This window comes from Emys orbicularis, chromosome 13, assembly GCF_028017835.1.
Source record: "Emys orbicularis isolate rEmyOrb1 chromosome 13, rEmyOrb1.hap1, whole genome shotgun sequence".
Lineage (NCBI taxonomy): Eukaryota > Metazoa > Chordata > Testudines > Emydidae > Emys > Emys orbicularis.
The window spans coordinates 17,662,659-17,733,047 of NC_088695.1; the positions used below are offsets into that span (position 1 = coordinate 17,662,659).

Consider the following 70,389-nt stretch of genomic DNA (forward strand, 5'->3'; position numbering starts at 1 on the left):
GTGGGCAGCCTCCTCCCTGGCTGTTTCTGCCTCCATAGCCCTTTTGTGTGCAATTGCCTCTGCTTCTTTGAGTTTCAATTGAAACTGCCCGTCCTTTGCCTTCTCTTCTGCTTCTAGTCTGGCCAGCTCTAGTTTAGTAGCTGCCTCACTGGTAGTCATATTTGCTAACCTTCCTGCACTTATTGCAGCCTAGCCTGAGAGCTGGGGGGGGGGGAAAACACAGCTTGTGAATTCCCTTGCTGTAACTTAACTACTCTGCCCTCAGGCAAAGAATAAAACCTCCAGGTGCTCTCAGCTAAAAAGTGTCCTTTAAAAAAAAAAAAAAAAACCCTTCATGGTTTTCAAGCAGCCAAAAGAAAAAAACGTGTCATTTTAAAATCCTGAGGTCTGTGCTTCTGGTTCAAAATGATCCCACCATGCTGCCACCATGTCAGGGTTCCCTCCCCACTCTGAACTCTGGGGTACAGATGTGGGGATCTGCATGAAAGAGTCCCTACACTTATTTCTTCCAGCTTAGGTTAAAACTTCCCGAAGGCGCAAATCCTTTCCTTGTCCTTGGACGGTATTGCTGCCACCACCAAGTGATTTAGACAAAAATTCAGGAAAAGGGCCACTTGGAGTCCCTATTTCCCCAAAATATTCCCCCAAGTCCCTTCACCCCCTTTCCTGGGGAGGCTTGAGAATAATATACTAACCAATTGGTTACACTGTGAGCACAGACCAAGCCCCTTGGTTTTTAGGACACTGAAAATCAATCAGGTTCTTAAAAGAAGAATTTTATTTAAAAGAAAAAAAAAGAATAGAAACACACCTGCAAAATCAGGATGGAAGGTAACTTTACAGGGTAAATTAAAAGATTTAAAACAGAGAGGATTCCCCTCTGACTCTGCTTCCCAGTTACAAAACAGGAATGAAATTACCTCTTAGCACAGGGAAAATTCACAAGCTAAAACAAAAGATAATCTAATGCATTTCCTTGCCCTTACTTATAATTTTTGCTCATTTCAGGTATGCTTTCAGGAGATGTTTTTCCTGCCTGGTCTCTCCATCCAGAGAGGGAACAAACAAAGAGAGCACAAACAAAACTTCGCTCCCCCCCCTCCAGATTTGAAAGTATCTTCTTTCCCCATTGGTCCTTCTGGTCAGGTGCCAACTAGGTTAATTGAACTGATTAACCCCTTACAGGTAAGGCAATTCAGTACAGCTGCCTTGTGTATATTTATGACAGACACGCTGAGATTCAAAAAGTTAATGCTTTATCAGTGGTTAAAATACAAATTGTCTACATCATGTTAGGCAAAAAGATTCTTTTTCCCAAGAATCAGGCAGGCACAGACAATACTGAAGTAGGTTTATTCACAGTACCGAGAAGACTGATAAACAGCTTCAAAAGTGTAGTACTACAGTGACCAATTATATACCTTTCTCTTATCACCTCATTTGCATTTATCTTGTTCTTACAGAGACAAACATTGTTTCAGAGACAGAGACAGGGCCGGCTCCAGGCACCAGCCCACCAAGCTTGTGCTTGGGGCGGCACCTGGAGGGGGGCGGCGCGGCGCTCCGGCTCCAGCCGCCGGGGAGAGCGGGGCCACGGCCGGGCTCGCCGCCCTCCCCCCGGCGCTCTGGCCGCCGGGGAGAGCGGAGCCCCGGCCGGGCACTCTGCCCTCCTCCCAGGGCTCCGGCCGCCCTCCCCTGCCGCGCTGGGGGGGGGGGGGGCGGCCACAGGCTTTTTTGCCTGGGGTGGCAAAAAAGCCAGAGCCGGCCCTGGACAGAGAATGCATTTAACATGACAGTGACAGGAACAGAACATATGCATCAAACTGTTTTGATTACATCAATTATTCATGAATACCTTAAGGCAAAGTGGTGGGGTAGGGGTGAGTATTTACAAATATCTGGAGGGCTGTGAAGGGAGGATTTGTTCTGTTCTAAGAGCCAAGTTACTGGGCAGACATTTGACCATATAAGTTTATCAAGTGTTTACAGTTGTCAGTGTCCTTGGGCTTCTTGAAGCATTCTTGCTTGATCTGTGGTTTCTGTCTTAGCTGTTAGCTAAATTTTAACTCTTGCCTGACAATCACATGTCAAGATATACCAAGTAAATATCCTTAAATAAAAAAATCACACCTAGTTTTACTATTAATTTGCTAGTGCATTTGTAACAAACCTAATTCAAAAGTCTAACTCACTGGAATTTGACTCTCATAAGTTCTTAAGCTGCATTTTTCTTACTTTACCTATCTGTAAATTTTGATTATTATAGATAGAAATGTTGGTTCATGGATTTGTGTGTGTACAGCGAAATAGATGTTTGCCAACATTTACAGCTAGAAATGGAATCATTCCAAGCCTCCTTTTAACTTTTACAGTGCTGTGATAAATAAATAAACATCAATATTATCAAAGGGGACTAGATCAAAGCACATTAACAAACCGCTAATCCATATCAGCAGGGTGCACAGGGTCAGTTGGCCGCAGCAAGCTTGATCTGGTCGACAAGCCTTAAGTTTTCTTTACTTTGGAAAAGGAAGCTATGGAATTTTATTGATTGATTTATTTCTACAATACTTTCTTTTTCAAACACTGCTTAACTTTATAGTAACAAATTAACTTCCCTCTTTTCACAGTCAAGTTGAAATCAGTGGTAAAATGCATGGGTTCCGTGACAGGGATGATCACCGTGACAAAAATTGCATCCATAATAACAGTGAGATTAAGTTACTTGCCTAGCTAGGAATTGAACTCAGATCTCCCAAGTCCATCTATCATAGTTATCTGGCCCTCATTACCATAGTATCTGAGTTCCTAGCTTCCACTGAACAGGGCCTAACTGACATGCCTAGAGTGACACAGGTAGTACATGGTGGGAGAGGAAAGTGAACCCAGATCTCCAATGTTCAAGGCTACTGCTCTAACCCCTGGATCAGCCTTTATTTCTATCTTTTTCTTCCTCACTCCTCTCCAGGTTCTTATCCCTACACTTTCCACAAGCAACTTCCAGTTTTCGGGTGCCCGCCTTAAGAAACACAAGGGCCTAATCCTCCAAGGGGCTGAGTGTAACAATGCCCTTGTCAGACCCTCCGTGAGGTTCGACCCCTCGAACTGAAATCATGAGTAGCTCCTGCCTGTGCTAATGGACCGGGCGCTAGTGTCGTAAGGGTACTTGGGCGTTATAATACCGAACTCCTAGGTGCCCTACTACCTAGTGGGATTCTCAGCCCCAAGTTAGGTCCCAGGCTCCCCATGCATTGTGTGGGGAGAGTTAGGCCCCTAGGAAAGGGCTGTTCAGAAGCCAGCTTGCTGAGCAGGGAGTTGCCTAAACTAGCCCGAAATGAGATGCAGAGGAATGGGATATGGCTGAGGGCTCAGATCCTCAGAGGTATATAGGCACCTAACCCTATTGATCTGGGCCTTAGGCACCTGACTGACGGGCCAGAGACACGCCCTTCCACCCACTCAAGATTCTCAGCCGTGAATCCTACCCTGGAGTTAGATGCCCAATCTTGTGAAAAACCAGGAAGACAGCCCCCATTATAGCCACTAGCTTGGGGATTAAAGCATTCACCTACGATGTGGGGCATCCCAATGCAAATCACTGCCCTGCCTGATTTGGAGTGGGGATTTGAGCCCAGATTTGCCCCATCCCTGCTGTGTGCCCTATTGTCAAGGCTGTATCCCCACTTTGAACTTTAGGGTACAAGTGTGGGGGCCTGCATGAGGACTTCTAAGCTTAACTACCAGCTTAGTTCTGGTCCGCTGCCACCATTCCCTTCCCTGGGAAGCTTTGAGAAATCTTTCACCAATTCCCTGGTGAATACAGATCCAAATCCCTTGGATCTTAAAACAAGGAGAAATTGACCCTTCCCCCCTCCTTCCTTTCACCAACTCCTGGTGAATACAGATCCAAACCCCTTGGATCTTAAAACAAGGAGAAATTGACCCTTCCCCCCTCCTTCCTTTCACCAACTCCTGGTGAATACCGATCCAACTCCCTTGGATCTAAAAACAAGGAAAAATCAATCAGGTTCTTAAAAAGAAGGCTTTTAATTAAAGAAAAAGGTAAAAATCATCTCTGTAAAATCAGTATGGAAAATAACTTTACAGGGTAATCAAACTAAAAGAGCTCAGAGGACCCCCCTCTAGCCCAGGTTCAAAGTATAGCAAACAAAGATAAACACTCTAGTAAAAGGTACATTTACAAGTTGAGAAAACAAAGTAAAACTAAGACGCCTTGCCTGGCTTTTTACTTACAAGTTTGAAATATGAGAGACTTGTTTAGAAAGATGGGGAGAACCTGGATTGATGTCTGGTCCCTCTCAGTCCCAAGAGCGAACAACCCCTTAAACAAAGAGCACACACAAAAGCCTTTCCCCCCCCCCCCAAGATTTGAAAGTATCTTGTCCCCTTATTGGTCCTTTGGGTCAGGTGTCAGCCAGGTTACCCGAGCTTCTTAACCCTTTACAGGTAAAAGGATTTTGGAGTCTCTGGCCAGGAGGGATTTTATAGTACTGTACACAGGAGAGCTGTTACCCTTCCCTTTATAGTTATGACACCTACCGACTAGCTACTCCAGGGTGGTTTTCCAAATCTCTTCTGCTGGAGCAGTTCTATTTCATATTAAATATGCATTGGGCCAGAGAAAGCAAGTGAGAGAGACTGACTCTATAGCCAGTGCTTAGGGCACTTTCCTAGGATGTAGGAGACTCAGGTTAAAGTCCTGCTCCAGTAAATATTCTGGGTGTCCTAGCCGTTAGATGGGGTAAGAACCACATAGAGTTACATGAGCACTAATCTCTGTCACTGGGAGCTGCAGGTGTCTCAAGCTGGAACTCCCAAAATCTGTAGTTACTTCTGAAAATCAGGTTGTTAGACCTCGTCTACCCTACAGGTTCTAACAGTCTGGGATCAGCTGGCAGCCGAGTCAGCCCTGAAGGTGCTTTGTGCCTGCACATAACGGGGTTAATACTCAGCTATTAATCATGGCAACTAATCACATCACCCCAGCCAGATACCTGGGGCTAAGGGGTTGTTTTCCCTGTGACTAGTTCAGCAACAATTGTTTTGCTGTGTAAATGGGTCCTCTACACAGGACTCCTGGGTTCAAGTTTAAGAGGTTGTCTACATGAGGAGTTATTCTGGAATAACTGTTCCTAATTTAACTTCCTGTGTGGATGTTCTGATTCTGGAATAAGAGTGCTTTATTCCAAATTAGTTTAATTCACTTAATTAGCTTAATCCACAAGTATACAGGGGAAGTATTAATGAAGGTGGCTTTCTGGCCCCACAAGTGGGTTACAGTAATTTGGAATAAAACACTTTTATTCTGGAATATGAACATTCACACGGAGAATTGATCAGGTCTAGCTATTGGACTTTAAATTCATACCCTGCTTTAATCCAAATTAATTTCCCTTTGTAGACAAGCTGTATTATGAATTGACTGAAGATGTGACAGGTAATAAATGCACATAAAGTAATACATTAAGCCCCTGTGTGGGCTACTCTCCTCCAGGAGTAAAGTGGCTGTAGTTCACTGTAGCTTAATCTTTCAATACTGTTTTCGTTTATTTTTCCATAGGGGTCTCATGCAGTGTCCATCACCATAGTGTCTGGGTGCCTACTGGGGCAAATGGTGGCATTCATACTGGAGTTGATCTGGAGTAAATCCAGGCCTTCAGTCCAGGTTTGCTGGTGAATGTTTTCTGAGCACAGACCACTAGGGAAAGGTCTCAGACATACTGGCTTGGGCTCTGATTCTGGTTCCTTTGCTTTGGAAGTTTTTTTTCTCTTTTCAGGGAAGAGAAAAGGAGTCTCTGGCCGGATCTCCCTCCCCCCCAGCCAGGTTTCTGTCCGCACTGCTGGGGTGAGCAGGGGGAGGCTTCCTTCGCTTTTCCCCACCAGGGGGCTCTGGGTATTGCTCAGGGAGGGGAAGCACCTAGGGCTCTGCTCTCTCTGCTCAGCAGACCGGGGGTTGAGCTTCCTGGGTCAGATGCAGCCGCTGCTAGCTCCATTGTGAGCTGAGCGACCCGCATTAACCGCACTCTGCCGACCCCAGCCCCTGAGCCGGAGCCTGCAGGTGAGGGGAGAGACCCGGGGGAAAGGGCTGGGGCCGGGCAGGAAAGTGACTCTGCACCAACGGCCCCTCCTGGCCCCAGTTCTGCTCCCGGGGGGGCGGGGTTCTGCGAGTCCCAGAGCTGCTGCCCTCCCTGACCCCCCCAGGCTCTGCTCCCCTGAGCGCCTGCAGGAGCCGAGCCAGCTCCGGGAGAGCGAACGCCCCGGGCCGGGCCAGGGACCGAGTCTCCCAGCCCGAGGGCAGAGGGGGCGGGAGGGACACAGGGGCAGAGACTGGCAGGGGCATCAGGAGCAATCAGTGGGGAGGGAGGTCCCGGCTCCCAGCCCTGCCCAGCCCCATTCAATGCAGCGCCCCGGGGCAGATTGACTTTCCTGGGGAGAAGGGGAGGAGCAGGGAGAGGAAAAGCCAGTTCCTGCCTCTGCCTGGTCCCTGCACTGCTGGGGGGATGCGCTGCCCTGGGGACAGTGTCACGGGGATCCCGCAGAGCGGCTCCTTTGGTTCTGCTCCTTTCTCGGGTTTGGTTCAGACTGTGGGTGGAAATGCGCTCACTCCTGGAGGGAGAGGCTGGGTCTGTGGTGTAATAAAGTGGGGCACAGAGTCAGGGGGAGTCAGTTATTTTTTGTCCAGGTCCAAATTTCTTCGTCAAGGACCAGACTCGAGAGAGAATCATATAAAAAATAGCAACAATCACAATAACAATCAATACATAAAAAAGATTTTGGGGTCCCCTTCAAAAGCATCTGCAGGCCAGGTCTGGCCAGCCATCCGCGTATTGACTGGGCATCTGTCTGCAGGGAAGGAGCCAGGAGGGAATCGGGGCATGAAATGGTGCCAAGGCCCTTTTGAAACCTCCCTTCTCGCCCTGACAGGCTGCAGAATAACATCCGGATTGGGAAATGGCTTCTGTGGAAGTAGCTCAGGTAGGGGATTTTTCTGGAACGTATGGGGTCTCCTCCTGGAGGGAGAGGGGCAGAAAACGCAGGGTGTGTGTGAAGAAGATGGGGGTGAGCGGGCAGCAGGGGGTGACAGACCTGTGCTGGGACTTGCATGATCTGGAGCCTGGTTTATAGGAACAGGCCCACTGGGAAGAAAACTATAGCATGGGTGCCGTGGTTATTCTCATCCATCCCCCCCCCCCCCCCCCTCCCGCTTGTGAGCAAGAATAGGTGCTGACTTTTATTTTTCCCTGGGAGCGCTCCACCCTGGCTCCGCCCGCTCCCCTGAAGCCCTATCCCCACTCCGCCCACTGTGGGTCTGCACCTATGCTTCTGAGTCTTGCTGTGGAGACTACCATGACCCTTCCCCCCCCCTCCCCCCCCCGCCTGGGTGGGTTGTGAGGGTTGAACCTCGGGATATAAAAGTTTGATGAGTCTCCAGCACCCGCGCTAAGGCGACAGCCCCATCAGCTCGGCTGCAGCGACAGACTTGGTGTGGAGCTGGCCCATTTTTTTCAACCCCAGCGTTTTCCCAGCAGGACCAGGCGCAATGGGAGATCGCCATGGCTGGGATGTGGGGCGAACCCCGTGCCTTGGGGGAAGGGCGTTGTGGGATCCCCGTCCAGCATCCCAAGAGGGAGGAGAGCGAGGCTGAGGAGCAGAGCCCTGTCTGGCCCTTGTCCCCACGGACGCCGTCCCAGTCCTGGCTGGGATGCTTGGAGGGGGAAGATTCTCCATTGAGGACAGCGCAGACACCTCCCCGGTCTCGAGAAGGGGCAGACACTGCTGGCCTTGAGCAGGCGGTGCCGTCCTGTGACTGGCCTCATGGGGACAAGGTTCCTTCGTTCACCCAGGAGGCACCTGAGACCTGCGGCTCCATGGGGACAGGCCCCACTAGGGGCTGTGCTGAGGGCAAGGTGGCCGTTTCAGAGCAGGCCAGCGAGGAAGCCCATCGTTTGCAGTTCCGCTCAGGCACTGCCCGGGCCGGAGAAGCTCCCCGGGAGATGCTAGCCCGGCTCAGCCGGGCTGCTCGGCTCTGGCTGCGGCCCGGGGAGCGCACCAAGGAGCAGATCGTGGACGTCGTCGTGCGGGAGCGGTTCCTGGGGGCGCTGCGGGCGGACGTGCGGGCCTGGGTGACGGCGAGGGAGCCCCGCAGCAGCGAGGAGGCAGCTGCACTTGCTGAAGCCTGCCTGGGGCAAGGGGAGCCGACCCAGCCTGCTCAGGTAGCTGATATGACGCGAGGTGGGGAAATGCTGAGGGAGCAGAGCCAGGCATGGGGCTGAGAAGGGATGATGGGAGAGACGGATCTGATGGGAAATCAAAGGATAAAATATCGCTCCCCACACCCTCCCGATATGTTGCTGTGGGGCTGGGGTGCTAGAATAGGGGGAGCTGGGGGCCATGGCCCATCCACTTTTTGCCATGGGCCCCACCCCTGCCCTTCCTCTTCCCCCCGAGGCCCTGCTCCCTCGCCAGGCCAGCAGCTGGAGCCCAGTGCAGGTGGAGGGTCTGCGGCTCCTCACAACTGCCCACACGGCTCTTACCATGGCCAGGCTGCGGCTCCGAGGCCCCGGCCGGAACCGGGTTGGGGTAAGAGCTACGTGTGCAGCTGTGGGGAACTGTAGGCCCTCCACCTGCCCTGGGCGGGGACACAGGCCAGGGGCTGCTCTTGAGCTCCCCCACCCCGGGCAGGTGGAGGGTCCGCAGCTCCCCAGAGGGCCCCCCCTCTCCCGCCCCCCTCTCCCAACCATCCCTGCTGTGAGGGCCTCAGCCTGAACAAGGTCCCACAGATGAGAGGAAGGGTCATCGTATGGAAACATCCCATCTGAGACCTTGGCCGAGCCAGCAAAATCCTAGCCCAGTAAGTCTCACTGTGCGCCCTGCGTGAGGGGTCGTGGGCAAGTGCATACACGTCAGCAGCAGTGGTATAGTTACTATTTACTTTGTGAATTGCTGAAGTCCTAGGGACCCCCGCCCTATTGCGCTGGATAGGGTGAAAACCGAGAACCAAGAGACAGCACCTACCCCAAAATGCTCACAATCTTAAGATGAGGCAACAGCTGCATAGAACAGCGTAATGGGGAGGTGATGGCGGCTAGCATAATAAGCAGCGTTGTGGCTTGGTGGAGTTTCACAGGCAGCGCCTCCCCTGAGTCAGGCAGTATGGAGCACAGAGTGCAGGGGCTTGCTGGGAAAAAGTTGGCATGACCAGCATGCCAAAGATAGGCTCCTGTATTTTAAGGCCAGAAGGAACCATTAGGATCATCCTCTAGTCTTATCCCCTGCGTAACCCAGACTAGAGAATCCCACCCCAGGAGGCCTTCATAGAACCCAGCAACTTGTGGTTCAACTAGAGCCCATCTTTTACAAAGAGACATCTGCTCTGGAATATAGGAGTGGCCACTCTGGGTCAGACCAAAGGTCCATCTAGCCCAGTGTCCTGTCTTCCGACAGTGGCCCATGGGAAGTTTAAAGGTTTCAAGTGATGGTTTATTGCCCTCACACTTCAATTTGCCCAGAACTTGGGGGAGGAGGGGTTAGGGGCAGCAAGCTTCTCAAAAATAAACCAGCAACATATGCATAAAACAGCACGACAGGGTGGCATGGTCCCCCGAGGGAATGGAAGGAACCAAAGAGAGAAATTAACCTTGTGGACTGAGCCATCTCGCACCTGTTGGAGCTTGTATTGGAGGAATTCCAGCTAAGGAGCTTCCATAGATTTGCTGGGTCAGTCCCTGTGAATCCAGTGAGAACCACCTCAGTTTCACATACTAACAAGTGACCCTCATCCTGGGAGACTGAAGGTGCATTAGGTAGCAGAGGCATAGACGCCAACTCCGTGGGTGCTCCGGCGCTTAAGCACCCACGGAAAAAAAATAGGGGGTGCTCAGCACCCAGCAACCACAGCTGTTGGGTGGGCCGGGGTTGGTTGCCAATCAGCTGTTTAGCGGGGCCCCCGGGCTGGCCGGCCTCAGGGGAGGGTGGAGAGGAGCCAGCAGCGGGCGGGCAGGGGGCCTTGGGGAAGGGGACTGAGAGGAGCGAGCAAAGGGCAGGTGGGGGAGTTGTGGGGGGGAGTGGGAAGAGGCAGAGTGAGGGCAGAGCCTTGTGGGGATGGGGCCTCGGGCGGAGCACTCACCGGCAAAAATAAAAGTCAGCGCGTATGAGCAGAGGGAATGGCCAGAGGCCTGAATGATGATGCATGGGGAGATGTTAGACCTAGGAGTGAGTGAGCCATTTAGCAGCACATGGGTGCAGTAGGGACGAGATTCTAACTTGGGGACTATGGGTATTATAAGCCTTACTGAAAGTACACAGGAAACTAGAACAGTCTGGGGCAGGTGGGATTGTGGCTGGGGAACGTGTCCTGAGTGGGGACTGTGGTTGTTTCAGGGGGCGGTGACCTTCGAGGAGGTGGCTGTGTATTTCACGGAGGAGGAGTGGGCTGTGCTGGACCCCAGTCAGAGAGCCCTCTACAGGGACGTCATGCAGGAGAATTACGAGAGCGTGACCTCGCTGGGTAAGGGATTCCTTGTTCCCTTGGGTATTAGAAGATTTCTCTCCACAAATATCACGTTCAGTGCTTAACCCTTCAAAGTAATACTTCACTATTAATTTCTCTCGCTCTTCGACTTTCCTCCCGCTCTTTTCGGGTGGAAAAGGACAGGCAGGAGAAAGTAGAACTCTGGCAGAAGGTGGCAATTCCACACAATTTCTAAACTAAAGATTTTTTAAAAAAAAATTCTGTTCTTCCTCCCAAAAAAGAATTACCATTTCAAAATATTTTCTAAAAATGGAATTGAAAGCTAAACTGTTTTGTAAATGAAATAATTTTCAACCAAATCTCATTTTCCGAAGAGAAGTCTTTTGTGTTTAAAATTTCATTCCCTGCTACAGCCCGGTATCTGGCCTAAATGGTTTGATATGAGTGTTGTGCCTGGGTCACCTGGCGTGTGCAGATCTCAACGTCTTCTCCAGGAGGCGAAGCATGTCCTACTCTTCCGAAGGGTCTCCCATGTCCATCTGCCAGTGCCACGCCCCACAGCCTAGGGGAGGGGCTGGGTTATGTCATGGAACTTTCTTTGTAACAAACATTCCACGAACCATTCATTCATCCCCATCCCACCATGGTCTTTCACCCTTAGCAGGATTTTTCATTCCCAAACCCGACATGATCTCCTAGCTGGAATGAGGGGAAGAGCCATGGGTCTCGGATCCCCAGGGCTCCGAGGAAAGGGGGAGTCCATTTAGCCCTTTATCCCTCTGTGACCAGTATCAGGTGCTTCATAAGAGGGGAAGAAACCCCCTATTGGACAATTATGGAACAACTTGTTTATAGTTTCTTCCTAGTCCCCTTTCTCTGGCCTGTTAGTGGTTGGTTTATACCCTGAATGAAGATTTAGTTCCCTTCCTCGGGGCCTTATCACTCTGCATTCCTCTCTCCTCCCAAACCTTCCCTGCACCGTCTCTCCCACCATTGCAGTTGCTCCCTCCTTCCCCGTCCCTTCTCTGCAGATCTCAGCTTCATGGTTCCATCTCACCCTTCAACTGACTGCACCTAGTTTCTCTCCCTACAGCTCCCCTCCCTACAGAGGCAGAGGCTGGCATGGAAGGGATAGAGCCGGAGAGGTGAGTGACGGTGGCTCTTCTCCTCATCTGTCCCTGGTGCTTACCTATCCCCTGCACGTGTGCTCCTGGGACTAGAGAGGAGCTGTCCCATATCCCCAGGACTGCGATGACCCAGAGTCACTCCCATCTGACAACGTCCGGTGTGAAAATAACAGCTGAGTTCTCAAGCCAGTTCCCAGTGGGGCAGTCTTGCCCCATCCCTATTATTACGCATCAGCCCTGTTGTGAACAGCTTCAGCAGAGAGGCCAGTGACTGACAGGGACAGGTAGGCAGGATAGCCATCAGGCTGTGAGGAGAGATGGTGGGATCAGGAGCCACAGAGCCCTCAGAGACTTCCCCTCAGAGCCATGACTCCAACCCGCTCTCTTGACATTTGATTCTTGTAGTGCACCAGGATTGGAGGATAAACCAGAGGAGGTGCCTGAGCCCAAAGAGGATGAGGATGAAGACTTCACCAAGGAAGATGACCTCACTTACACTGGCGACCTGCGAGATGAGAATTACCACCCCTCACTGGACAAGTAAGGGAAGCTAGAGCTGGGCTGGGAGGGAGCTGACTGCGCTGCTCTCTGAAGGGCTGCCAGGCTGGACCGAAGTCTGGCACTTTACGAAGAATCTGTGTATGTTCTTTCTGACGTAATGCCACAGCCCTGCTCGTCTGTCCCTTTGCCTTCCGTGGCCCTGCCGTTAATTAACAATTAACCCAGGAACCCACAGGGCATGTACAGAACAAGGTGTCTCTCACCATAGCTTTTCCTGGATCCCTGCCCTTTCTCACCACTCCCTACTTTGTGGTTGCCAACACTTTGCTGGCATAATTAAAGCCTCACTCTGATTTCACACGCAGCTGTGGTACCCTGGGATGCTCATAAACACCACTGCTGAGAGCATATGCTCCTAATTCTCAATTGTGTGAGTGAGATCAGAATCTGGCCCTGGAATTGTAAATTCCCCAGGGTATGGACTTTATTTTCATTACTGGTAAGAGGAGGGGAAGGGATTTGCCCACTGCACTGTCAGAGGGTAAATGGCCCTTTGAAGGCTCAGGGGCCCAGGCCACCTCTTACAGGCTCCACAATGGGGAATGAGGCAGCTCAGGTTCACCCAAGGATACTGAGAGGCAGTTAATTAGGCAGGGAAGCACCAGGGCATGATAAAAAAATTAAGGACCTCAGTTAGAAGGGGAATTCCTGAGAAGAAAGGCAGCTGCTAGAGAGCCGCCCTCTAGCAGGCTGGTGAATGGCTAACACTCCAACGAGAGAGAAGCGGAGCAAGCATACAGAGGGGGCGAGGCAGGAGATAGCAGCAAGGGGCTGACAAAGACTGGTTCTGGCTGATCCAAACAGGCCCTGAACTGAACCCGGTGAGTTGGGCTGGCCTGGGCTCCCCTGCATACTCCAGCCAGGGGCTTCTGGAGAAGAAGGTTCTAAACGCAGGAGACCGAGGGCTGACTAACGCCTACTAGAGCCATGGAACTTCTGACTCCCCATCACCCTGAAGGAGCTAGAGACTGCTGAGGATCTGGACAGGAAAAGTCAGGTTGTAACAAGGACTTGACAAACACAGAGTTGGGTGTGATAGCATCAGGGGCTGGAGTCAAGTTGGTGTAGCTCCCCATCTTGCCACAAGGGGGATCTGATAGACAAAGGCCCCTTATTTCACCCACACAGAGTGTCAGGGTATGTCTACACTATGAAATTAGGTCGAATTTATAGAAGCCGGTTTTATAGAAATCACTTTTATACAGTCGATTGTGTGTCCCCACATAAAATGCTCTAAGTGCAGTAAGTCGGCAGACCGCGTCCACAGTACCGAGGCTAGCGTCGACTTCCGGAGTGTTGCACTGTGGGTAGCTATCCCACAGTTCCCGCAGTCTCCGCCGCCCATTGGAATTCTGGGTTGAGATCCCAATGCCTGATGATGCAAAAACAGTGTCGCGGGGGGTTCTGGGTACATGTCGTCAGGCCCCTCCCCCTCCGTCAGAGCAATGGCAGACAATCGATTCGCGCCTTTTTACCTGGGTTACCTGTGCAGACAATATACCACGGCAAACATGGAGCCTGCTCACCTCAGCTCAGCTCACCGTCACCATATGTCATCTGGGTGCCGGCAGACGTGGTACTGCATTGCTACACAGCAGCAGCTAATTGCCTTTTGGCAGTAGACAGTGCAGTATGACTGGTAGCCGTCATTGGCTATCTGGGTGCTGGCAGACGTGGGGCTGCATTGCTATACAGCAGCAGCTCCTTGCCTTTTGGCAGTGGATGGTGTATTACGACTCGTATCCGTCGTTGTCGTACTCCTCAGTGAGTTCAGTCAGAGGCACCTGGGCAGACATGTTTTGTCTCCTGGAGACTCAGTCCTGCCGCCAGTCCTATTGAACCATCTTGACAATCATGGCTAGCAGTCGTAATGCAGCATCTTCTGCCAAGCACCCAGAAGATGCCTATGGCTATCAGTCATGCTGCACCGTCTGCTGCCAGCCTAAGATGTAAAAAATAGATGGACCAGATTTGTTCTGTATTCATTTGCTTCCCCTCCCTCCGTGAAATCAACGGCCTGCTAAACCCAGGGTTTTGAGTTCAATCTTTGGGGGGGCCATTCTGTGTGACAGTTGTTTGTGTTTCTCCCTGATGCACAGCCACCTTTGTTGATTTTAATTCCCTGTAAGCCATGTCGTCACTCTCCCCTCCCTCCCTCCGTCAGACAATAGTTTCGCGCCTTTTTACAGCCCAGACGCCATAGCACTGGGATCATGGAGCCCGCTCAGATCACCGTGGCAATTATGAGCACTATGAACACCACGCGCATTGTCCTGGAGTATATGCAGAGCCAGAACATGCCAAGGCAAAACCAGGCGAGGAGGCAATTGCAGCGCGGCGACGAGAGTGATGAGGAAATAGACATGGACATAGACCTCTCACAAAGTACAGACCCCAGCAATGTGGAAATCATGGTGTTACTGGGGCAGGTTCATGCCGTGGAACGCCGATTCTGGGCCCGGGAAACAAGCATAGACTGGTGGGACCGCATCGTGTTGCAGGTGTGGGACGATTCCCAGTGGCTGCGAAACTTTCGCATGCGTAAGGGCACTTTCATGGAACTTTGTGACTTGCTTTCCCCTGCCCTGAAGCGCCAGAATACCAGGATGAGAGCAGCCCTCACAGTTGAGAAGCGAGTGGCAATAGCCCTGTGGAAGCTTGCAACGCCAGACAGCTACCGGTCAGTCGGGAATCAATTTGGAGTGGGCAAATCTACTGTGGGGGCTGCTGTGATCCAAGTAGCCAACGCAATCAAAGACCTGCTGATATCAAGGGTAGTGACTCTGGGAAATGTGCAGGTCATAGTGGATGGCTTTGCTGCAATGGGATTCCCAAACTGTGGTGGGACGATAGACGTAACCCATATCCCTATCTTGGCACCGGAGCACCAAGCCACCGAGTACATAAACCGCAAGGGGTACTTTTCAATGCTGCTGCAAGCCCTGGTGGATCACAAGGGACGTTTCACTAACATCAACGTGGGATGGCCGGGAAAGGTACATGATGCTCGCGTCTTCAGGAACTCTGGTCTGTTTCGAAAGCTGGAGGAAGGGACTTTCTTCCCGGACCAGAAAATAACCGTTGGGGATGTTGAAATGCTTATCGTTATCCTTGGGGACCCAGCCTACCCCTTAATGCCATGGCTCATGAAGCCGTACACAGGCAGCCTGGACAGTAGTCAGGACCTGTTCAACTATAGGCTGAGCAAGTGCCGAATGGTGGTAGAATGTGCATTTGGACGTTTAAAAGCGCGCTGGCGCAGTTTACTGACTCGGATAGACCTCAGCGAAGCCAATATTCCAATTGTAATTGCTGCTTGCTGTGCGCTCCACAATATCTGTGAGAGTAAGGGGGAGACATTTATGGCGGGGTGGGAGGTTGAGGCAAATCGCCTGGCCGCTGATTACGCGCAGCCAGACACCAGGGCGGTTAGAAGAGTACAGCAGGGCGCGGTGTGCATCAGAGAAGCTTTGAAAACCAGTTTTAGAATCATAGAATCATAGAATATCAGGGTTGGAAGGGACCTCAAGAGGTCATCTAGTCCAACCCCCTGCTCAAAGCAGGACCAATTCCCAACTAAATCATCCCAGCCAGGGCTTTGTCAAGCCGGGCCTTAAAAACCTCCAAGGAAGGAGACTCCACCACCTCCCTAGGTAACGCATTCCAGTGCTTCACCACCCTCCTAGTGAAATAGTGTTTCCTAATATCCAACCTGGACCTCCCCCACTGCAACTTGAGACCATTGCTCCTTGTTCTGTCATCTGCCACCACTGAGAACAGCCGAGCTCCATCCTCTTTGGAACCCCCCTTCAGGTAGTTGAAGGCTGCTATCAAATCCCCCCTCATTCTTCTCTTCTGGAGACTAAACAATCCCAGTTCCCTCAGCCTCTCCTCATAAGTCATGAGCTCCAGACCCCTAATCATTTTTGTTGCCCTCCGCTGGACTCTTTCCAATTTTTCCACATCCTTCTTGTAGTGTGGGGCCCAAAATTGGACACAGTATTCCAGATGAGGCCTCACCAATGTCGAATAAAGGGGAACGATCACGTTCCTCGATCTGCTGGCAATGCCCCTACTTATACAGCCCAAAATGCTGTTAGCCTTCTTGGCAACAAGAGCACACTGTCGACTCATATCCAGCTTCTCGTCCACTGTGACCCCTAGGTCCTTTTCTGCAGAACTGCTACCTAGCCATTCGATCCCTAGTCTGTAGCAGTGCATGGGATTCTTCCGTCCTAAGTGCAGGACTCTGCACTTATCCTTGTTGAACCTCATCAGGTTTTTTTTGGCCCAATCCTCTAATTTGTCTAGGTCCCTCTGTATCTGATCCCTACCCTCTAGTGTATCTACCACGCCTGCTAGTTTAGTGTCATCTGCAAACTTGCTGAGAGTGCAGTCCACACCATCCTCCAGATCATTAATAAAGATATTAAACAAAACCGGCCCCAGGACCGACCCTTGGGGCACTCCGCTTGAAACCGGCTGCCAACTAGACATGGAGCCATTGATCACTACCCGTTGAGCCCGACGATCTAGCCAGCTTTCTATCCACCTTACAGTCCATTCATGTGACTGGCCAGGCTACGGTGTGAAACTTCTGTTTGTTTCTCCTTGATGAACCCTCCCGCTCCGCCCCCCCCGGTTCACTCTACTTCCCTGTAAACTAACCACCCTCCCCTCCCCCCATCGAGCACCGCTTGCAGAGGCAATAAAGTCATTGTTACTTCACATTCATGCATTCTTTATTAATTCATCACACAAATAGGGGGATAACTGCCAAGGTAGCCCGGGATGGGTGGGGGAGGAGGGAAGGAAAAGGACTCACTGCAGTTTAAAACTTTAAAACTTTAACACTTATTGAAGGCCAGCCTTCTGATGCTTGGGCAATCATCTGGGGTGGAGTGGTTGGGTGGCCGGAGGCCCCCCACCGCGTTCTTGGGCGTCTGAGTGAGGAGGCAATGTAACTTGGGGAGGAGGGCTGTTTGTTATACAGGGGCTGTAGCGGCAGTCTCTGCTCCTGCTGCCTTTCCTGCAGCTCAACCATACGCTGGAGCATTTCAGTTTGATGCTCCAGCAGCCGGAGCATCGACTCTTGCCTTCTGTCAGCAAGCTGACGCCACCTATCCTCTTCAGCCCGCCACTTGCTCTCTTCAGCCCGTGATTCAGCCCGCCACCTCTCCTTTTCTGCACTCTGACATTGACTGCCTCCACGCATTCTGCTGTGCTCTGTCAGTGTGGGAGGACATCTGGAGCTCCGAGAATATATCATCCCGAGTCCGCTGTTTTCTCCTTCTAATCTTCACTAGCCTCTGTGAAGGAGAAATATTTGCAGCTGGTGGAGGAGAAGGGAGAGGTGGTTAAAAAAGACACATTTTAGAGAACAATGCGTACAGTCTTTCACGTTAAATTTTGCTGTTCACATTACACAGCACATGTGCTTTCGTTACAAGGTCGCATTTTTCCTCTTATATTGAGGGCCTGCCGGTTTGGTGTGAGAGATCACTCACGCAGTGCCAGGCAACAGAATTCGGCTTGCAGGCAGCCGTGGTAAGCCACCGTCTTTTGGCTTTTTTAACCTTCTTAACGTGTGGGAATGGTTTCAAACAGCAACGTCCTCATTTCCCATATCAAGCACCCGTTGGGTTGGCCATTTAAAATGGGTTTGCAATTTAAAAGGAGGGGCTGCGGTTTCCGGGTTAACATGCAGCACAAATGCAACTACCCCTCCCCCCCCCCCCCCCACACACACACCCAATTCTCTGGGATGATCACTTCACCCCTCCCCCCCACCGCGTGGCTAACAGCAGGGAACATTTCTGTTCAGCCGAGCAGGAACGGGCACCTCTGAATGTCCCCTTAATAAAATCACCCCATTTCAACCAGGTGACCGTGAATGATATCACTCTCCTGAGGATAACAAAGAGAGATAAGGAATGGATGTTGTCTGCATGCCAGCAAACACCGGGACCATACGCTGCCATGCTTTGTTATGCAATGATTCCAGACTACATGCTACTGGCCTGGTGTGGTAAAGTGTCCTACCATGGCGGAAGGGATAAGGCAGCCCTCCCCAGAAACCTTTTGCAAAGGCTTTGGGAGTACATGAAGGAGAGCTTTCTGGAGATGTCCCTGGAGGATTTCCGCTCCATCCCCATACACGTTAACAGACTTTGCCAGTAGCTGTACTGGCCGCGATTGCCAGAGCAAATTAATCATTAATCATTAAACACGCTTGCTTTTAAACCATGTGTAATATTTACAAAGGTACACTCACCAGAGGTCCCTTGTGTGCCCTCAGGGTCTGGGATCACGCCTTGGGTGAGTTCGGGGGTTACTGGTTCCAGGTCCAGGGTGATAAACATATCCTGGCTGTTGGGGAAACCGGTTTCTCCGCTTCCTTGCTGTGAGCTATCTTCATTGTCTTCATCATCATCTTCCTCGTACCCCGAACCCGTTTCCCTGTTGCGTGATTCTCCATTGATGGAGTCAAAGCACACGGTTGGGGTAGTGGTGGCTGCACCCCCTAGCATGGCATGCAGCTCTGCGTAGAAGCGGCATGTTTGCGGCTCTGCCCCGGACCTTCCGTTTGCCTCTCTGGCTTTGTGGTAGGCTTGCTTTAGCTCCTTAATTTTCACGTGGCACTGCTGTGCGTCCCTGTTATGGCCTCTGTCCTTCATGGCCTTTGAGACTTTTTCTAATATTTTGCCATTTCGTTTACTGCTACGGAGTTCAGCTAGCACTGATTCGTCTCCCCATATGGCGAGCAGATCCTGTACCTCCCGTTCGGTCCATGTTGGAGCTCTTTTGCGATCCTGGGACTCCATCATGGTTACCTGTGCTGATGAGCTCTGCGTGGTCACCTGTGCTCTCCACACTGGGCAAACAGGAAATGAAATTCAAAAGTTCGCGGGGCTTTTCCTGTCTACCTGGTCAGTGCACCTGAGTTGAGAGTGCTGTCCAGAGCGGTCACAATGAAGCACTGTGGGATAGCTCCCGGAGGCCAATAACGTCGAATTCCGTCCACACTACCCCAAATCCGACCCGCAAAGGCCGATTTCAGCGCTAATCCCCTCGTCGGAGGTGGAGTAAAGAAACCGGTTTAAAGGGCTTTAAGTCGAAAAAAAGGGCTTCGTCGTGTGAACGTGTCCAGGCTTAATTCGATTTAACGCTGCTAAATTCGACCTAAACTCGTAGTGTAGACCAGGCCTCAGTTTCAGAGCTAGGAACAGAACCCAGGTTTTCTGCCACCCAGTCTTGTGCCTTAGCTACAATCCCATCCTTCCTCCCAAGCTTCCTTGCGACTTTGTCCTGATTCTGGGAACGGGAGACCCATATGTTAAACATACTCTGCAGAGGGAAAGCTGCTCTGACAAATCTAACCCTGACTGTTGTGTGACTAAACTCTCAGCTCTAACTTGATGTGAACATGGAATAATACATTAATTCCTTTTGCGCTGGCTTGGAAGAGATGATTTTAGTCTGTATGCCTCTTCCTGGGTGGCATTGGGTTGCTTTCCCTCTGTTTCCCATGTCTAGCTTCACCTGCCATTAGAGAGCCCCCTCTCACAGGTTGTAACCAGTTCTTATGTCCATCTTGTCCATCCAGTGACTCCGAGCTGAAAAGAGAGCAAAGCCAGACCAAGAGCCGCAAGACACCCGTGAAGGGTGCGCAGCTGTCTACTGAGACGAGTCCAGCCAACGGCAGCCCCTCTGAGGAGAAGGCGGTGCAATCCAGGTGAGAGGGGAAGATAGGCAGAGGGCCAATCCAGGTGAGGAGGGGGAGCATGAGCACATAGGGAGGAGAAAGGAAGGCGAGAAGTGGGTGAGTGAGAAGGAAGGGGTTGAGGTCAGTTTGTCTGTCTCAGCTCAATCATCCAAGTGGCTCTGGGCCCATCTGAGAAGTGACTGCATTTCCCAGCCCCAGAGCTTTCGAATGCTGGCTAACCTAGAGGCCCGAGGGCGTGCGTGGGGCTGTCCTGTGCTCTGTAACTACAGCCCCTGGCAATAGCAGCCAGACCAAACCGCAGCCAATTCCCAGCGCAGAGCTGTCTTCCACACCACACTGGGTGTCTCAGGCCTGGTCCACACTTAAAATGTAGATCGACATGGCTACATCACTCGGGAGTGAAAAATGTCTCACCCCTAAGCGCCATAGCCCCTGCTTAGATGCAGCCAGGTTGATGGAAGAATGCTTCTGTATACCTAGCCAGTGCTGCTCACGGAGGATGCTTAGCTGCTATGATGGGAGCCATGTGAGGACCTGAGCAAAGCCCATTGACATTAATAGAGATTCTTTCCATTGACTTCAATGGCAATGGAGCCAGTGATGGAACTGGGTAGAAAGAGAGAATATAGTAGGGCTGAAATTTGCCCACATCACAGCTCCATTCAGTGCAGGGGGAGCTGTCATGGAACCAGTAGCAGCTCCCTGATCCTGCACCATCTGCCCTCTGCATAACTTAGGCCTGGTCTACACTACGATTTTAGGTCGAATTTAGCAGCGTTACCTCGATTTAAGCCTTGACCCGTCCACACGACGAAGCCCTTTTTTTCAACTTAAAGGGCTTGTGGTGGGGCGGCTGCCCCACTCCTGGTGAATTTAGGCTGCAGCAGGCCAGTGGGCCTGCACAGACAGGGAGCCAATCAGGGAAGGGCTTATTGGGAGCCAATCAGGGCCCAGATTGGAGGCAGCCAATCAGGGCCAGGCTCAGCCCTGTAAGAAGGCTGCCCAGGAAGGGAGCAGGCAGTCTGTCCCAGGCCTTCGACGGGGAAGGTCTGTCTCCAGAGCAGGCAGACTAGCACCTGGGACAGCGCAGTGCTGGGCAGGCCCGGGGGAGCAGCAAGGTAACTCCAGCCCGGTGTCTGCCAGGCTGCAGGCCCTGAGGGGAAGGGCCTAGCTGGTGCGAGGGGCCGAAGGGGAAACGGCCCAGGGATGTGGACAGACGGAGGGAGAGAAGGAGGGCAGGACGGCTGCCACTAGAGGGTCCCTGGGTTGGGACCCAGAGTAGTGGGCGGGCCTGGGTCCCCCCCTTCCCCCCTTGCAGTACACCCAGCCATTGGCCGTAGGGAGCGGCCATTATAGACCATGCCAGATCCCTGACAGGAGGGATTAGACTTTGGGGTGTGTGGTTGACCATGGTGGCTGGAGCATAGAGACTGCTGATCAATCCCCCCCCGGATGGACTGAGGGGCACTGCCGGAGGGCAGTGGTCCGGAAAAGGACGCCGCGAGCTGGTGAGCGACGCGGGTCCACACGCCAACCAAGGGCGAGACGACAGATGGGATACCACCAGGAGAGGGCGCTCCACTGGACTGAGCTAATTCCCAGAGACAACCAGCAGGAGGTGCCAGGTGGTGCGTCCCAACCCTGTTACAGGGCTCTTTAAATCGATTTCTTTAATCCACCTCCGACGAGGGGATTAGCGCTGAAACTAGCCTTTCTGGGTCGGATTTGGGGTAGTGGGGACGCAATTCGACGGTATTGGCCTCTGGGAGCTATCCCAGAGTGCTCCATTGTGACTGCTCTGGACAGCACTCTCAACTCAGATGCACTGGCCAGGTAGACAGGAAAAGGCCCGCGAAATTTTGAATTTCCTGTTTGCCCAGCGTGGTGGAGAGCCCAGGTGAACACGCAGAGCTCATCAGTACAGGTAACCATGATGGAGTCCCAGGATCGCAAAAGAGCTCCAGCATGGACCGAACAGGAGGTACGGGATCTGCTCGCCATATGGGGAGATGAATCAGTGCTAGCTGAACTCCGTAGCAGTAAACGAAATGCCAAAACATTAGAAAAAGTCTCAAAGGTCATGAAGGACAGAGGCCATAACAGGGACGCACAGCAGTGCCACGTGAAAATTAAGGAGCTAAGGCAAGCCTACCACAAAACCAGAGAGGCAAACGGAAGGTCTGGGGCAGAGCTGCAGACATGCCGCTTCTACGCAGAGCTGCATGCCATGCTAGGGGGTGCAGCCACCACTACCCCAACCCTGTGCTTTGACTCCATCAATGGAGAATCACGAAACACGGAAGTGGGTTTTGGGGACGAGGAAGATGATGATGAAGACATTGAAGATAGCTCACAGCAAGGAAGCGGAGAAACCGGTTTCCCCAACAGCCAGGAGACGTTTTTCACCCTGGACCTGGAACCAGTAATCCCTGAACCCACCCAAGGCGTGCTCCCAGACCCTGAGGGCACACAAGGCACCTCTGGTGAGTGTACCTTTGTAAATATTACACATGGTTTAAAAGCAAACGTGTTTAATGATTAATTTGCCCTGGCATTCGTGGCCAGTACAGCTACTGGAAAAGTCTGTTAATGTGTACGGGGATGGAGCGGAAATCCTCCAGGGACATCTCCAGAAAGATCTCCTTGATGTACTCCCAAAGCCTTTGCAAAAGGTTTCTGGGGAGGGCTGCCTTATTCCGTCCTCCATGGTAGGACACTCTACCACGCCAAGCCAGTAGCATGTAGTCTAGAATCATTGCATAACAAAGCATGGCATCGTATGGTCCTGGTGTTTGCTGGCATGCAGACAACATCCATTCCTTATCTCTCTTTGTTATCCTCAGGAGAGTGATATTATTCATGGTCACCTGGTTGAAATAGGGTGATTTTATTAAGGGGATGTTCAGAGGTGCCCGTTCCTGCTCTGATGAACAGAAATGTTCCCCGCTGTTAGTGATCATCCCAGAGAATTGGGTGGGGTGGGGTGGGGAGGGGGGTTAGTTGGGTTTGTGCTGCACATTAACCCGGAAACCGCAGCCCCTCCTTTTAAATTGCAAACCCATTTTAAATGGCCAACCCAACGGCCGCTTGGTATGGGAAATGAGGGCGCTGCTGTTTGAAACCATTCCCACATGTTATGAAGGTTAAAAAAGCCAAAAGACTATGGCTTACCATGGCTGCCTGCAAGCCGAATTCTGTTGTCTGGCACTGCGTGTGTGATCTCTCACACGAAACCGGCAGGCCCTCAATATAAGAGGAAAAATGCGACCTTGTAACGAAAGCACATGTGTAATGTGAACAGCAAGATTTAACGTGAAAGAGTGTACCCATTGTTCTCTAAAATGTGTCTTTTTAAGTACCACCTCTCCCTTCTCCTCCACCAGCTGCAAATGTTTCTCCTTCGCAGAGGCTAGTGAAGATTAGAAGGCAAAAAAGGCGCACTCGGGATGACATGTTCTCGGAGCTCCAGATGTCCTCCCACGCTGACAGAGCACAGCAGAATGCGTGGAGGCAGACAATGTCAGAGTGCAGAAAAGCACAATATGAACGTGAGGAGAGGTGGCGGGCTGAATCGCGGGCTGAAGAGAGCAAGTGGCGGGCTGAAGAGGGTAGGTGGCGTCAGCTTGCTGACAGAAGGCAAGAGTCGATGCTCCGGCTGCTGGAGCATCAAACTGATATGCTCCAGCGTATGGTTGAGCTGAAGGAAAGGCAGCAGAAGCACAGACCGCTGCTACAGTCCCTGTGTAACCAACAGCCCTCCTCCCCAAGTTCCATAGCCTCCTCACCCAGCCGCCCAAGAACGCGGTGGGGGGGGCCTCCGGCCACCCAGCCACTCCACCCCAGAGGATTGCCCAAGCAACAGAAGGCTGGCCTTCAATAAGTTTTAAAGTTTTAAAGTGCAGTGTGTCCTTGTCCTTATCACCTCCCCCTCCCCACCCGGCGTTTCCCTCCTCCTCCACCCCTCCCGGGCTACCTTGGCAGTTATCCCCCTATTTGTGTGATGAATTAATAAAGAATGCATGAATGTGAAGTAACAATGACTTTATTGTTATTACAATAACAATGACGTTATTATTGTTATTACAATAATAATAACAATGACGTTATTTATAGTAACGGAACTATTAACTAAGGTTTGTAACCTGTCCTTTAAATCGGCTTCGGTACCCAATGACTGGAAGTTAGCTAATGTAACGCCAATATTTAAAAAGGGCTCTAGGGGTGATCCCGGCAATTACAGACCGGTAAGTCTAACGTCGGTACCGGGCAAATTAGTTGAAACAATAGTAAAGAACAAAATTGTCAGACACATAGAAAAACATAAACTCTTGAGCAATAGTCAACATGGTTTCTGTAAAGGGAAATCGTGTCTTACTAATCTATTAGAGTTCTTTGAAGGGGTCAACAAACATGTGGACAAGGGGGATCCGGTGGACATAGTGTACTTAGATTTCCAGAAAGCCTTTGACAAGGTCCCTCACCAAAGGCTCTTACGTAAATTAAGCTGTCATGGGATAAAAGGGAAGGTCCTTTCATGGATTGAGAACTGGTTAAAGGACAGGGAACAAAGGGTAGGAATTAATGGTAAATTCTCAGAATGGAGAGGGGTAACTAGTGGTGTTCCCCAAGGGTCAGTCCTAGGACCTATCCTATTCAATTTATTCATAAATGATCTGGAGAAAGGGGTAAACAGTGAGGTGGCAAAGTTTGCAGATGATACTAAACTACTCAAGATAGTTAAGACCAAAGCAGATTGTGAAGAACTTCAAAAAGATCTCACAAAACTAAGTGATTGGGCAACAAAATGGCAAATGAAATTTAATGTGGATAAATGTAAAGTAATGCACATTGGAAAAAATAACCCCAACTATACATACAACATGATGGGGGCTAAATTAGCTACAACGAGTCAGGAAAAAGATCTTGGCGTCATCGTGGTTAGTTCTCTAAAGATGTCCACGCAGTGTGCAGAGGCGGTCAAAAAAGCAAACAGGATGTTAGGAATCATTAAAAAGGGGATAGAGAATAAGACTGAGAATATATTATTGCCCTTATATAAATCCATGGTTCGCCCACATCTCGAATACTGTGTACAGATGTGGTCTCCTCACCTCAAAAAAGATATTCTAGCACTAGAAAAGGTTCAGAAAAGAGCAACTAAAATGATTAAGGGTTTAGAGAGGGTCCCATATGAGGAAAGATTAAAGAGGCTAGGACTCTTCAGTTTGGAAAAGAGAAGACTAAGGGGGGACATGATAGAGGTATATAAAATCATGAGTGATGTTGAGAAAGTGGATAAGGAAAAGTTATTTACTTATTCCCATAATACAAGAACTAGGGGTCACCAAATGAAATTAATAGGCAGCAGGTTTAAAACAAATAAAAGGAAGTTCTTCTTCACGCAGCGCACAGTCAACTTGTGGAACTCCTTACCTGAGGAGGTTGTGAAGGCTAGGACTATAACAATGTTTAAAAGGGGACTGGATAAATTCATGGTGGCTAAGTCCATAAATGGCTATTAGCCAGGATGGGTAAGAATGGTGTCCCTAGCCTCTGTTCGTCAGAGGATGGAGATGGATGGCAGGAGAGAGATCACTTGAGCATTGCCTGTTAGGTTCACTCCCTCTGGGGCACCTGGCATTGGCCACTGTCGGTAGACAGATACTGGGCTAGATGGACCTTTGGTCTGACCCAGTACGGCCTTTCTTATGTTCTTATTGCCTCTGCAAGTGGTGATCGAAGGGGGGAGGGGAGGGTGGTTAGCTTACAGGGAAGTAGAGTGAACCCGGGGTGGTGGGGGGGGGGTCATCAAGGAGAAACAAACAGAACTTTCACACCGTAGCCTGGCCAGTCATGAAACTGGTTTTCAAAGCTTCTCTGATGCGCACCGCACCCTGCTGTGCGCTTCTAACCGCCCTGGTGTCTGGCTGCGCGTAATCAGCGGCCAGGCGATTTGCCTCAACCTCCCACCCCGCCATAAATTTCTCCCCCTTACTCTCACAGATATTGTGGAGCGCACAGCAAGCAGTAATAACAATGGGAATATTGATTTCGCGGAGGTCTATCCGAGTCAGTAAACTGCGCCAGCACGCTTTTAAACGTCCAAGTGCACATTCTACCACCATTCGGCACTTGCTCAGCCTATAGTTGAACAGGTCCTGACTACTTTCTAGGCTGCCTGTGTATGGCTTCATGAGCCATGGCATTAAGGGGTAGGCTGGGTCCCCAAGGATAACTATAGGCATTTCAACATCCCCAACGGTTATTTTCTGATCTGGGAAGAAAGTCCCTTCCTGCAGCTTTTGAAACAGACCAGAGTTCCTGAAGACGTGAGCATCATGCACGTTTCCTGGCCATCCCACATTGATGTTCCTTGTGATCCACCAGTGCTTGCAGCAGCATTGAAAAGTACCCCTTGCGGTTTATGTACTCAGTGGCTTTATGCTCCGGTGCCAAGATAGGGATATGGGTTCCGTCTATCGCCCCACCACAGTTTGGGAATCCCATTGCAGCAAAGCCATCCACTATGACCTGCACGTTTCCCAGAGTCACTACCCTGGATACCAGCAGCTCTTTGATTGCTTTGGCTACTTGGATCACAGCAGCCCCCACAGTAGATTTACCCACTCCAAATTGATTCCTGACTGACCGGTAGCTGTCTGGCGTTGCAAGCTTCCACAGGGCTATCGCCACTCGCTTCTCAACTGTGAGGGCTGCTCTCATCTTGGTATTCTTGCGCTTCACGGCAGGGGAAAGCAAGTCACAACGTTCCATGAAAGTGCCCTTACGCATGCGAAAGTTTCGCAGCCACTGGGAATCGTCCCACACCTGCAACACGATGCGGTCCCACCAGTCTATGCTTGTTTCCCTGGCCCAGAATCGGCGTTCCACGGCATGAACCTGCCCCATTAACACCATGATTTGCACATTGCTGGGGCCCGTACTTTGTGAGAGGTCTATGTCCATGTCTATTTCCTCATCACTCTCATCGCCGCGCTGCCGTCGCCTCCTCGCCTGGTTTTGCCTTGGCAGGTTCTGGTCCTGCATATACTCCAGGATAATGCGCGTGGTGTTCATAGTGCTCATAATTGCCGCAGTGATCTGAGTGGGCTCTATGATCCCAGTGCTATGGCGTCTGGGCTGAAAAAAGGCGCGAAACGATTGTCTGCCGTTTCTTTCACGGCAGGGAGGGAGGAAGGCTGGGGCCCGACGACATGTACCCAGAATCCCCCGCAACACTGTTTTTGTCCCATCAGGCATTGGGATCTCAACCCAGAATTCCAATGGGCGGCAGAGACTGCGGGAACTGTGGGATAGCTACCACAGTGCAACGCTCTGGAAGTCGACGCTAACTTCGGTACTGTGGATGCAGTCCGCCGACTTAATGCACTTAGAGCATTTTGTGTGGGGACACACACAATCAACCTTATAAAAACGATTTCTAAACAACCAACTTCTATAAATTCAACCTAATTTCGTAGTGTAGACATACCCTTAGAGAAGCTCCTCAACGGCTCTAATTTAGACCACTTGCATAAGATTCCTAACATCAATGAAGGATTGCTATATCAGAGCTCCCCGCGCAGCACCAGAGAGTGCAGGGAGGGTTCCACAGGAGCCATCTCTGCCTGGAGAGAGTTCCACTGGCACAAAGGGATTTCTCCTCTGGCCATATGGGGCCAGAACATGGCCTCTTTGTGTTGCCCAAGTGGTACAACATGGCTATAGTATACTGCAGTATCCAGCTCACCAGGGAAGAGGCGAATGGCTAAATACGGCTTCAGTGTGTAAGTAGTTAATCCTGGGGGAATTTTGCACTAAAATGTTAAATATTCTGTGCACAATATTTTAAAATTTTGCATATTTTATTTTTCAAAATAATACAATATAATCACACCAGTTTCAATTATTTTGGTAATTTATTTCAGAATACCTGTCAGCAAGTACGTCTGTAACAATACAGACAACAACAACAAAAAGATTCAGGAAATGTTTTTTGACAAATACATTCTTTACCGGGCATATTAATACAGAACTTTGATAATAATTCATTTAAACTACAATACAGAAATGTATTTTCTGCACCCTTGAGGAGCAGTGCAAAGGCTTGAGGATGACAGGGGTAATGGAGGAGCTATGGGAGAGGGATTACTGCAGGGGTCTCAAACTCAAATGACCACGAGGGCCACATGAGGGCTAGTTCATTGGCCCGAGGGCCGCATCACTGACACACACCCCCTCGCTGCCCTCGGCCCTACCCCCACTCCACCCCTTCCATGAGGCCCCGCCTCTTCCCACCCCTTCCCCGCCCTCATTCCAACCGCTTCCCCGAAGTCCCCACCCCAACTCCGCCCCCTCCCTGCCCCCAGAAGGTGCATGAGGAGTGTGGCGGGGGCTCAGGGCAGGGAGTTGGGGTGCAGCAGTGGGTTGGGGTGCAGGCAGGGGGCTCAGGGCAGGGGATTGGGGTGTGGGGTGCAGCAGGGGGCTCAGGGCAGGGGGTTGGAGTGCAGCAGGGGGTTGGGGTTCAGGCAGGGGGCTCAGGGCAGGGGATTGGGGTGCAGAAGGGGTGTGGAATGCAGCAGGGAGTTGAGGTGCAGGCAGGGGGCTCAGGGCAGGGAGTTGGGGTGTAGCAGGGGGTTGGGGTGCAGGCAGGGGGCTCAGGGCAGGGGATTGGGGTACAGAAGGGGTGTGGGGTGCAGCAGGGGGCTCAGGGCAGGGGATTGGGGTGTGGGGTACAGCAGGGGGCTCAGTGCAGGGGGTTGGGGTGCAGAAGGGGTGTGGGATGCAGCAGGGGGCTCAGGGCAAGGAGTTGGGGTGTGGGATGCAGCAGGGGGCTCAGGGCAGGGAGTTGGGGTGTGGGGTGCAGCAGGGGGCTCAGAGCAGGGGGTTGGGGTGCAGAAGAGGTGTGGGGTGCAGTAGGGGGCTCAGGGCAGGGAGTTGGGGTGTGGGGTGCAGCAGGGGGCTCAGTGCAGGGGGTTGGGGTGCAGAAGGGGTGTGGGGTGCAGTAGGGGGCTCAGGGCAGGGAGTTGGGGGGCGGGGTGCAGGAGAGCTTCGGGCTCCGGGGTGGCAGTGGTGCACACCGGGGCCGGGGCCAGGGCAGGCTGCCAGCCCTAGCCCCGGCTCCGGGAAGTAGCTGGAACCATGTCTCTGCGGCCCCTGGGGGAGGGGGACGCAGGGCTCCGCACGCTGCTTGCCGCTCCTCCAGGTACCTCCCCTGAAACTCCCATTGGCCGCGGTTCCCCATTCCCGGCCAATGGGAGCTGCGGGGGGGGCGTGCCAGGAAGCCAGGGCAACACAGGGACAGAGCCCTCTGCTTCTCTTCCCCCCCCCACCCCCCCGGCCGCAGGGACATGATGCCATCCGGTGCAGGGCTCGAGGGGGGAAATCCCGCGGGTGTAGTTTGCCCACCCCTGGCCTGGAGGTAGGCCGGGGGGGTGGGGGCGGGCACGGGCCGCTCGGCGGGCCGCAAGAAATAGCCCCACGGGCCGCGTGTTTGAGACCCCTGGATTACTGGGAAGGAGCCTGGGAGTGAATCTGTAGGGTTGCCGGATGTGGGTGGGAGAAGTATGGAACTAGAAACTTACATTTTATCTAAATAAAAGCTAAAATTGTCCTGCTGGGGCTTTAAGAAAAACACCAAATATCATGAGACTCTCAATAAAATCACAAGGGCTGACAATGGTGCCTGTGCTTAAACACATGCATAGTCCAATAGAAGTCAGTGGGCTTACTCATATGCTTAAAAAGAAACATATGCTTAAGTCTCTTCTTGAACTGCGGCCTTACATAACACCAGGGAATTAATTATAGACCCTAACTCTGTCTTTCCAGACTTTCTAATGTTTTTATTACATAGGGAGGTATAAAAGCATTTCCTTTGGAATTAGCTGAAGTAAGTGTGAACAGTCTTCCATCCTCAACTATCTCTTCAGGATGATATTTTATTTGTGGGGGTTATGGGAGAAAGAAACCCCAAAATATACACCCAAACACATACCAAGTAAGTATTAACATGCACAGTCACGGCTCTTCTGCCTTTTTCATTTCTAGATGTTTTTATGACTTCAATTCTATACTGAAAGTCTATTAATGTCTGTTTTACAGGGGCTGCTGAAACTAAGTAACAATTTGCTACCAGCGGAGAACAAGTTCTGGAGGCATTAATCAAAGCACAGCAGAAAATAATGGTAAATTATATATTTAATTTGCGCTCCCCCTTCCTCTCCCTGCAGCATTTTAATTTTACCATTAGAGGGACACCATCTACTCAAAAATCATGCTTGTGTCTGAAAACTTTCTACCTACAAGTAATCTCTAAAATCACTGGAAATAAAAAGATTATTTCCCTCTAAATCTTTCTTTTTCCTTCAGTTTCTTTACTTTGTGCATTTGAGAGCACTCTGTTAATAGCCATTTAGGGCCAGATTTTCAAAGGTGTGTAAGTGTGTAGTGGGATTTTCAAAAGTGGCTAACTAAGTAGGATAGATATCAGACTCCCGTTGAAATCAAATGTAGAGCACCTGAACCTTCCTCTCATTTTAAAGATTGACTGAATTTGTTGATGGTGTCCCTTTACGGTTTAAAGGAAGTAATGGTTTTGATCAAATAACTTACACATTGATGTGTGGTTTTTGCTGTAGCCATTATGATACCAGCAGCTAGGGAGATGGAGACAGGAAAAAAAAAATCAGAGGAGCAAGAAAAAGAGCATTAAGAGCACATTGCATACTGGAGTGTGTGTTCCTTCGCAGACGACTCTCATCTCCTTCTGTAAGTACCGTCATCCCAATGTGATGACAATACATGTGTGCAATATACAGTATTGCAAAATGTTGAGCAGCATCAACTTGCACTTGCAAAGTAAGCTGCATAGCCTGCATCTTACATAATGGAAATGGCAGATCGTCAGTGATTTTTAACATCTGTTTCCTCACCAAAATGACAATTTTGCTATTTTCTAACTTCTTTTTCTTTTCAGGACATTCCATCACAGACCAACAACAAAAGTGAAGCGGCTGCAAGATTTACATTGGAAGGTGGATAATGCAGACAGAACATTTTAAATTAGATCAAACTTAAGTGTATGTGACCAAACGTTCTCTGTGTTTAAAAATATTAGATTAATGTGATTATGACTGTATACTTTTTTCTTAACTGTATTATACCTTTTTGCAATACAGTGTGTTGAAAGACTTTTTATTGTTGGTAAATAATAAAATGTAATCATGTTTGTAACATAGGATAATTGTATTTATTCACACGATAAATTATGTCAACCTGTAGTTATTTTGTGTGGTGAGGAGTAGGTATTTAAGATAACTGTCAAACAGTACAGAAAGAAAATCATTTTCCCTCTTATTTAATGTCCAGAGAGGATTTTTCTAAAGGTTTTTAGTGCTCTTTATTTTTATCATGCAAATGATGGACTTATTCGAGAGCAGCTTGGTTCTACTGACCTAGCCAAGTTTTATTATCATTTCATTATTATTTGTATTACTGTAGTGCCTTGGAACCCTAGGATGACCACATTCAGGGGGTGTCTTACCAAATACGTCCACACTGCATTGTAGGTCTTAAATTTTCTGTTTACATCTTTATTACAAGCCGTCAGAGCTTTGAAATTATAGAGTGATGCTTTCTCCTTTGGTCTTATTGTTTTGTCCATCTTTTTACTTTAATTAAAAATTGGGAAATTTGATATAAAAAAAGCCATTAGGAGAATGGTATTGGTCGCACGGTTATGGCCAAATGTTCAAAATGTTTATCAGGGGCTTGGGAGCTGCTGAGTCCTCGTGAAAAACTGACCACTAAGGCCTAATTTTCAGAAGCACTGAGCACTTGAGATTCTAGTTGAAATTCAGGAGAGCAGACTGTGCTCCTCCCCTCTAGAAATCCATGACCACGAGTGCTCAGAAGTCAGGCAAATGTTAAAGGATGCACATGTAACCTTAACTTTGCCCTCTTGTGCAACTGTTTTCCAATGTAGTCTATTAACTGTATGAACACATGCTATTTCAAAATATAGTGTTGTACAATTCCTTTTTCCTTGCCATGTTAGACACACACATGTAGGATCTTGCGGTGTGTAATAGTTTTTGTATGCCAGACAAACTGAAGTTACTTATATGGAAACGTGAGCACAGAGACCCAACAATTGTAACATTGTACAAGTTGTCCTCTGCTAGCTTGCTATCTGGTGAGTCTTGGAGCCTCTCACGGGGCAGGAAGGCATTGAGCTCAGCTGTATCTAGCACACCTGCTGTATATTTAGGCTTGGAAAGATTAGATTTTTATTGTTCAATGTCAATAAACATCCATTTCATCATTCATACACACAGACAAATGAAAAAAATATCCATTGAAAATTTACAGAAAGGTAAACCACGAAAAATGCTGCCCAGCCACTCCCAGTCTCTATTCAAGCCCAGGTTAATGGTATCTAGTTTGCATATTAATTCAAGTTCATAGAGACTAGGAGTGGCTGGGTCATTGCACAAATTGAGTCTATTTCCCCATGATAAGTATCCTCACACCTTCTTGTCAACTGTCTGAAATGGGCCATCTTGATTATCACTACAAAAGTTTTTTTTTCTCCTGCTGATAATAGCTCATCTTAATTAATTAGCCTCTTAGAGTTGGTATGGCAACTTCCACCTTTTCATGTTCTCTCTGTGTATATATATCTTCTTACTATATGTTCCATTCTATGCATCTGATGAAGTGGCCTGTAGCCCATGAAAGCTTATGCTCAAATAAATTTGTTAGTCTCTAAGGTGCCACAAGTACTCCTGTTCTTTTTGCAGATACAGACTAACATGGCTGCTACTCTGAAACGTGTTTTTATAGTTACAGTAGAACCTCAAAGTTATGAACACCAGAGTTATGAACTGACCAGTCACCTCATTTGGAACTGGAAGTACTCAATCAGGCCGCAGTAGAGACAAAAAAAAAAAAAAAAGGAAATACAGTACGGTACTGTGTTAAACATAAACTGTTTAAAAAATAAATGGAAAGCAGCATTTTTCTTCTCCATAGTAAAGTTTCAAAGCTGCTTTAAGTCAATGTTCACTTGTAAATTTTTGAAAGAACCATAACGTTTTGTTCAGTTATGAACATTTCAGAGTTGCGTACAACCTCTGTTCCCGAGGTGTTCGTAACTTTCAGGTTCTACTATGTAAAGCTTTAACTTTTGAACCCTAGTGACTCCAGCAGCCTGGGGGTGAGCTGGAGAGAGTCCTGTATCCTTTCGGCAGGGGTACTCTTTATCAGAAAGATGGGGGGGTGTATCCAGCCTACAACTAAGGCCTAGCAGTCCATGGAAACACTCAGGCCCCGATCCTCAAAGATGTTTAGGTACCTATCTCCCATTGATTTCAATGGGCCTTAGGCATTTAAAGATCTTTGAGGATCTGAGCACTGGCCTCTACACCGTCCTGACCTTCAAGACATGAAATTTGTAGTGCTGGGCCAAACTTGAGCTCTTCCTGGTGCCTGGGAGGCGTCACTGTGTCCATGTGGGTGTCAGTGAGGCTTGGAGGTCCAGGAAGATATCAGAGCAATTTTAGTGTGACCACCCTGAATTCTCCTTTGACCAGGGTTTGCTTTGGGTCCTTGAGATCCAGGGCAGACCAGAGCCAGCCTGCTCTCTTGGATTCAGAGGTGCTTGGAATGAAACCCTGTCACTCAGTGCCACAGCCTCAGTGGCTTTTTGGCAGGATTGACCAGACTTCCCTGGGTGCCCAGGGATGCTCTCATCTGGGGCAATCTGGAGCTTTGGCGGGAAGTCTGATCTCATAGGGAGGACTTGGGTGTCTGGGGTGAACAAAGGGGGAAAGACTCCTGGTGTCTCTCTCGAGGGCATTGAGCTGGCCGAATGCTCTGGATCCCTTTCCAACGCTCATCTGGTGCTTGCTAGAAAAAGGACTCGGGAACTGTACAAAAATGAGGGGGTTAGTTAAACAGAAGTTAAAAGGTACAGTGACTAAAGTGAAATCCCTGCAAGCTGCATGGGCGCTTTTTAAAGACACCATAATAGAGGCCCAACTGAAATGTATACCCCAAATTTAGAAACACGGTAAAAGAACTAAAAAAGAGTCACCGTGGCTTAACAACCATGTTAAAGAAGCAGTGAGAGATAAAAAGACTGCCTTTAAAAAGTGGAAGTCAAATCCTAGTGAGGCAAATAGAAAGGAGCATAAATACTGCCAAATTAAGTGCAAAAATGTAATAAGAAAAGCCAAAGAGGAGTTTGAAGAACGGCTAGCCAAAAACTCCAAAGGTAATAACAAAATGTTTTTTAAGTACATCAGAAGCAGGAAGCCTGCTAAACAACCAGTGGGGCCCCTGGATAATCGAGATACAAAAGGAGCGCTTAAAGACGATACAGTCATTGCAGAGAAACTAAATGGATTCTTTGCTTCAGTCTTCACGGCTGAGGATGTTAGGGAGATTCCCAAACCTGAGCCGGCTTTTGTAGGTGACAAATCTGAGGAACTGTCACAGATTGAAGTGTCACTAGAGGAGGTTTAGGAATTAATTGATAAACTTAACATTAACAAGTCACCGGGACCAGATGGCATTCACCCAAGAGTTCTGAAAGAACTCAAATGTGAAGTTGCGGAACTATTAATTACGGTTTGTAACCTGTCCTTTAAATTGGCATCTGTACCCAATGACTGGAAGATAGCTAATGTAACGCCAATATTTAAAAAGGGCTCTAGAAGTGATCCCGGCAATTACAGACCGGTAAGTCTAACGTCGGTACCGGGCAAATTAGTTGAAACAATAGTAAAGAATAAAATTGTCAGACACATAGAAGAACATAAACTGTTGAACAATAGTCAACATGGTTTCTGTAAAGGGAAATCGTGTCTTACTAATCTGTTAGAGTTCTTTGAAGGGGTCAACAAACATGTGGACAAGGGGGATCCAGTGGACATAGTGTACTTAGATTTCCAGAAAGCCTTTGACAAGGTCCCTCACCAAAGGCTCTTACGTAAATTAAGCTGTCATGGGATAAAAGGGAAGGTCCTTTCATGGATTGAGAACTGGTTAAAAGACAGGGAACAAAGGGTAGGAATTAATGGTAAATTCTCAGAATGGAGAGGGGTAACTAGTGGTGTTCCCCAAAAGTCAGTCCTCTGACCAATCCTATTCAACTTATTCATAAATGATCTGGAGAAAGGGGTAAACAGTGAGGTGGCAAAGTTTGCAGATGATACTAAACTGCTCAAGATAGTTAAGATCAAAGCAGTCTGTGAAGAACTTCAAAAAGATCTCACAAAACTAAGTGATTGGGCAACAAAATGGCAAATGAAATGTAATGTGGATAAATGTAAAGTAATGCACATTGGAAAAAATAACCCCAACTACACATACAATATGATGGGGGCTAATTTAGCTACAAGAAGTCAGGAAAAAGATCTTGGAGTCATCGTGGATAGTTCTCTGAAGATGTCCACGCAGTGTGCAGAGGCGGTCAAAAAAGCAAACAGGATGTTAGGAATCATTAAAAAGGGGATAGAGAATAAGACTGAGAATATATTATTGCCCTTATATAAATCGATGGTACGCCCACATCCGAATACTGCGTACAGATGTGGTCTCCTCATCTCAAAAAAGATATACTGGCACTAGAAAAGGTTCAGAAAAGGGCAACTAAAATGATTAGGGGTTTGGAACGGGTCCCATATGAGGAGAGATTAAAGAGGCTAGGACTCTTCAGCTTGGAAAAGAGGAGACTAAGGGGGGATATGATAGAGGTATATAAAATCATGAGTGATGTGGAGAAAGTGGATAAGGAAAAGTTATTTATTTGTTCCCATAATACAAGAACTAGGGGTCACCAAATGAAATTAATAGGCAGCAGGTTTAAAACAAATAAAAGGAAGTTCTTCACGCAGCGCACAGTCAACTTGTGGAACTCCTTCCCTGAGGAGTTTGTGAAGGCTAGGACTATAACAGCGTTTAAAAGAGAACTGGATAAATTCATGGTGGTTAAGTCCATTAATGGCTATTAGCCAGGATGGGTAAGGAATGGTGTCCCTAGCCTCTGTTTGTCAGAGGGTGGAGATGGATGGCAGGAGAGAGATCACTTGAGCATTGCCTGTTAGGTTCACTCCCTCTGGGGCACCTGGCATTGGCCACTGTCGGTAGACAGGATACTGGGCTAGATGGACCTTTGGTCTGACCCGGTACGGCTGTTCTTATGTTCTCATGTACTTATGGGACGCTTCGTCTTCCTGTGACGAGGCCACATGAGTCCTGAGAAGGGGCTATTGGGCACCCTTGGATTCTGCCAGCTACGTGAGACCTGGCACCAGAAGCCCTTCCTGTAGGAGGCTGGTAGCTGGAGATCCCTGCCCCAGAGAAGGACAGGCAGCCTTCATCTCCTATGCCTTCTCGCAGTGAGGGGATGAGGGAGATGTTCGTAGTGCAGATGGGGAAGGGTGTACAGAAAAGGAAAACACAGGCCAGGGGAAAGGGAGACAGCATGGGGAGAAAGGAGGAGGAGAGACACGCCTCTCTCCGGGAGCACCCAATCAGTGTGTTTCTTCCTTCACAGCCGCAAGAAGCGGGGACAGCCAAGCAACAAGGATGTGGCCCAGATCGGCCCCAAGAGAATCAGGTAGGAACCTGGCCTGGAACCCTGGACATGACTCTGCTGGCTGCCCTGCCCTAGAGCCCTTATGATAGCAGAGCTGGGCTGCAAACCAGTCCCTCGTATCCCTGCTCCCCACGGCTGGACTCCCCACTCCACTGAGCGACTGGTGGTGCCTCCTGCGAAGGGCAGTAGTTGGGGAGGGGCGGGATCTCCCTCTCTGGCTGGATTGGCCTCTTGGTGCGGGTGGCAGCGCCATTCCAGTTGGACTTAGAGGGGAGGAAAAGCCCCATTAGCCCCAGAGCCACACACCAGGGGCTGCTTCCCACAGCCCGTTACCTATTGTACTTTTCAGTGGCCCCAGTGATGGGCAATCCTCTTGCCATTTGGTCTCATGTCCATTCCCCCTTGCAACTACCCCTCTCTGTCCCGGCATACGCTCACAGCCTAGTGATACTCCCTGGCGTTTCTTGCATCCCCACCGCACCCAGCAGTTGGCGTCTTCCACAGGGCGTGCGACCCACCCCTTAGCGCCCCCACCCGCACACCTTCCCCGTTGCTAGTGATGTGCTTTGTCCAATCTGTCCACCACCCCACCCCCAATACTTTACACAGCTAACAAGAGACCAGAGCAGATGGGCACAGATGGGAGAAAAGAGGTTGAAAAGGAGATGGAGAGCCGGTGAGGCAGGGAGATGAAGGGGGCTTTATCCAGACATCACAAGCCACAGAGGAGAGGTGACGAAGGCAGCTGGTGAGCAGGGAAAGATCCAGGGAGGTGGCTGCAGAGCAGAGGACACGGCTCTTGGCCCCGCAGTGGGGAGATGGAGAGGAGAGGACAGAGGGAAGGTCCACAAGGGAGGGTTTGAGAACTGAGGGGCTGCTGAACTGCATCCTGGCTCCCCTCTGCAGGAAGGCAACCAAGCGCGAGATGCTCCTGTGCGACTTCGAGGGCTGCGGCAAGATCTTCTCCAACCGCCAGTACCTGAATGTGAGTGACACGGTGACCTGTGGGGAGGGGCACCTGACCCACCCCCAGGCATTGCCTGGTACGCAGTGGGATACGTGGCCCAATACCATTATGGTCCTGGTATCAGCCCAGCTGCGGGCTTGACAATCAGTTCAGTGTGACCCACCAGTGAATGTATGTTACAGGTCCCTCTCTGTGCCTGATCCACAGACAATATGAGTCTGCGCTGGTTTTACATAGTTCAGGCTGTAGCTACTCATGCTTTTAATTCCGTTTCAATCCCTGGCCCAAATGGGAGCTGTCGCATATGCCCCAGTCGCTCCCATGTGACTGGCTGTTCAGTGAAACGAGTCTGTGTGTCCTCAGTTCGCAGCAGGACAAGATTCTATATCAGGGCAAAGGCCCTGACCCAGAGCCAATCGACATCCATGGTGAGATTCTCACTGATTGCAGTTGACTTTGGAACATGATCCAGTCGGCCATCTGTGCTGCAGTCTCCACAGAAAGGCTAGGGGCAGAATGGGCCATAGAGATATGGCTTTCCTCTGCCATCCCACAGAGAGAGCCGAGTGGCACCAGGGAGCCCCCCTGTTTTGAAGCTGCTGGTCCAGCCCCAAAGCCAAATCAAGCATTCCCTCTGACCCCCAGTTCTATGGTAGGGCGCTCAGTTAGGTATGAACCAGTGAGGACGGAGTGCATGGTCTCTGGGCGGCAGCTGACCCTACCCTCTGCTTCCCCTCCACCGCCAAACGGCAGTACCACAGGAAATACCAGCACGTGCACCAGAAGACCTTCACCTGCTCCGAGCCCAGCTGCGGCAAGTCCTTCAACTTCAAGAAACACCTGAAGGAGCACGAGAAGCTGCACAGCGGTCAGTGTGCCTGAGCACAAGGGCTAAAGGCTCAAAGCACCTGCCTTCTACAGTGCTGGGCTCCCCCTCATCTCAGCACACACACAGCTCTCTGAGGGCCCCTCAATACGGATCCGCAGTCCCAGCCCATGGCTCCTAAACACACACACACACACACACACACACGCCAGCCCTCGGCCAGGGCCCCTCAATCCAGCCCCACAGCTCCCCTTCAGTCCCAATTCTGGGCTCCTACACAATCAGCTGCCAAATGCCCCTCAATTCCAGCCCCACAATCACATAGGTGTGCCACTGCATCTCAATCCCAACCCACAGGCCCCCTGGTATTGCAGCCCTGGGTTGGGCCCCCTCCCCCTTTACACCTTTACCGATGTCCCTCAGTCCTGATTCACAGCCCCCACTACTCTTCTAGCCCTGGGATTCCCTCCCACCCAACCCCAGCTCTGCAGGTGCCTCTCAGTCATGACCTGCAATCAGCGCTGTTATTCTAGCCTCTGGAGCCCCACACAGTGCTGCTAATGCATCTCAGTCTGGACCCACAGACTCCTCTGCTGTTCTAGTCCTGAGCTCCCCCTACACACACAGTTCTGCCAGTGCCCCTCAATCCCAACCTGCAGGTCCCACTGTCATTCCAGCCCTGGACTCACTACCAATATCTGCTCTACCACCCCCTTGCTTTTCGACCCCTGGACCTACTGCCCTTCTCTCATCCTTACCTTTTCTTCCGCCTGTGTAAAATGCCCTGCCCTACATCCCACTGGCCAGTGCAGCCAGTAACCCGCTCTCCTTCCCCCTGCAGACAAACGGGATTACATCTGTGAGTACTGCGCCCGCCCCTTCCGCACCAGCAGCAACTTGATCATCCACAGACGCATCCACACGGGGGAGAAACCCATACAGTAAGTAGCAAACCCAGCTGGCTCGCTCTGTGACTTGGGGTCTCTTCCTCTGTGTCCCTAAGAATCGTAGCACTGAGAAGCCAAAGGTGGAAATGGCTGATTAGGTGCCATTGATCCAGTTCTGGAGTATACAGTCCCTAGGGCTGCCCGGGCCCTCTTCCTAACGACACCTAAGACGAGGCCTCTCCCCCTCACCCCCTTGATGTATACACCCATTAGATACTTGTAGATCAGAGGTCCCCAAAGTGTGGGGCATGCCCCCCTAGGGAGGCATGGAGAAATGTCCGGGAGGGCACAGCGGGGCCCAGGCCAGCCCCAACTCCTGCCCCCAGCTCTGCTTCGGTCCCGTCTCAAGCCACGTCCCCGGCTCCAGGCCACATGCCTGGCCCCATCCCCAGCCTCAACACAGCGCTGCTCCCCGTCCCGCATCAGTCCCCAGCCTCAGCCCCCGGCTGCAGCTCTGTTCCCAGCCCAGGGCCAAGGCTGGGAGCGAGGCCAGGAGCAGAGCCGCACCTGTTTGTAGGCCCAGGTGCTGGTCCCCACCGCAGCTCAGCTGCGGGTCCGCTCCCGCACCTGTCCCCAACCTCGACCCTTGGCCACAGCCCTGCTTCCAGCCCCACCCCCAGCCTCGGCCCCCTTCTGTTGTCCATGCCACTTCCCCCCCTCCCCAAGCCACAGCACCACTCCAACCCAGACTCCGTGGAGGACATAGGGGGGCGGTGTGGACAGAGGTAAGGGGGGGCACGATCCTCAAAAGTTTGGGGGAGTACTGAATTAGCCTGTTGAACTCATTGCCATAGGAAGCTGCTGAGGCCAAAGATTTAGACCGGTGGCACCTTAAAGACTAACAGATTTATTTGGGCATAAGCTTTCGTGGGTAAAAAACCTCACTTCTTCAGATGCATCTGAAGAAGTGAGGCTTTTTACCCACAAAAGCTTATGCTCAAATAAATCTGTTAGTCTTTAAGATGCCACTGGACTCCTTGTTGTTTTTGTGGATACAGACTAACACGGTTACCCCCTGATACAAATATTTAGTGAAATTCCAAAAAGGGATTGGACATTTATTCTTGCCACAGTATTCTTGCCAGCAAGTTAAAGAAATATGGGCTGGATGAATGGACTATAAGGTGGATAGAAAGCTGGCTAGATCGTCGGGCTCAACGGGTAGTGATCAATGGCTCCATGTCTAGTTGGCAGCCAGTTTCAAGCGGAGTGCCCCAAGGGTTGGTCCTGGGGCCGGTTTTGTTCCATATCTTCATTAATGATCTGGAGGATGGCATGGATTGCACTCTCAGCAAGTTTGCAGATGACACTAAACTGAGAGGAGTGGTAGATACGCTGGAGGATAGGGATAGGATACAGAGGGACCTAGACAAATTAGAGGATTGGGCCAAAAGAAACCTGATGAGGTTCAACAAGGACAAGTGCAGAGTCCTGCACTTAGGACGGAAGAATCCCATTCACTGTTACAGACTAGGGACCAAATGGCTAGGCAGCAGTTCTGCAGAAAAGGACCTAGGGGTTACAGTGGACGAGAAGCTGGATATGAGTCAACAGTGTGCCCTCGTTGCCAAGAAGGCTAACGGCATTTTGGGCTGTTAGTAGGGGCATTGCCAGCAGATCGAGGGACGTGATCATTCCCCTCTATTCGACATTGGTGAGGCCTCCTCTGGAGTACTGTGTCCAGTTTTGGGCCCCACACTACAAGAAGGATGTGGAAAAATTGGAAAGAGTTCAGCGGAGGGCAACAAAAATGATTAGGGGGCTGGAGCACATGACTTATGAGGAGAGGCTGAGGGAACTGGGATTGTTTAGTCTGCAGAAGAGAAGAATGAGGGGGGATTTGATAGCTGCTTTCAACTACCTGAAAGGGGGTTCCAAAAAGGATGGATCTAGACTGTTCTCAGTGGTACCTGATGACAGAACAAGGAGTAATGGTCTCAAGTTGCAGCGGGGGAGATTTAGGTTGGATATTAGGAAAAACTTTTTCACTAGGAGGGTGGTGAAGCACTGGAATGGGTTACCTAGGGAGGTGGTGGAATCTTCTTCCTTAGAGGTTTTTAAGGTCAGGCTTGACAAAGCCCTGGCTGGGATGATTTAGTTGGGAATTGGTCCTGCTTTGAGCAGGGGGTTGGACTAGATGACCTCCTGAGGTCCCTTCCAACCCTGATATTCTATGATTCTATGATTTATGTGGAAACAAGAATATTTAGAATGACCATAATGAACAATAGCAATTTTGGAAGGGAGATTAGGTTTTAAGCCAGTTCTCTAACCATTACAGCCCAGGACCAGACCTAACGTGTGGGCCAGATTAGCCCACATTAGCCACTGCGAGGTTCTTACACCTTCTCTGAAGCATCTTGTGCTGAGCTCTGTCAGAGACAGGATAATGGGCCAGATGAGCCTTGAGTCTGATCCAACCTGGCAATTCCTGTGTCCCTCTATCCTCTGTGCATCCCTCGCTGAGCTTTCTCTCGCTCTGATTCCCTGCCTCACTTTCTCCACACTCTCCTCTTGATCCCCTTCCCCACCCATAGGTGTGTGATCTGCGGCTTCACCTGCCGTCAGAAGGCCTCCCTCAACTGGCATATGAAGAAGCATGACGCTGATTCCTTCTACCAGTTCTCCTGCGACATCTGCGGCAAGAAGTTTGAGAAGAAGGACAACGTCACCGCGCACAAGAGCAAGAGCCATCCCGAGGTGGCTGCCGGCCCGGCCCAGCCCACGCCGGAAATGCCAGAACCTGGCCACCAGGACACCCCATCCCCGCTCCCCACCCATGCTGAGGAGACATCAACCGAGGACCACCCGGATGTGCCGTGCCCACTTGCCACAGAGCAGCTGGAGATCCCTGCTCTGAGCCATTGCAAGATGGAGAAGGCGGAAGGGCCGGTGTCCCCCATCGCAGCCTCCGCCGAGTAACGGGCCACACCGAGCGGGATCCGGGTCTGACCAGCGCTTGGGGGCTGAGCCACGGGGGATGTCGGCAGAGATGATCCCAGCAGGATCCTGCCTTCCAGCTGGACTCTGCTGAGAGTGGGGCATAAAGCACTTAGCAGAAGGGCGGGGATAATGACTGAACCATGGTGGGAGACTGTAGCGGCAGATCTGAAATCCTGCCCAGGCACTGAGAGTATGGGGACAGGGAGGCAAACCCCTGCAGCCATGAGCAGCCTCCCCACACCACAGTCCTTAGAGCGCAGACTCTCTGTGAGCCAAGAGGACTGTGACACGAGGCAAAGGGCCTCACCTTATCTGGGGCAGGGGGACTCTGAAGAGAGATGCTGAGGTTCGCCCTCCCCAGGAACAGGCCTCGGTTTTGCTACTCTCAGCTTCAGGGTTTTGGACAATTCTTCAATAAAGAATTATTTTGTGTAATGCCTCGGGCGGGGAGAGCGTCTTCTCTCATGGCGGTGCTGGTTCTGCCAGCCTGGGTGGGGTAGGGGTGAGGGTAGGTGAGCCTGCCTTTATCCCCATGGCCACAGCTCCTGCTGCCGTTTCCCCGCCATTTTCCTGTGAAATTACCACCCCCCCACAGGTTGGTGCAGCTCCTGTGACTGCAGGATCAGCAGCCACCCCCCGTCCAGCTGCGGAAAAGCCTGCCAGTGTCATGGTCTTTGTATTAGAGCAGAACCTTGGCGTCCTAACGGAGATTGTGAGCCCATTGTGCTGAGAGCTGCATGCATGCACTGTGAGAAAGTCTCTACCCTGAAGAGCTCCCAGTGTAAATAGACCAAACAGACAGTAAGGATTCTGATCCCCTCTTTTTACATGGGAGACTGTATCACAGAGAGATTAAGGGCCAGATCTTCAAGGGTATTTAGACTCCTAAAGTCTGTGGATTTCAATGGGAGTTAGGTGCCGATCTGGGCCTAAGGGTAAGATTTTCAGTAACACCTCGGTCCCGCTGAACATCATTGTCTCCTAAGTCACTTAGACCTAGATCCTCAAAGGTATTTAGGCTCCTAACTTCCATTGAAATCATGCAAGTTAGGAGCCTAAATACCTCTGAAGTCTGAGTCTTAGGCATGTTTGAAAACTTTACCCCAGGGGACTTGCTCAAAGATTGCGCATTAGGAAAGGGATAGATAATAAGACAGAAAATATCATATTGCCTATATATAAATCCATGGTTCACCCACACCTTGAATACTGCATGCAGATGTGGTCGCCCCCTCTCAAAAAAGATATATTGGAATTGGAAAAGGTACAGAAAAGGGCAACAAAAATGGGTATGGAACCGCTTCTGTATGAGGAGAGATTAATAAGACTGGGACTTTTCAGCTTGGAAAAGAGACGACTAAGAGGGGACGTGATAGAGGTCTGTAAAATCATGATGGGTGTGGAGAAAGTAAATAAGAGTGTTATTTACTTCTCATAACACAAGAACTAGGGGTCACACAATGAAATGAATAGGCAGCAGGATTAAACCAAACAAAAGGAAGTATTTCTTCACACAATGCACAGTCAACTTGTGGAACTCTTTGCCAGAGAATGTTGTAAAGGCCAAGACTATAACAGGGCTCAAAAAAGAAATAGATAAGGTAATGGAGGATAAGTCCCGCCAATGGCTATTGGCCAGGATGGGCAGGGATGGTGTCCCTAGCCTGTGTTTGCCAGAAGCTGGGAATGGGTGACAGGGGATGGATCACTTGGTGATTGCCCATTCAGGTATTCTCTCTGAAGCACCTGGCATTGGCCACTGTTGGAAGACAGGATACTGGGATAGATGGACCTTTGGTCTGACCCAGTCTGGCTGTTCTTATATACAGAGAGTCTGTGACCGAGCCAGGAATTGAAACCAGATCTTGCCGCTTGCCTTCTGTTAACCACAAGGCCCTTTTGTTTTCTTCCTGGATCCTCTTCACTTATGTCACGGGAGATGATTTCAAGTGATGGAGCCCAGCTCCTCCAAGGTGTTTAGGTGCCTAACTCCCAATGGGATAACTGCCTTGCATAGTAAGCAGGTTTTCGTTATGTGGAATCAGGGAAAGTTCTGACCCCTCTTCTCAACAAGATACCGGTCCCTGGAGATGTGAGCCAGAGGGAAGGGAAGATTTTCCCAGAAAACGAAGCCTGAAAGTTGAAGATCTGACCTCGGTGTCTGTGTTGTAAAATGTCACCTCCTCTCAGTCATAGCCAGATGCACCCCGATCTCCCCTGAGCTCTCATTCAAGGCCAGAGGGGTGTGCGGGGAGCTGAGAGCCCAGTACTGCCCTCGGTACAGCCACACTGTCCAGATCCCTCCTCTGGCTTGACACTGAACTCCCCATTCCCCCTCACTGTCTCCCTGTCACCCCTATGGCCCAGCCATCCCAATCACTAACCTCCACCTCCCGGTAGCGACTCCCCTTGGAGCCCAGAACACAAGTATGAGTCAAATCTCTTGGGGATCTCAGGCAGGCTCTGCCTTGGGTTTCCTCAACGCATGGTCTTCTAGTCCTCGGAGAGGACGAGTTTGGGGTGGGCTGTCTGTGGACAGTCACTTCCCCCCGAGAGAGAGACATACATTAGCACCCAGGGCCTGTTCATTTCATGGAGAGGAAACCATTCTTCTTCGAGTGCTGTCCCTGTGAGTGCTCCACTCCAGGTGACGGTGCATCCCAGCGCCATTGATCAGAGATCTTCAGTAGCAGTGCCTGGCCGTGATGCACGCTCTCAGCTGCTGTCTCGCGGTCTCGTTAGAATCTGCCTGAGCGCGCGTGTCCCGTGCCCCCCTCTGTTCCTTCTCAGCCATCCGTGGCTGAAGACGGGACTCGAGGCGGTGCTGATTCTCTTCCCTGGTCTCTGAAGGGAACAATTACAAAGAATATAGACATAGTTAGTAGTAACATCCCAGTTGTTTCCCTTCCCTTAGAATAGTTACTTAGTTTTAAAAAACAAAAAAACAAAAAAAAAACCTTTTTTCCTCAAGCTTGTCGCCCGTGGAGATGCTCTCCCCCTGCATTCCTAGTTCAATAATGCCAGGGGCTTCAGGATTCAAGAAAGGTGCTTCCTGTCAGGACTCTACGCCAAGGTCCAATGGACACTCATGTTGTGTGAAGTGCCTCAGCAAGACACACGTCCCTGCCAAGTGTGTCCATTGCACGAGCCTCAAAACCAGGGCTCGTCGCGACAGGGACCTGCGGCTAAAAATGCTTCTCATACAGAAATCCCTGCAGCCGCCTCTGGAGACGGGCAATGGCAAGCCCTCTCCCTCACCATCCCTGGCCAGGTCCGAACCGATCGGGAGCATGGCTTCACCCTCTCAGGCGAAGTGGCAAGAAGCCCAACTGTCTCCAAGCAGAGACTTTCACAAGGGTAAAGGGTCTCCTGCGAGATCCTTACCCTCAGTACTGACAGCTCCGAAGGCAGGTGCCTCGGACCATCACAGCACCTCAGCTACGGCTCCCGCGGAACGCAGAGGCAGGGACCCGACCTCCCATACTGGGAAGGTCTCCTCGGCACCGGTCCCTTTGGCACCAAAAATAGACCCGGTGCCGACTGCGCGCTCTGCCCCGGTGCCAAAAAGAACATCGGCACCGAGCCTGCTTGCCGCTCAGATAGCAGCAGCAGACCTCCCGCAGGGCACCTACAAGAGACCCGCGGCACCGGGAAAAGCCAAACAAAAGTCTGTGCACGCTTCTGAGCACAGATCTTGCACAGCGGAGTCTGAGCCTACGGAACAGCAACAACAGTTCCTAAGTCAGGACGACCCGTCAGTGGCACCTGAGCCTAACTCTCCGCTCCTGGACACACAGTGCTCACTCTTTGACCAGCCACTCTCCCCATCTGACCTGGCTACCTTTACTGACAGTGAGCCTGATATGCAGCAGCGGGGGAATTCTCCCCACCTGCCTCTCCTCCTCCACTGGAACCTTTTGCACCTCAGGTCACAGCTCACAACCACCAGCCTCAGTTTCCCTACTTTGTGTCTCCCCTCCCCCCCCCCGTGGGCGGCGCCTAACTTTTCTTATCCTATGCCTTGGCCTCATTGGTACCCTTGGGCAGCTCCTACTGCCACTCGCCCTCATGCTTCTTCCACCAGACCACAAGCTCCTTCTGCGTCTCTATCTCCAGCTCCATCTACTTCTAGAGTGCCTGAACCCTGCCCTGCAGAGGTGCACTATGGACCATACCCTGATTTGCCGGCTCCCAACTCTCCATCAGCTCCAGACGGACCCCTCATGCCTCCGCCTCCACAGAATGTGGACGACTTCAAACAGTTCCAGGAACTTTTCAAGAGTTTCAATTTTTCAGCCAAGACATCCCTTTAGAGGAGGTCCAGGAGACACAACACAAACTCCTCAAAATCCTCCAACCCTCTGTGCCTTCAAAGATCGCACTTCCCATAAATGAAGCACTCCTAGAACCAGCTGACACTCTCTGGCAGACCCCAGCCTCTATCTTACCAACTTGCAAAAAGGCTGAACGTAAATATTATGTTCCTGCTAAGGACGTAGACTTCTTATTCTCCCATCCACAACCAAATTCTCTTGTAGTGGATGCAGCGACTCACAGGATGAAACAGCCGCACTACCGGCCCACCCCGCAAGACAAGGACCTCAAACACCTTGACATCTTGGGCCGCTCCTCCACTCAGCAATTCAGAATTGCAAACTATTCCGCCCTACTTGCAAGCTACGACTTTGATAACTACAATAAACTCTTTGATTTTACCTCCCATGTTCCAGAGGACAGGAGAGCAGACTTTAAGTCAGTCCTTGTCAAGGGCCAGTTGGTCTCCAGAACGGCCCTACAAGCATCTCTGGACATAGCGGATACAGCTGCCCGCACTACTGCAACTGCAGTAGTTATGCACAGATCTTCCTGGCTCTCTGCATCCGGTATCCCCAAAGACCTGCAGACCAAAGTGGAGGACCTCCCCTTTGATAAAGACAAACTCTTTTCCAAGAAAACCGACAAAGTCCTTCACACCATGAAAGACTCTAGAGCGACCCTGCGCACCCTGGGCATCTACCCATCCCTTCCCAGGAGACAACGGTATCAACCCTTACCAGAGGCCACGCACACAACAGTATCACCGGCCTCAGAACAGACCATACGATATACCCAGGAATCGCCCTAGACCTCCTAAGCGCAGAAAAAAACAAGCGCAAACAGCTACCTCCCACCCATTGGGAAATAACAATTTTGAAGCGTTGGTTGAGGGTCTGCATGACCACCCCTTGACTCCACTGCCTACTTGCTCATTTGGCCACCTCCTCCAGGTTTTCCACCATGCCTGGCAGCAGATTACACAGGACCGCTGAATCCTGGAAATAGCTCAGTCCGGATACTCTATCCCTTTTATATCCTACCCTCCTACCCTTTTCCCTTCCTCGTCCCTCTTCAGGGACCCCTCTCACGAGCACCTACTTTGCATAGAAGTGGCTCATCTTCTACAGCTAGGTGCAGTGGAACCTGTGCCGACACAACATCGAGGAAAAGGGTTCTACTCCCACTACTTTCTGACCCAGAAAAAGAACGGGGGATGGAGGCCTATACTAGACCTACGCCAACTGAACAAATTTGTAAGGGTACAGAAATTCAAGATGGTCACACTGGGCACAATAATACCTGCGCTGGAACAAGGGGACTGGTTCACAGCCCTCGACCTACAGGACGCTTGTTTTCATATATCTATTCATCCAGCCCACAGATGCTTCCTGTGGTTCACAATCGGTCATGACCATTTCCAATACAGGGTACTCCCTTTCGGACTCTCCACAGCACTGAGAGTATTCGCCAAGACCCTAGCCCACCTCCGCAGACACGGGATCATACTTTCCCCTACCTAGATGATTGCCTTATCAAGGGCAACTCATAGGACGAGATGCTACATGCTACCCCAGGGGTTCTCAAACTGGGGGTCGGGACCCCGCAGGGGGTCGTGAGGTCATTACACGGGGGGTCGCGAGCTGTCAATCTCCACCCCAAACCTCGCTTGCCTCCAGCATTTATAATGGTGTTAAATATATTAAAAAGTGTGTTTAATTTATATGGGGGGTCGCACTCAGAGGCTTGCAATGTGAAAGGAGTCGCCAATAAAAAAGTTTGAGACCCACTGTGCTACCCATTTTGCCATCTCCCTCTTGCACAGCTTGGGCCTGCAAATAAACATCCAAAAATCCACCCTGACACCTACACAGCAGATCGAATTCATTGGAGCTCACCTGGACTCAATTCGAACCAGAGCCTCACTCCCCACAACAGATTCCTCGCTATCATACACCTCATATGTACGCTCTCTGTTTGTCCCAGGATACAGGCAAGAATTTGCCTACAGCTCCTTGGCCACATGGCAGCCACCACCTTCGTGGTCAAGTACGCCAGGCTGCACATGAGATGTCTTCAGGGCTGGCTCAACTCCAACTACAAGCCCAGCAGACACAGCTTCTGCATGCTGCTAACTCCTCCAGCGAACATACTAGCTTCCCTGCAATGGTGGACAAGACCAGAGAACCTTTGCATGGGCGTTCCCTTCCAGCAACCATCCCCTACGCTCATGCTCACCACGGACGCTTCCCTGATCGGTTGGGGAACGCATCTGGGGGGGACACACGGCACAAGGCCGCTGGTCCACGCCAGAGACGCATCTACACATAAATCTCCTAGAGCTCAGAGCAGTGAGACAAGCCTACCTTCACTTTCTTCCCCTCATAAAGAACAAATCTATCCGGGTCCTAGCGGACAATATAGCATGTATGTTTTACATCAACAGACAGGGGGGAGCACGATCGCACTCCCTACGCATGGAAGACATCCGATTGTGGAATTGGTGCATACAACACCACATAGAAATTATTGCATCGTACCTACCCGGCTGTCACAACACTACCATCGGTACACTCAGCAGACACTTCGCCAAAGAACATGAATGGGAATTGCACCCCACGATACTACAACAGCTCTTCTCCCAGTGGGGCACCCCGTCAACAGACCTCTTTGCCACAACCCAGAATCGCAAATGTCACCTATTTTGCTCCAGAGCGGGATTTGGGACTGCATCCCTAGGAGACTCTTTCCTCATCCCATGGAACAACTCTCTCCTGTACGCCTTTCCACAGATCCCTCTGATACACAGGGTCCTGTGCAAGATCAGAGACGACAATGCCCAGGTCATACTCATTGCCCCGGCTTGGCCGAGACAGACATGGTATCCTTACCTGCTCCACATGTCCGCCCGTCTTCCATGGACTCTCCCCAACAGACCAGATCTGCTTTCTCAGGACAACGGACGAATTCTTCACCCTCAGCTCCAGAAACTCCACCTGACAATGTGGTTCCTTCATGGTTTCAGACCCATAAATTAGCCTGTTCTGAGCAATGTGTCCTCCTGCATAGTAGAAAAGACTCCACTCGTAAAACTTACCTGCAGAAATGGAAGCATTTCTCCCTGTGGTGCTCAAATAAACACCTATCACCCCATATTGTGACCCTCCCTAACATCCTAGACTACCTCCTGAAACTAAAACAGGACGGACTCTCACTCAGCTCCATCAGAGTACACCTCACGGCCCTTACCACCTTCCACGATTCGTTAGACGGCTATTCATTCTCTGCCCACCCCACCATAAAACGCTTTCTCACAGGCCTACAGAATCTCTACCCCGAGATTTATCCACTGGCAGTTGCACAGAATCTCAATCTCATTCTTCGCGGTCTTATGAAACCTCCATTCGAGCCCTTGGCTACCTCATCTCTTCTTCATATGCCCATGAAGGTAGCTTTCTTGGTTGCTATAACATCAGCAAGGAGAGTAGGGGAAATAAGCGCCCTGATGGCCTATCCTCCCTACACAACCTTCTCTAAAGACAAAGTTACCCTGCGAACACACCCTAAATTTCTCCCTAAGGTGGTGTCCACCTTAACCAACCAATATACTTACCTACATTCTATCCCAAACCTCATGAGACTCCGCACAAGGCATCTCTGCATACCCTCGACGTCAGATGAGCAATTGCCTTCTATTTAGACAGGACTAAACCATTTCGTAAGTCCTCGCGACTATTTGTCTCCACTACTGAGAGATCAAAGGGTACAGCCATTTCTAAACAACACCTTTCCAAGTGGATCTCTGACTGCATCAGATCCTGTTACCGCATTCAGAATGCTCAACCACCCGAAGGCATCAGAACTCATTCTACTCGAGCCATGTCAACATGCATTGCCTTCCTCCATAATGTACCCATTCCTAATATCTGTAAGGTGGCCACGTGGTCATCCGAACACACATTTACCAAACACTATGCTATCACGCAGGATACCACGGTAGACACCATAGTAGGCCATACAGTACTGTCTACAGTACTCACTGCTGCAACTCCCAAGTCCCACCAGCCATAGTGGGTACTGCTTCACATTCACCTGGAGTGGAGCACCCACAGGGACAGTACTCGAAGAAGAAGAGAAAGTTACTCACCTTGCAGTAACTGAGGCTCTTCGAGATATGTGTCCCTGTGAGTGCTCCACTCCCTGCCCTCCTCCCTTCTACTTTGGAGTACTATTCTGACCTCTCCACGGTAGAGAAGGAACTCAGGGGGGCGCAGGATGCGCACGCTCAGGCAGACTCTAACGAGACTGCAAGACAGCAGCTGAGCCAGGCACTGCTACCAACGGCGCCGGGACACACCGTCACCTGGAGTGGAGCACCCACAGGGACACACATCTCGAAGAACCTCAGTAACTTTCTCTTCCTCAGTGAGGGAGGGTCTACACTAGAAAGTTAGGTTGACTTACGTACGTTGCTCAGGGGTGTGAAAAATTCACCCCGAGAAACAAAGTTAAGCTCACCTAAGCCCCGGCATAGACAGCACTATATTGACAGAAGAATTCTTCCACTGACCTAGCCAGTGCCTCTCGGAGAAATGGATGTACTACAGTGACAGAAGAACCTCTTCCGTCGCTGTACTTAGTGTCTACACTACTGTGCTGCAGCTGTGTCGCTGTAGCGTTTCTAGTGTAGACATACCCTGAGTCTTCCGCAGGATGCACCTGCCTGAAGTCAATGGGGTTTATACCAGCAGAACTGGGCCTGTGCTTACCTGTCTTAGGGCTTATACAGCCCTCACACTGGACACCTGACAATCATCCGTGGATTTTATCCTTGCATGCACCCTGTGAAGTAAGGACAGATTGGTAACTGAGGGCTTGTCTACACTACAAAATTAGGTCGGATTTATAGAAGCCGGTTTTATAGAAACCGGTTTTATGCAGCCGACTGTGTGTGTCCCCACATAAAATGCTCTAAGTGCATGAAGTCGGCGGACCGCGTCCACAGTACCGAGGCTAGCGTCGACTTCCGGCGCATTGCACTATGGGTGCCTATGGGTACCTATCCCACAGTTCCCGGAGTCTCCGGCGCCCATTGGAATTATGGGTTGAGATCGCAATGCCCGAATGATGCAAAGCAGTGCCGCGGGGGGTTCTGGGTACATTGCGTCACGCCCCTCCCCCGCCGTCACAGCAACGGCAGACAATAGATTCGCGCCTTTTTACCTGGGTTACCTGTGCAGACAACATACCACGCCAAGCATGGAGCCCGCTCAGCTCAGCTCACCGTCACCATATGTCTTCCGGGTGCCGGCAAACGTGGGACTGCATTGCTAAACAGCAGCAGCAGATTACTGCCTTTTGGCGGTAGACGGTGCAGCATGAGTAGTAGCCTTCATCGGCGCTCGGGATGCTGGTAGCTGTGGGGCTGGCAGCCGTAGGGCTGCATTGCACCAGCCCCTTGCCTTTTGGCAGTAGATGGTTTATTACGACTGGTAACCGTCCTGTCAGTATTGTCTGCTGAGCATCCAGAAGAGGCCGATGGCGATCTGGGTGCTCAGCAGATCTGCAAGAAGAGCTTTCCTCAGGTCTGAAAGCAAGTAAATTTAGAGGTTGCCTGAAATGCTCATAGATTATTGTAGCCTGAGCGCCTTTACCGATCCTTCTGGCTACTGTACAGCAGCAACCCCTTGCCTTTAACCGTCCTCGTTGGACAATGATGGTTACCAGTCGTAGTATACTATTTGCTGCCAAGTATTGTCTGCTAAGCACCCAGAAAAGGCCGAGGGCGATCTGGGTGCTGGCAGACATGTGGCTGGCACACGTGGGGCTACATTGCTACACAGCAGCAACCCCTTGCCTTTAACCGTCCTCGTTGGACAATGATGGTTACCAGTCGTAGTATACTATTTGCTGCCAAGTATTGGCTGCCAAGCACCCAGAAAATGCCGAGGGCTATCAGTCATGCTGCACTGTCGTCTTAAGATGTAAAAAATAGATTTGTGTTTTATTCATTTCCTTCCCCCCTCCCTCCGTCAAATCAACGGCCTGCTAAACCCAGGCTTAGGAGTTCAATCTCTGGGGGGCATTCTGTGTGACAGTTGTTTGTATTTCTCCCTGATGCACAGCCACCTTTCTTGATTTTAATTCCCTGTACCTGTACGCCATGTCGTCACTCGCCCCTCCCTCCCTCCCTCCCTTCTTCCCCTGGTCTTTAGATACTAGTTTCGCGCCTTTTTTCAGACCAGACGCCATAGCTAGCACTGGGATCATGGAGCCCGCTCAGATCACCGCGGCAATTATGAGCACTATGAACACCACGCGCATTGTCCTGGAGTATATGCAGAGCCTGGACATGCCAAAGCAAAACCAGGAGGACCAGCTGAGGAGGAGGAGGCGATTGCAGCGCGGCGACGATAGTGATGAGGAAATTGACATGGACCTCTCACAAGGCACAGGCCCCAGCAATGTGGAAATCATGGTGTTACTGGGGCAGGTTCATGCCATGGAACGCTGATTCTGGGCCCGGGAAACAAGCACAGACTGGTGGGACCGCATCGTGTTGCAGGTCTGGGACGATTCCCAGTGGCTGCGAAACTTTCGCATGCGTAAGGGCACTTTCATGGAACTTTGTGACTTGCTTTCCCCTGCCCTGAAGCGCCAGAATACCAAGATGAGAGCAGCCCTCACAGTTGAGAAGCGAGTGGCGATAGCCCTGTGGAAGCTTGCAACGCCAGACAGCTACCGGTCAGTCGGGAATCAATTTGGAGTGGGCAAATCTACTGTGGGGGCTGCTGTGATCCAAGTTGCCAGGGCAATGAGAGGCCTGGTGATATCAAGGGTAGTGACTCTGGGAAACGTGCAGGACATAGTGGATGGCTTTGCTGCAATGGGATTCCCAAACTGTGGTGGGGCGATAGACGGAACCCATATCCCTATCTTGGCACCGGCGCACCAAGCCACCGAGTACATAAACCGCAAGGGGTACTTTTCAATGCTGCTGCAAGCCCTGGTGGATCACAAGGGACGTTTCACCGACATCAACGTGGGCTGGCCGGGAAGGGTACATGATGCTCGCGTCTTCAGGCACTCTCTTCTGTTTCGAAAGCTGGAGGAAGGGACTTTCTTCCCGGACCAGAAAATAACCATTGGGGATGTTGAAATGCCTATCGTGATCCTTGGGGACCCAGCCTACCCCTTAATGCCATGGCTCATGAAGCCATACACAGGCAGCCTGGACAGGAGTCAGGACCTGTTCAACTACAGGCTGAGCAAGTGCCGAATGGTGGTGGAATGTGCATTTGGGCGTTTAAAAGCGCGCTGGCGCAGCTTACTGACTCGCTGTGACCTCAGCGAAAAGAATATCCCCATTGTTATTGCTACTTGCTGTGCGCTCCACAATATCTGTGAGAGTAAGGGGGAGACATTTATGGCGGGGTGGGAGGTAGAGGCAAATCGCCTGGCCGCTGATTACGCGCAGCCAGACACCAGGTCGGTTAGAGCAGCACAGCAGGGCGCGGCGCGCATCAGAGAGGCTTTGAAAACTAGTTTTGTGACTGGGCAGGATTTGGTGTGAAACTTCTGTTTGTTTCTCCTTGATGAAATCGCAGCCCCCCCCCACGCACCCGGTTAACTCTACTACCCTGTAAACCAAGCACCCCAACCTCCCCTACCCTCCCCTCTTCAAGCACCACTTGCAGAGGCAATAAAGTCATTGTTACTTCACATTCATGCATTCTTTATTAATTGAGCACACAACTAGGGGGATAATTGCAAAGGTAGCCCGGGATGGGTGGGGGAGGAGGGAAGCAGCACACAACTAGGGGGATAATTGCAAAGGTAGCCCGGGATGGGTGCGGGAGGAGGGAAGGAAAAGGACACACTGCACTTTAAAACTTTAAAACTTTAAAACTTATTGCTGTGGAAATCATCTAGGGTGGAGTGATTGGGTGGCCGGAGGCCCCCCCACCGTGTTCTTGGGCGTCTGGGTGAGGAGGCAATGGGACTTGGGGAGGAGGGCTGTTGGTTACAGAGGGGCTGTAGCGGTGGTCTCTGCTCCTGCTGTTGGTTACAGAGGGGCTGTAGCGGCGGTCTCTGCTCCTGCTGTTGGTTACAGAGGGGCTGTAGCGGCGGTCTCTGCTCCTGCTGCCTTTCCTGCAGCTCAACCATATGCAGGAGCATATCACTTTGATGCTCCAGCAGCCGGAGCATCGACTCTTGCTTTATGAGTACAAGTTGACGCCACTTCTGCTCTTCAGCCCGCGTTTCAGCACGCAACCTCTGCTCTTCAGCCCGCGACTTCTCCTCTTCAGCCCGCCACCTCTCCTCTCGCTCATATTGGGCTTTTTTAAAATCAGTCATTGACTGCCTCCACGCATTCTGCTGTGCTCTGTCAGCGTGGGAGGCAGTCTGTAGTTCAGTGAACATTTCGTCACGCGTCCTTCGCTTCCTTCTTCGAATATTCACTAGCCTCTGTGAAGGTGAAACATTTGCAGCTGGTGGAGGAGAAGGGAGAGTTGTTTAAAAAAGATACATTTTTGAGAACAATGGGTACACTCTTTCACGTTAGATTTTGCTGTTCACATCACACAGCACATGTGCTTTCGTTACAAGGTCGCATTTTTCCTCTTGGCCTGCCGGTTTGGTGTGAGAGATCACTCACGCAGTGCCAGGCCACAGATTTCAGCTTGCAGGCAGCCATGGTAAGACACAGTCTTTTGGCTTTTTTAACCTTGTTAACAAGTGGGGATGGTTTAAAACAGTACTGCTCTCATTAACCATACCAAGCACCCGTTGGGTTGGCCATTTAAAATGGGTTTGCAATGTAAAAGGAGGGGCTGCGGTTTCAGGTTTAACATGCAGCACAAACCCAACTAACTACCCTCCCCCCCACACCCAATTCTCTGGGATGATCACTTCACCCCTCCCCCCCACCGCGTGGTTAACAGCGGGGAATATTTCTGTTCAGCAGAGCAGGAAGGGGCACCTCTGAATGTCCCCTTAATAAAATCGCCCCATTTCAACCAGGTGACCGTGAATGATATCACTCTCCTGAGGATAACAAAGAGCGATAAGGAATGGATGTTGTCTGCATGCCAGCAAACACCGGGACCATACGCTGCCATGCTTTGTTATGCAATGATTCCAGACTACGTGCTACTGGCCTGGCGTGGTAAAGTGTCCTACCATGGCGGACGGGATAAGGCAGCCCTCCCCAGAAACCTTTTGCAAAGGCTTTGGGAGTACATGAAGGAGAGCTTTCTGGAGATGTCCCTGGAGGATTTCCGCTCCATCCCCATACACGTTAACAGACTTTTCCAGTAGCTGTACTGGCCGCGATTGCCAGGGCAAATTAATCATTAATCATTAAACACGCTTGTTTTTAAACCATGTGTAATATTTACAAAGGTACACTCACCAGAGGTCCCCTGTGTGCCCACAGGGTCTTGGGTGAGTTCGGGGGTTACTGGTTCCAGGTCCAGGGTGACAAACATATCCTGGCTGTTGGGGAAACTGGTTTCTCCGCTTCCTTGCTGCTGTGAGCTATCTATGATGTTCTCTCCATCCTCATCTTCCTCGTCCGCCGAACCCGCTTCCCTGTCTCCAGAGAGGGACTGATAGCACACGCTTGGGCTACTGGTGGCTGCACCCCCTAGAATGGCATGCAGCTCCTCGTAGTAGCGGCATGTTTGCGGCTCAGCCCCGGACCTTCCGTTTGCGTCTCTGGCTTTGTGGTAGGCTTGCCTTAGCTCCTTAATTTTCACGCGGCACTGCTGTGCGTCCCTGTTATGGCCTCTGTCCTTCATGGCCTTGGAGATCTTTTCTAATGTTTTGCCATTTCTTTTACTGTTTCGGAGTTCGGCCAGCACTGCTTCATCTCCCCAGATGGCGATCAGATCCCGTACCTCCCGTTCGGTCCAGGCTGGAGCTCTTTTGCGATCCTGGGACTGGGACTGGGACTCCATCACGGTTACCTGTGCTGATGAGCTCTGCATGGTCACCTGTGCTCTCCACGCTGAGCAAACAGGAAATGAAATTCAAACGTTCGCGGGGCTTTTCCTGTCTACCTGGCCAGTGCATCTGAGATGAGAGTGCTGTCCAGAGCGGTCACAATGAAGCACTGTGGGATAGCTCCCGGAGGCCACTAATGTCGAATTCCGTCCTCACTACCCAATTCCGACCCCCATAAGGCCGATTTTATCGCTAATCCCCTCGTCGAGGTGGTGTAAAGAAACCGGTTTAAAGGGCCCTTTAAGTCGAAAGAAAGGGCTTCGTCGTGTAAACGTGTCCAGGCTTAAGTCGACTTAACGCAGCTAAAGTCGACCTAAACTCGTAGTGTAGACCAGGCCTGAGACACGGGGTGGTAATAATGGTTATGGATAGGATTTTGTGTCCGTAAAATTATGCCTATCTTCAAAGTCCTCATCCCTGTTGCGTGAGACTCCCCCCTTGCAGGTGTCCACGGCCAGTGGTGGGGTAGTGGTAGGGCCACCCCTAGAATTGCATGCAGCTCATAATAGAACCGGCATGTATGGGGCTCTGACCCAGAGCGACCGTTTGCATCCTTTGTTTTTTGGGCTTGCCTCAGCTCCTTAACTTTCACGCAGCACTGCTGTGTTTCCATGTTGTAGCCTCTGTCCACCATGCCCTTGGAGATTTTGGCAAATATATTGGCATTTCGTCTTTTGGAATGGAGTTCTGCCTGCACGGATTCTTCTCCCCATACAGCGATCAGATCCAGTACCTCCCGTTCGGTCCATGCTGGAACTCTTTTGCGATTCTGGGACTCCATGGTCACTTGTGCTGATGAGCTCTGCATGGTCACCTGTGCTGATCAGCTCACCACGCTGGCCAAACAGGAAATGAAATTCAAAAGTTCCCAGGGCTTTTCCTGTCTACCTGGCCAGTGCATCTGAGTTGAGAATGCTGTCCAGAGCGGCCACAATGGAGCACTCTGGGATAGCTCCCGGAGGTCAATACAGTCGAATGGCGTCTGCACTACCCCAAATTCAACCCAGCGAGGTCGAGTTTAGCGCTAAACCCCTTGCCGGTGAGGAGTACAGAAATCAATTTTAAGAGCCCTTTAAGTCAACAAAACAGGCTTGGTCGTGTGGATGGGTGCATGGTTAAATTGACCTAACGCTGCTAAATTCGACCTAAACTCGTAGTGTAGACCAGGGCTTAGACTTGAACCCAGGAGTCCTGTAGAGGACCCATTTACACAGCAAAACAATTGTTGCTGAACTAGTCACAGGGAAAACAACCCCTTAGCCCCAGGTATCTGGCAGAGGTGATGTGATTAGTTGCCATGATTAATAGCTGAGTATTAACCCCATTATGTGCAGACACAAAGCACCTTCAGGGCTGACTCGGCTGCCAGCTGATCCCAGACTGTTAGAACCTGTAGGGTAGACGAGGTCTAACAACCTGATTTTCAGAAATAACTACAGATTTTGGGAGTTCCAGCTTGAGTGTAGGAGAGCAGCAGAGCAGAGTTGCAGCGGAAGCGGTGGAGGACGACGGTTAGCACTGCGCACATTTCCCGAGGAAGAACACACGTACCCGCGAGCCCATGACAGACAACATGGAGAAATTCACTATTGAGGCAATAGCAACAGAGCAGAGTTGCAGCGGAAACGGTGTATGACGACGGTTAGCAGTCCTACTGCACCATCTGCTGACAGCAGCACCCAGGACACAACAGCGGCGGTGTCGGTGAGCTGAGCTGAGCAGGCTGCACGCTTGCTGTGGTATGGCATCTGTGCGGAAAAAAGGCGCGAAACGATTGTCTGCCGTTACTTTCACGGAGGGAAGGGAGACTGATGACATGTACCCAAAACCACCCGCGACAATGTTTTTGCCCCATCAGGCATTGGGAGCTTAACCCAGAATTCCAATGGGCAGCGGAGAATGCAGGAACTGTGGGATAGCTACCCACAGTGCACCACTCCGTAAGTCGATGCTAGCCATGGTAGTGAGGACGCACTCCGCCGACTTAATACGCTTAGTGGGGACATACGCAATCGACTGTATAAAATTGATTTCTAAAAATCGACTTCTATAAAATCGACCTAATTTTGTAGTGTAGACATACCCTAAGAACTTGTCTACATGAGGAGTTATTCTGGAATAACTATTCCCAATTTAACTTCCTATGTGGATGTTCTGATTCTGGAAGAAGAGTGCTTTATTCCAAATTAGTTTAATCCACTTAAATAGCTAACTCCACAAGTATACAGCGGAAGTATTAATGAAGGTGGCTTTCTGGCCCCACAAGTGGGTTACAGTAATTTGGAATAAAACGCTTTTATTCTGGAATATGAACATTCACACGGAGAATTGATCAGGTCTAGCTATTGGACTTTAAATTCATACCGTGCTTCAATCCAAATTAATTTCCCTGTGTAGACAAGCTGAATTATGAATTCACTGAAGATGTGAAAGGTAATAAATTCACATAAAGTAATACATTAAGCCCCTGTGTGGGCTACTCTCCTCCAGGAGTAAAGTGGCTGTAGTTCACTGTTGCTCAATCTTGCAATACTGTTTTTCATTTATTTTTCCATAGGGGTCTCATGCAGTGTCCATCACCATAGTGTCTGGGTGCCTACTGGGGCAAATGGTGGCATTCATACTGGAGTTGATCTGGAGTAAATCCAGGCCTTCAGTCCAGGTTTGCTGGTGAATGTTTTCTGAGCACAGACCACTAGGGAAAGGTCTCAGACATGCTGGCTTGGGCTCTGATTCTGGTTCCTTTGCTTTGGAAGTTTCTTTCTCTTTTCAGGGAAGAGAAAAGGAGTCTCTGGCCGGATCTCCCTCCCCCGAGCCAGGTTTCTGTCCGCACTGCTGGGGTGAGCAGGGGGAGGCTTCCTTCGCTTTTCCCCACCAGGGGGCTCTGGGTATTGCTCAGGGAGGGGAAGCTCCTAGGGCTCTGCTCTCTCTGCTCAGCAGACCGGGGGTTGAGCTTCCTGGGTCAGATGCAGCCGCTGCTAGCTCCATTGTGAGCTGAGCGACCGGCATTAGCCCCGCTCTGCCGACCCCAGCCCCTGAGCCGGAGCCTGCAGGTGAGGGGAGAGACCCGGGGGAAAGGGCTGGAGCCGGGCAGGAAACTGACTCTGCACCAACGGCCCCTCCTGGCCCCAGTTCTGCTCCCGGAGGGCTGGGGTCTGCGAGTCCTAGAGCTGCTGCCCTCCCTGACCCCCCAGGCTCTGCTCCCCTGAGCGCCTGCAGGAGCCGAGCCAGCTCCGGGATTGTGAACGCCCCGGGCCGGGACAGGGACCGAGTCTCCCAGCCCGAGGGGAGGGGAGAGGGGGCGGGAGGGACACAGGGGCAGAAACTAGCAGGGGCTGCAGGAGCAATCAGTGGGGAGGGAGGTCCCGCCTCCCAGCCTTGCCCAGCCCCATTCCCTGCAGCACCCCGGGGCAGATTGACTTTCCTGGGGAGAAGGGGAGGAGCAGGGAGAGGAAAAGCCAGTTCCTGCCTCTGCCTGGTCCCTGCACTGCTGGGGGGATGCGCTGCCCTGGGGACAGTGTCAGGGGGATCCCCCAAAGCGGCTCCTTTGGTTCTGCTCCTTTCTCGGGTTTGGTTCAGACTGTGGGTGGAAATGCGCTCACTCCTGGAGGGAGAGGCTGGGTCTGTGGTGTAATAAAGTGGGGCACAGAGTCAGGGGGAGTCAGTTATTTTTTGTTCGGGTCCAAATTTCTTCATCAAGGACCAGACTCGAGAGAGAATCATATAAAAAAATAGCAACAATCACAATAACAATCAATACATAAAAAAGATTTTGGGGTCCCCTTCAAAAGCGTCTGGCAGGCCAGGTCTGGCCAGCCATCCGCGTATTGACTGGGCATCTGTCTGCAGGGAAGGAGCCAGGAGGGAATCGGGGCATGAAATGGTGCCAAGGCCCTTTTGAAACCTCCCTTCTCGCCCTGACAGGCTGCAGAATAACGTCTGGATTGGGAAATGGCTGCTGTGGAACCAGCTCAGGTAGGGGATTTTTCTGGAATGTATGGGGTCTCCTCCTGGAGGGAGAGGGGCAGAAAACGCAGGGGGTGTGTGAAGAAGATGGGGGTGAGCGGGCAGCAGGGGGTGACAGACCTGTGCTGGGACTTGCATGATTTGGAGCCTGGTTTATAGGAACAGGCCCACTGGGAAGAAAACTATAGCATGGGTGCCGTGGTTATTCCCACCCCCCATGAGCAAGAATAGGTGCTGACTTTTATTTTTCCCAGTGAGTGCTCCTTCCTGGCTCCGCCCCCTCCCCAGAGGCCCCACCCCCACTCTGCCCACTCCTCAAGGCCCCGGCCTGCTGCTCTCTGCCCTTGCCCAAGCCCCTCCCCTAGCCTCCAAACAGCTGGTGGATGCTGAGCACCTACTATTTTTCCCCCCACACTTATGCTTATCAGTCTTGCTACGGAGGCTACCACGAGCACGCCACCCCCGGCCCTCCAGACTGGATAAGGCGATAGCCCCATCAGCTCGGCTGCAGCGACAGACTTGGTGTGGAGCTGGTCCAAGTTTTTCAACCCCAGTGTTTTCCCAGCAGGACCAGGCGCACCGGGAGATTGCCATGGCTGGGATGTGGGGCGAACCCCGTGCCTTGGGGGAAGGGCATTGTGGGATCCCCGTCCAGCATCCCAAGAGGGAGGAGAGCGAGGCTGAGGAGCAGAGGCCTGTCTGGCCCTTGTCCCCGCGGATGCCGTCCCAGTCCTGGCTGGGATGCTCGGAGGGGGAAGATTCTCCATTGAGGACGGCACAGACACCTCCCCGGTCTCGAGAAGGGGCAGACACTGCTGGCCTTGAGCAGGCGGTGCCGTCCCATGACTGGCCTCATGGGGACGAGGTTCCTTCATTCACCTGGGAGGCACCTGAGACCTGCGGCTCCATGGGGACAGGCCCCACCATGGGCTGTGCCGAGGGCAAGGCGGCCGTTTCAGGGCAGGCCAGCGAGGAAGACCATCGGTTGCAGTTCCGCTCAGGCGCTGCCCGGCCTGGAGAAGCTCCCCGGGAGATGCTAGCCCGGCTCAGCCGGGCTGCTCGGCTCTGGCTGCGGCCCGGGGAGCGCACCAAGGAGCAGATTGTGGACGTCGTCGTGCGGGAGCGGTTCCTGGGGGCGCTGCGGGCGGACGTGCGGGCCTGGGTGACGGCGAGGGAGCCCCGCAGCAGCGAGGAGGCGGCTGCGCTGGCTGAAGCCTGCCTGGGGCAAGGGGAGTCGACCCAGCCTGCTCAGGTAGCTGATACAGCGCGAGGTGGGGAAATGCTGAGGGAGCAGAGCCAGGCATGGGGCTGAGAAGGGATGATGGGAGAGACGGATCTGATGGGAAATCAAAGGATAAAATGTTGTCCCCCCATGCCCTCCCGATATGATGCTGTGGGGCAGGGGTGCTGGAATAGGGGGAGCCAGGGGGCCATGGCCCATCCACTTTTTGCCATGGGCCCCACCCCTGCCCTTCCTCTTCCCCCCGAGGCCCTGCTCCCCAGCCAGGCTGGCAGCTGGAGCTCAGGGCAGGTGGAGGGTCTGCGGCTCCTCACAACTGCCCGCACGGCTCTTACCATGGCCAGGCTGCGGCTTCGAGGCCCCGGCCGGAACCGGGTTGGGGTAAGAGCCATGTGTGCAGCTGTGGGGAACTGTGGGCCCTCCACCTGCCCGGGGTGGGGACACAGGCCAGGGGCTGCTCTTGAGCTCCCCCACCCCGGGCAGGGGGAGGGTCCGCAGCTCCCCAGAGCTGCCAGGGCTCCCCGGCTGGCCGCCAGCTGCTGGCCTGGCTGGGGGACGGGGCCTTAGGGGAAGAGGTGGGGCCATGGAGGGCCCCGCCTCTACCGCCCTCCTCTCCTAGCTGTCCCTGCTGTGCGGGCCTCAGCCTGAACAAGATCCTACAGATGAGAGGAAGGGTCATCGTATGGAAACGTCCCATCTGAGACCTTGGCCGAGCCAGCAAAATCCTAGCCCAGTAAGTCTCGCTGTGCACCCTGCGTGAGGGGTCGTGGGCAAGTGCATGCACGTTGTCAGCAGCAGTGGTATAGTTATTATTTACTTTGTGAATTGCTGAAGTCCCTAGGGACTCCCGCCGTATTGCGCTGGATAGGGTGAAAACCTAGAACCAAGAGACAGCACCTACCCCAAAATACTCAAAGTCTTAAGATGAGGCAACAGCTGCATAGAACAGCATAATGGGGAGGTGACGGCAGCTAGCATAATAAGCAGCGTCGTGGCTCGGTGGAGTTTCACAGGCAGCGCCTCGCCTGAGTCAGGCAGTGTGGAGCACAGAGTGAAGGTGCTTGCTGGAAAAATGTTGGCATGACCAGCACGCCAAAGATAGACTCCTGTATTTTAAGGCCAGAAGGAACCATTAGGATCATCCTCTAGTCTTATCCCCTGAGTAACCCAAACTAGAGAATCCCACCCCAGGAGGCCTTCATAGAACCCAGCAACTTGTGGTTCAACTAGAGCCCATCTTTTACAAAGAGACATCCGCTCTGAAACATAGGAGCGGCCACTCTGGGTCAGACCAAAGGTCCATCTAGCCCAGTATCCTGTCTTCTGACAGTAGCCAATGCCAGGTTTAAAGGTTTCAAGTGATGGTTTATTGCCCTCACACTTCAATTTCTCCCTTATTTCCAGTTTTGTTGCGGTGTGAACAAATAACCTGGGGAAAGCTGGTGGAAGATTTTGTGTCAGGGTGGTTGTTTTTTTTCCAGTGTGAAATGCCTTTTTTTGACAGACAGAAACATTTGTGAACATTTTTTTCATTTTGGTCCTTTTTTTGTTTGTTTAAGAAAATTTTGGTTTCGTTTCACTGAGAAGCCTCCTCCCCCCACACACACCTTTTTATTACCTTGATCTTTTTTCCAGCGGGGGAAGGAGCTTTTAAAACTGACAGAAAAGTGGGGATTTTCCCACAGAAAGGAAACAGAATTTTTTGATTTTTTTTTTCAAAAAAAAACCCCAAACCCCCCAAAAAGGTTAAAAAGGAAAATGTCAGACAAAATGAAACATTTCCATTTCTTTTGATTTTTCCCCCCACCAAATAGGCTTACCCTCTTCAAACCTTCTGTATAATACTAACAGAACCAGTTGTCTTTAAAAAGAAACATGCTGGGTTTTCTAAATCTGTTCCCCTTTGGGCAAGTTCAGTTCTTCAGATCTAGATCTGAACTGTGCCGCTCGGGTCTCAAGTTACTGTAAAGCAGTGGTTCTCAACCAGAGTACGCCTACCCCTGAGGATACACAGAGGTCTTCCAGGGGGTACATCAGCTCATCTAGATATTTGCCTAGTTTTACATCAGGCTACATAGCACTAGCAAAGTCAGTACAAACTAAAATTTGATATCGACAATGACTTGTGTATAGAGCAGTATAAACTATACACTGAAATGTAAATACAATATTTATATTCCAATCAATTTATTTTATAATTAGATGGTAAAAATGAGAATGTCAGCAATTTATCTGTAATAGTGGCTGTGACACTTTTGTATTTTTATGTCTGATTTTTTAAGTGAGGTGAAACTTGGGGATACGCAGGACAAATCAGACTCCTGAAAGGGGCACAGTAGTCTGGAAAGGTTGAGAGTCATTGCTGTAAAGCAAAGAACGCAGCTGTTCATTGTTATATTTCAGGCCACCTCTAGTTCAGAGCTTGAGGGAGGAGGGGTTGGGGGCAGCGAGATTCTCAAAAATAAACCAGCAAAACATGCATAAAACAGCACGACAGGGTGACATGGTCCCCTGAGGGAATGGAAGGAACCAAAGAGAGAAATTAACCTTGTGGACTGAGCCAGATGCTGAAGGTTCAGGTTTCATTTGGCTGGGTAAGAATAAAGAGCAGGAGGGCTCCATCTCGCACCTGTTGGAGCTTGCGTTGGAGGAATTCCAGCTAAGGAGCTTCCATAGATTTGCTGGGTCAGTCCCTGTGAACCCAGTGAGAACCATCTCAGTTTCACATACGAATGAGTGACCCTCATCCTGGGACACTGAAGGTGCATTAGGTAACTAACAGAGGCATAGACGCCAACTCCGTGGGTGCTCCAGGGCTTAAGCACCCATGAAAAAAAATAGGGCGTGTTCAGCACCCACCAGCTACAGCTGTTGGGTGGGCCGGAGTTGGCTGCCGATCAGCTGTTTAGCGGGGCTCCCGGGCTGGCTGGGCTCAGGGGAGGGCGGATAGGAGCCAGCAGCAGGCGGGCAGGGGGCCTTGGGGAAGGGGACTGAGAGGAGCAAGCAAAGGGCAGGTGGGGGAGTTGTGGGAGGGGGTGGGAAGAGGCAGAGTGAGGGCGGAGCCTTGTGGGGACGGGGCCTTGGGCAGAGCACTCACCGGGAAAAATAAAAGTCAGCACCTATGAGCAGAGGGAATGGCCAGAGGCCTGAATGATGCATGGGGAGATGTTAGACCTAGGAGTGAGTGAGCCATTGAGCAGTACATGGGAGCAGTAGGGACAAGATTCTAACTTGGGGATTATGGGTATTATAAGCCTTACTGAAAGTACACAGGAAACTAGAACAGTCTGGGGCAGGTGGGATTGTGGCTGGGGAACGGGTCCTGAGTGGGGACTGTGGTTGTTTCAGGGGGCGGTGACCTTCGAGGAGGTGGCTGTGTATTTCACGGAGGAGGAGTGGGCTGTGCTGGACCCCAGTCAGAGAGCCCTCTACAGGGACGTCATGCAGGAGAATTACGAGAGCGTGACCTCGCTGGGTAAGGGATTCCTTGTTCCCTTAGTTATTAGAAGCTTTCTCTCCACAAATATCACGTTCAGTGCTTAACCCCTCAGAGTAACACTTCACTATTAATTTCTCTCGCTCTTCGACTTTCCTCCTGCTCTTTTTGGGTGGAAAAGGACAGGCAGGAGAAAGTAGAACTCTGGCAGAAGGTGGCAATTCCACACAATTTCTAAACTAAAGATTTATTTTTTTTAATTTCTGTTCTTCTCAAAAAAGAATTACCATTTCAAAATATTTTCTAAAAATGGAATTGAAAGCTAAACTGTTTTGCAAATGAAATAATTTTCAACCAAATCTCATTTTCTGAAGAGAAGTCTTTTGTGTTGAAAGTTTCATTCCCCGCTACAGCCCGGAATCTGGCCTAAATGGTTTGATATTAGTGCTGTGCCTGGGTTACCTGGCGTGTGCAGATCCCAGCATCTTCTCCAGAGGGCAAAGCATGTCCGACTCTTCCGAAGGGTCTCCCATGTCCATCTGCCAATGCCACGCCCCACAGCGTAGGGGAGGGGACGGGTTATGTCATGGAACTTTCTTTGTAACAAACATTCCACAGACCATTCATTCACCCCCATCCCACCATGTTCTTCCCCCCTCAGCAGGATTTCTCATTCCCAAACCCGACGTGATCTCCCGGCTGGAGCGAGGGGAAGAGCCGTGGGTCTCAGATCCCCAGGGCTCCGAGGAAAGGGGGAGCTTGAGCGGTGCCTGCATAGGTGAGGAATTGATTAAACTAACACACCCCACCAGCCAATGAAAGGAACAGCTGGGAGTCCTCCAAACGCCTCGTGTGCTCCCCCAGTTCTACCTCATCCCACACAGGTCACGATTGTCCCCAGTAGGAGTCAGACCCTCATCAGATTTCACTCCAGGCTTCCAAGCAACGCTGACAGTAGCTCCCACCCCACTGTCCTCCCTTGCCCTTGAGTGTTCAGATGGGTATGAAGGCAGGATGGGACTTCTCGTCTCTGTCCTCTGGGGAAGGGATTGTGGGGATTTGGTTCCTGATTTCACAAGCTCGTTGATGGCTTCATTCCACAAAATGTGCTTTGCTGATCCATAACGCCCTTGAACTGCTGCATTGGGTGATACCCCCAACTCCTTCCCATCCCTTCCTGCGCTGAATCCCACTGGTCCCAGCGTCCCTGTGACTCTCTATCACCGGGCCCCTCTCCGTCAGTAAGAAGTGGATCCAAGGTGGACTTTCCACTTTCTAGGACACGAAGTTGGTATCCATACACTACAGGAACCGCTTTGCTGATGAGTGTCTGGCTCTGTGTTTCCAGCAGAGAGAGGTTTCCACCTGTAGCAGAATGTGCAGAGATTTTGAGCAGCTGGGGAGCTGGCCCTGGGATTTTACTGCTTTAAAATGACCTGGGGTTAAAAATCATGGAACACTCTTTGTAAGAAATATTCTACGACTTCCCCTCATCTCATTCAGTTTCTTTCCCTTGTGCAGGATTTCCGGTTTCCAAGCCTGATATGATTTCCCCATTGAAAGGGGAGGGCGAGCCATGGGTCCCCAATCTGCATGGCTCTGAGGAGAAGGAGAGCCCGCAGGGCGCCTGTGCAGGTGAGGAACCCGCTCTACTGACGCACACCATCGGCAAGGAAAGGAAACAGCTGGCCTGCTGAGCGCCCCCCACCCCGGTTCCACCTCCTCCCTCCCAGAGCAGGGTTATCCTCAGCTGTCACGGCAACCATCAGACTGGCTTCCCACCCATTCCTGACTGACACCTGGCAGTAGCTTCCTTCGCCCGAGTGCCGACACATAGGCGCTGAACTCCGTGGGTGCTCAGCACCCACCGGTGGGCCCTGCCGATCAGCTCCTCCCCCTCCCCCCAGCACCTTCTGCCCCCCAGCACCTTCTGCCCACCACGGATCAGCTGTTCAGGGCGGGCAGGAGGCACTGGGAGGGAGGAGCGAGGACGGAGCGGGCTCAGGGAAGGGGGTGGGGCCTGGGATGGAGCACCCCCCCTCCGCCACCAATTAGAAAGTCAGCGCCTCTGTGCCCACCCCTTCCTGACACCTGGCAGTAGCTTCCTTTGCCCTTTAGTCTTCAGATGGGGTGGAGGCAGAACTGGTCCCCTCCTCTCTGTCCTCTGAGGAAGAGTTTGGGCAGGATCTTAATTCTTTTTTCCATGTCCCCAGCTGTTACTGTGGTTTGTTTTCCCCCCTACACATTCCCTTCTCTGAGGTTTCCTGTCTGGATTCTCTCTCTGTCCCAGCAGGTGAGGGTCCAGCCCATGAAAATGCTCAGCACCAGGGTCCCCCGCAAGTGGAGCTGTGCAGGACGCCGTCCGTGAAATCCGAAGGGAACGCGTCCTGGATGCCGACGCAGGGGGAGCCACACCTTATGTCATCAATAAAATGCGAAGGGAGTCGTGAGCAGGAGGACGTCTGTGCGAGCTGGGGCGGGTTGGAAGGGCAGGAGGGAGCCCAGCCCACTTCCCCCGGGGGAGGCAGCGTGGGCCACAAATACATCCAGGTCCTGCTGAGCCTCCAGCCGGAGCAGCAGCGGCCGTGCCCCGAGTGCGGGAAGATCTTCGTTGACCACGCTCACCTCCTACGCCACCAGCGGCTGCACGCTCTGGAGAAACCCTTCCCCTGCCCCGACTGCTGGCGGGGCTTCCTGCGGCGCTGTGACTTGTCCGTCCACCGGCGCTCCCACACCGGGGAGATCCCCTTCCCCTGCCCTGACTGTGGGGAGGGGTTCCTGCGCCGCTGCGACTTGGCCGCCCACCGCAAGAGCCACATGGGGGAGTGGCCCCACCAGTGCCCCAAGTGCGGGCGGCGCTTCCGCAAGCGCTCCGTCCTGGTCAACCACCAGCGCACCCACCTGCAGGACGATCGCTACAAGTGCCCCGAGTGCGGCCAGGGCTTCAAGTGGCCGGGCCAGCTGGAAATGCACCGGTACAGCCACATGGAGGAGAAACGGCACACCTGCTTCAAGTGCGGGGAAAGCTTCAGCCAGCGTTCCCACCTCCTGGCCCACCAGGGCAGCCACCTCGGAGACGCCCCTTACCACTGCGCCGACTGCGGGAAGGGTTTTGCCCAGCACCCAGACCTCATCCTCCACCGGCGGAGTCACACCGGTGACCGGCCCTTCCACTGCCCCCAGTGCGGCATCGGCTTCGGCCGCAGCTCGGACCTCAGGAACCACCAGAGCGTCCACGCAGGCCAGCAGCCCTACAAGTGCCCCCTGTGCGGGAAAGGCTTCCAGGAGAGGGCGCACCTGGCCGCCCATCAGAAAAGCCACGGCGGGGAGGATTTCTACCTCGGCCTTGCCGCAGTTTGGACGGGGTGAGCGCCAGCCAGCATCTGGCTCACCGGTCAGGAGCCAGCAGCAGCCAGTCCTGACCGGAAAGTGATGCTCTGGCTCTGCCTGGCCTAGCAACTTCCAGGCGAAGCCTTGATTGGCACAGCCGCCCGCTGAGCTGCCACTGGGGAGGGGATTGTCAGCGAGCCGCCTTGTGCCCGGAAGGCCATTGCTGTTTGTATTAGAGTACCATCTACGCCCCAGCAGGCGTCGAATAAAATTCCTGCCAGAAAGTGTGTACCAGCAGTACCCATGCTACTAGATTGGTCCAGGAAGCCCTTGTCTCTATGGTTTAACTTTGCCATGCTAACCATTCAGCCTGTCAGCACTTATGGTGGGGGGCGGCCTCAGCTTGAGAGGCTTGATCTATTTTTGAGAGTTTCAACTGCAAGGGCTTCCTCATTTTTGAGCCAGGTAAAAGTTTCACCGAGATGGTGTAATACCTGCATGCTGTGGAGCAGGGACTTGAAATTTGGTGGGGGTGGGTCACCCTCATGTCTGGACCCAGCTTTTTGCCACCCCTATAAAAAAAAAAAAATCCACCCGAATCTGCCACAGCTCGCACATGCTCAGTAGAAGTGCCTGGAAGAGTTTTGCAGCTAAATGCTGGCAACATTGTGTCTGCACTGAGCATGTGCCAGCCTCAAAGCTCTTACAGGCTAACTAGATCTTCCTCTCCCCACCCCCACCCCCCCAGGCACACACTCCGAGCAGGATGGTCCGTGTCTGCTCCCCACAGGAGGAGTGCCCAGTTAAGTTCCCTCTAAGCTGCATGGCCACACAGCAGCCTCTTAAGTGCCACGGAGTGGAGAGATGCTTCTCCCCCAGCCCGGGCCTGCTGCAGCCAGGGGAGAGGTGCCTCTCCCCCCCCCAACCCAGGTGCTGCTGCAGGGGAAGAAAGCTGGGGAGAGTCCTCTCTCCCTGCTGTAGCCCTGGGGCAGCCTGCACCCCAAACCCCTCATCTCCCCGCACTCCAGCCCTGAGCCCCCTCCCACACTCTGAACCCCTTGGCCCCACCCCACTGCACATAAATTCATTCCACACATGCGTGGGAAAAATTAGAAGGAACGCTGGTGCCCACTAACTATTATATGGCACCCACAGGCACTCTGTTGCTCCCCACTCAGTCACATGGCTCAGTTTATGCCCCCGACAGTCTTGAGAAGAGGAAGTTAGATGCTCCCTTTGCTGCAGCCTTGGCTGCCCCCCATGGCCGCTGCCCCTGCTAGTGGTCACACCAGTGCCAGCACTTGCCCGTGCACCATCTGTTTGAGTCTCAGGTGGGCACAAGCAATGCCACGCTACGCCGAACCTCATCGGTACTAGAAGTGTGCAGCTACGTCCCATCGCAGACAAGGCCTCAGCCAGGCGAGGAAACTTACTCCGCTTACCTGGCATTGGGACGGGCCGCAGGAGGAGCCATCGTGTTATGCACTCAGGAAGGCACCAGATGGGGAAAGCTGGATTCTAGCCCCCTCAGTGCCCTTAAACCAGCCATGAAAGCAGCTGGATGAGGGAGGCTCCTGTTTGGGGCTGCTCTGTTGCCTGCATAAGGCTGTATTGCAGGCAGGCAGCAGCAAAATACTCAACACCACAGGAGCTTTTTCTATTTGCACAGTGAATTTTATTTTCCTACGAAACAGAGCGACGGTTCAGAGACGCACAGCACTGACGGGGTTACAGAGGCTAGCATGAATGCTAGGCTGGAGTTAGATACAAGTAGATGGAAAACCCCTCTGGTTAACTTTACCCTGTTGAATCTGTGTTAAACCAGGGCAACTCCTGAAATCAATGGGGTTTAGGGTTGAATCAAATCTGGACTGACTCCTGGAGTCACTCCAGACTGCTG

At 51.5% G+C, this 70,389-nt stretch overlaps 3 protein-coding genes across 3 annotated transcripts in view; 2 read left to right on the top strand and 1 right to left on the bottom strand.

Annotated features, from left to right (window-relative positions):
- Positions 1 to 7,574: 7,574 nt before the first annotated feature.
- On the top strand, positions 7,575 to 42,174 carry LOC135887530 (zinc finger protein 692-like). The gene is made up of 11 exons (XM_065415260.1): positions 7,575 to 8,234; positions 8,470 to 8,601; positions 10,402 to 10,528; positions 11,586 to 11,637; positions 12,025 to 12,159; positions 19,787 to 19,915; positions 36,471 to 36,533; positions 37,419 to 37,497; positions 38,233 to 38,347; positions 39,147 to 39,246; positions 41,790 to 42,174. Exons 1-11 carry the CDS (start codon positions 7,575 to 7,577, stop codon positions 42,172 to 42,174), a joined length of 1,977 nt encoding a protein of 658 aa, XP_065271332.1.
- A 15,975-nt stretch (positions 42,175 to 58,149) lies between these two features.
- On the top strand, positions 58,150 to 68,528 carry LOC135887531 (zinc finger protein 2-like). The gene is made up of 7 exons (XM_065415261.1): positions 58,150 to 58,221; positions 61,052 to 61,735; positions 61,973 to 62,104; positions 65,072 to 65,198; positions 65,824 to 65,937; positions 66,681 to 66,794; positions 67,453 to 68,528. The coding sequence occupies exons 1-7, from the start codon at positions 58,150 to 58,152 to the stop codon at positions 68,526 to 68,528; spliced, it is 2,319 nt and encodes a 772-aa protein (XP_065271333.1).
- Positions 68,529 to 70,141: 1,613 nt separating this feature from the next.
- LOC135888177 (E3 ubiquitin-protein ligase TRIM7-like) overlaps positions 70,142 to 70,389 on the bottom strand; it is a 12,022-nt gene continuing 11,774 nt past the window's right edge. Inside the window, exon 7 of the mRNA XM_065415993.1 lies at positions 70,142 to 70,389. This exon is cut by the window's right edge and continues 1,665 nt beyond it. The gene's annotated coding sequence lies outside the window, so the exon portion shown is untranslated.

Excerpts from the sequence above, each read along its gene's own strand:
- LOC135887531 (XM_065415261.1), top strand. The coding sequence starts at position 58,150 with ATGACGACGGTTAGCAGTCCTACTGCACCATCTGCTGACAGCAGCACC. Across the intron at positions 65,199-65,823 it reads CGAGAGCGTGACCTCGCTGG|GATTTCTCATTCCCAAACCC; the intron begins GTAAGGGATTCC and ends CCCCCTCAGCAG. Across the intron at positions 66,795-67,452 it reads CCCGCAGGGCGCCTGTGCAG|GTGAGGGTCCAGCCCATGAA; the intron begins GTGAGGAACCCG and ends CTGTCCCAGCAG.
- LOC135887530 (XM_065415260.1), top strand. The coding sequence starts at position 7,575 with ATGGCTGGGATGTGGGGCGAACCCCGTGCCTTGGGGGAAGGGCGTTGT. Across the intron at positions 8,235-8,469 it reads AGCCGACCCAGCCTGCTCAG|GCCCTGCTCCCTCGCCAGGC; the intron begins GTAGCTGATATG and ends CTTCCCCCCGAG. Across the intron at positions 38,348-39,146 it reads GCACGAGAAGCTGCACAGCG|ACAAACGGGATTACATCTGT; the intron begins GTCAGTGTGCCT and ends TTCCCCCTGCAG.